Source organism: Drosophila rhopaloa, unplaced genomic scaffold, assembly GCF_018152115.1.
Source record: "Drosophila rhopaloa isolate 14029-0021.01 unplaced genomic scaffold, ASM1815211v1 contig_159, whole genome shotgun sequence".
Taxonomy (NCBI): Eukaryota; Metazoa; Arthropoda; class Insecta; order Diptera; family Drosophilidae; genus Drosophila; species Drosophila rhopaloa.
Window position 1 is genome coordinate 432,101 of NW_025335038.1, and position 72,089 is coordinate 504,189.

Below are 72,089 nucleotides of genomic sequence, written 5' to 3' on the forward strand. Positions count from 1 at the left end.
AGCTTTAGCCTCCCCTTTAACTTTTCCTTTCACTAAAGAAGATTGGGCGGTTTGTTGTGGTTGTAGTTGAAGCATTTTCTGCTGCGACTTGTCTGCGTCTTTGTCTTCGTCCTTCTTGGTCTTTGTCTCACTCTCACTGCGTTCAACTGTCTGTCCTTTGGTCTTTGTTTGTTTTGTCTGCTTCTGATTTGGCGGGCATATGTTGCTTCCACTGCTTCTGGGATTTCTTGGGATTTTTTATTTATCTAAAATAGCTGGCTGAAAAGAAAGGGAGCGGGATGGGGTGGATTGGAGGAGCAGGCTGGGTAATGTCGCTTTGATTTGTGGCAATCGCGCGCTAAACGTCGCAAATTTTTGAAGTGAAATTGCTCGAATTGTTCGACGTCGTCTGCGTCTGCCTCTCCTGACAATGACAATATGCGTCTGGCTGCCTGCACTGGATTCTTGTTTTCTTGGGTGGCGGATTTGGGGGTTGGACTCCGCCTTCTCGAGCACTGGTCCTTGTTCTTTTCGGGGCTGCAAATAAACATGTTTGCCAATATGTCGCTGCTGGAGTGCTCCTGTTAAGTATCACGACATTTGCTGACTTCGTTGTCCAAGTCGACTAGATCCCTCGAGATCGTCCTAATACTCCTAACAAACATAGACAACAATTGAGCATTTAAAATGCAAAGTAAACCGTGCAAATTGAAAATAAGTAAGGCGTAAAGATGGTGGAGATCTATTAAGATGAGTTTTCTTTTGGTCTGAAAGGTTATTTGATGGGGATAATCTACGGAAAGTATTGATTGGTTCCTAGGAGTAATTTTAGTAGCAGCTTATGGTTATGCTATGTTTTTCCGTTAGAATGACTGACTAATCCCGTTGACCACAAAGGACATTGAACTGCCCCTTTGCATCAATCTTCCCGGCCATCACACACATGCCAAAATAAATAACCTCAACAACAGACAAACAAATAAACAAACCCAAACCAGGGGCAGTCGCCGATGCTTTCAACTCCACCGCTTGCGACGATGATGATGATGGGGCAGGTGCAAAACTACACATCGAGGGCAGGTGCAATTTTTCGGTAAAAGATACGGCCAACGGGAACGAGAGGCGCTAACTGGTCCAGCAACAAACAGCGGATTCAATCAACAACAACAAGAGTCAGGGATCAGCTTTGTATTCGTTTTTACCCTTTCGAGGTAGACAATAGCATTGAAAGGGTTAAGGCAAGCTTTGGTGGGCCCCAAGGGGAGGGGGTGCTTTATAGAGTCGCTAAATATTTAATAACGTAACGCATCCAGCTGCCAGCAGACGCAGGCCAATGACGCCAGTTGAGGCCAATTCTATTTTACAGAGAGAAAATTAATATGGTGGCTTTTAAATTTCGGAGAATCAGGATCTATCTGCACTACTATGACGACCAAGACATCTAGGGTCTGCTCTATGGTACATACACTGTAACTCTACAAGGACTTTCACCAACCCACTTCTAACACCCTACTATCCCCACCCTCATGTAGTATAACCCCCTTTACATACTTGAATTGTTCACTTTCGTCTGCCGCTGCCTTAGTCCATGTGTTTTTTGGGTGCCCCCGTCGACGTCTGTCTGCAGCATCCATCCATCCAGAGGTTTGGGATCTTTGGGCGGTATGGGAGTGGGATAGACTGCTAGGGCTGGTACGCTGTAAGCGGTGGTATGGTAAAAATTGTACGATTTGCTTTGTTTGTCTGCTGTTGCTGCTTCTGCCGCTTTGCCCTCGTCAAATTTGCAATGTCAATGACGCCGGGTGCTTCTGCTTCTTCTGCTGTCCGTTGCCGCAGTCGTAAAAAATCAACCCTCGGCCAAATAAATCGCACACGAAAATAAAAGCGAAAACGTTGGCTGGGTAGGCGTGGTCTTCAAAGTGGACCTGAGCTCTGAGCCCGATAGTCTGATTGTGAGTCTGAGCCGCCGTAGATCATTGTCCTTGGACGGGTTCATTCACACGAGCGGGGAACGTGGGAACGGAACGGATTTAGAGGGTGAAACGAATGGGAAAGCACGGGAAAAAACAATACCCATTTTCCAAATTAAAATTTGCTTTGTATATCTGATGTGTATTATATGGAATCATTATCCGTTTTAACATTTAAAATGCGTTTAATACGTTTCTTGGCTTTCTGTCAGAATAAATACACTTAAACCAAATAGTGATCGCAGTGAGAAATATTATTTTTACAAAATAAGAAGTCGCTATGAAACCTAAGGGAATTTTTAAAAAATTTTATTGCTTCCCAAATGATATCCCTATCCGATTATAATATTAGTTTCTCGTTTAAATCAACTCTTTTGTGCAGTGCACATGAATTGCTCATGATTTTCGTTTTTCGATTTCAATATTGAAACGGCGGAATAGCAGAATAACAATGAGGCAGTGAGCTACCTCAACGCAACCTCAACCTCAACCTCATCCTTGCCTCGGCCCGCATCTGTCTGGTCCGGGTTCCGAACTCCTGCCCTCCTTTGCGGCGAGCCTCTGCTCTGGTGGTGCTGCTGGTGGTGGAGTCGAACCAGTGCCAGTGCCAGTGCCATAGCCATTTACCAGTGGTGGTGGTGTAACCGACCTAGGACTTGCCATGTGGTATTGTCTGCTGCACTCGGCTCGGTTCAGTTGAGTTCGGTTCGGTTTGGTTTGGTTTATTTTGCTTTTCGCTCCCCCGTTTCGAGGCATTTGGCGGGAAAACTCTGTGTTGTGAGCTTCGCTAGCAAAACAGAACGAGCAAGAACCATTTGGCGGTGAGCTGGGGTGTGGCAGAAGGGGGTGTGTCGGTGCAGAAGGGGCTGCACCCGAGGCACGAGTGCAAAAAAACCAGAACGGCAACGAACAGGGCAACAGGAACAGGCCAACAGACGCGCCAGAATGTGGAAAGCCAAGTGCCAGAAGCCGAAGTCAGAGACAAACCCCCGACTCGAAACCCGAAGCCCCTGAGAATGAGTGGGGTATGGCCAATCTCTCAGTGGGCCTACAGATGCGGTTGAAATAGTAGAGCCACTAGCTTGCATCGAAAATATAAATACAGTCTAAACGGAAAAATACAGTAACTGCTGTTAGGATGGACTATCTAGATATCTTAAACTGGTGAGAAAAATGTTTACTAATTAATTAATTGAGAACGTATGGGCTTATTTGGGTCAATAAACAATTATTTCATATACTACGTTTTTGATGCTGATTAATTGACCCTGCTTGTGTCGTTGTGAATGTGTAAGATTGTTTTTATTGTGAGCGACAAGCGAACGATTCTAAACTGTGGCAACATCATTACGTGCAATAAGGCGGGACGAGAGGGAGCTGCCTTCGGGGTTCGTGGGCTCTGGGGTTCTTTAGTTCTTCGGTGTCTGGCCAGCCAGCCCAAACAGCCGCAAGGTGAGGATGAAACGGGAATCGGACCGGTCCCCCTTCACACTGGATTCATTCCCTGCTTTTCGAGCTTCTGGCTCTGTGCTCTGCCATTCTCTGGTCGTAAACTGATATTGGGGTCGTCGACTGCTAATTTGTGGACAGCAAACAAAACACAAAATGCGTGCAGAGTAACGCAGCAAAATGGTCGAAAGAGGAGCAGAGTGCCGGCAGAAGGGTGTTAAGAGGGGTTCAGGGGCGGAAGAAGCCACATGTGGTGTACAGTTGCGGGGCGTGGCGTCCGAAAAGACACAATCATGCTCTTCTGTTTATTGTTGCTGATGATGAAGTTTTAAAACTTTTAGCGGGAAAGGCACTTGGTGCGTTTTTCCTGATATATTTTCTCCTTAACTAAATATTAAAAAATAGAATATAGGTTTACTGTATTATTCAGTTTGTAACTAAAGGGCTTCTCAGTATAATCGACTGTTTCCAAAATGCAAATACAATTAAAATTTTCTGAATCAAACTTAATTAATAAAACTGCCTAAAAGTAGATCAAGTCAATATTTTTAGAAAAGGAATGGGACAAAAATATTAAAGAACTTCAGTCTGCAGGACTCACTCAGATATTTATTTTTAATTATATTTTAATTAAAATATGTTGAGCCTTGGCAAAGAGCAAACAAAATGAGGGAGAAGTTTAGGCAAATGTTTATAATTTATGGGCTAAGCAACCCGGCCAAGAGTCCCTGCGCCCGCCGGGCAATTAAAACGGGAGCTGGGGCCAAGACAAGCTCAAGTAATTTGAATTGAATGAAGTGCGCGACTGCCTCCTTACGCACCAGGAAGTCCAAGGAGCTCTAGACAAAACTCTTGAAAGAGGGGGCGGAGCACACGCACATGGACAAAAGGCGAGGCATGGTCTGTGTTTTTTTTTTAGGTCTTTGACTGGATTGCCACCATATCATACCAAAACCACTCCACTCCACTCCATTCCTTTCCACTCCACTCGATGCTGATGTTGTTGGTGGTGGTTGCTGCTCCAGGCAGTTTTGTTTTATTTTACGTTTCTTTTTTTACATTTTGTTGTTCCTGCGTCTCACCGCCAGACGATACCCACAAGCTGGCAGGAGTGACGCACCAAATACAAATGAGGGAAAGACCCGGGACCCAAGGACTTTTCAAAAGTGCGTCGATATTTTGTGCGTGGCCAGGAAGCGGCGCACGAGCGCGCCTGTCTTCCATCTCCCTCCGCCTCCCAGAAGCTGAGCCGCAGACGACGGGGAAGAACAAATGCGAGGCAGGAGACGGGAGACAGGACTCAGGACTCGTTTCGGGCTTAGCCGGCGTTGAAAGTTTAACGAACCTTTGGCGTTTCCTGCCAAAGGACCTCGCCCTTCTGCCATCTTCCACTGCTCGTTTGCAGGGTTCAGCGTTTTATTACACTTTTTCTTTCTTTCCACCGAGCGAAACACAAGAAGAACCAAAGTCCCACCGAAAAAAGGGACTCCAGCGTCCAGTTTTCGGTTTCATTTCGATTCGGACACGGCCGGACGAGCCTTAACCCATGTTGTGCCCCAAGGCGATTTTACTTTGTTCAGAACGCAAAACAAATTATGCTTCAGGTGATCTAAAAATATGAAGAAATTTCATTTTATCAAAAGATAAAAAAAAAACACAACACCCATGTATATATGATGTCTTGCTAAATTATTTTTTCTCAAAAAAATCTGCCATTCCTAAAATATCTAAATAAGTTAAAATGATTTTAATCACGAAAAGCTGTTAAATATTTTTATATACCATTATTAGTATTAGTTTCGGAAGTTTGAGGGATCTAAAGAAAAATAGAATTTGAAATTTAGTAGAGAGTCAAAAATCCACTGAACTCTTGCCGATAACCTCGTCTTATATTAGGTGATATGAATGATGATGACTCAGCTGAATGAAATAAAACTAGGCAAGGTTTAACTATTTAGTATTTCTTTATTGTTTAATTCGTTTTCGTATTATTTTTTTGGTATGGGTTTTTTTGCCTTGGGCATTGCAATATTTAAAGTTAAGGTGAAGGTTAAGACCTAGATCCAGTGCTGCTTAGTATTCGATGGAGTAGTCGAAGGTGCCGAATTGCTCGTACTTCTTCTCGAAGTACTTGGCAAAGGTGTCCACGTAGTAGACCTTGACGTCCTTGAAGAAGCCGTTGGGCACGAAGAAGTCGTACTCATCGATCTGGCGGTCGAAGGGATAGCCGAAGGGCTTGGAGTCCACGAAGCGGGTGCCGGAGCCAACTCCCGAGGAGTAGGTGTAGTCGAAGTTGGAGAACTGCTCGTACTCCTCGGCGAAGGGCGACACGAAGAAGTAGAACTGCATGGGCATACCCTGCTCCCATCCCTTGGGCAGAACCAGGCGGTCGGGGAAGGCGTTGTGGGGCTCGCTGATGTCCAGAGGGAAGTCGTACTTGCCCTCGCTGGCCAGCATCACGTACTTGTAGAGCTCGGTGTAGGTGATCCTGTCCTCGGCGGTCCAGGTGAACTCCTTGGAGCTGCGCTTGATGGTGTTGGTTCCGGCAACGAAGGGGTACACAAAGTTGTCGATCTGCACAAAGTTCTTGCGGTTGTAGTCCAGCGGGATCACGCGGCCGTACTCGTCAAACTTGGGTCCCAGGAAGACGCGGACAACGCCCTTCTGCACCTTGTCGGAATCGATGGTGAACTCGAAGTCGAAGGGCTTGTGGTTGAGGCGGGCCTGGCGGGCCAGCAGAGCCTTGTCCCACACGTACTGGCCGTCGACGAAGGTCATCTTGTCGTTCAGCAGGTTGGTCACATCGAAGTCCACAATGTCGTAGTAGGTCACCAGCTTGCTGACGGCCACATTCTTGATGGTGATGCCCTCGTAGAAGAGGTCCTTCTGGGTGTACGGCTTCAGGTAGTACTTGAAGGTGTAGAACACATCGGTGAACTTCTTGTAGAAGGTGTAGAAGAAGGGATCGCGCAGCATGGTCTCGAAGTTGAGGAAGATGTTGGGGAAGACCTCCATGTCGGTGTAGTCGACATCGGCGAAGTACATATGGGCCAGCATGTAGTAGTAGTTGAAGAAGTACTTGTCGAAGGTATCGGCGTTGCCTTGCAGGTAGTTGCCCACAAACTTAACGGCCTCGGGCTTGTGGAGGTCGAACACCTGACCGTCGGCGGTCTTGTAGAATCCGGTCTCCAGGGTCTTGTAGACGCGGCTGAAGAAGTTCTGGACTTGGTTGTACATCTCGAAGTTGCCGTAGGTGTAGAAGTCGTAGTAGTTCTTGCGGTAGCTGTAGCCAATGCCGTTGTAGTAGATCAGCTGAGGATCGTATCCGTACTCGATCTGTTTGTACCAGAAGAACTCGGGGATCTCGCCGAAACCGTTAGCCAGACGCTCCTGGTAGTAACGGGCCAGAATTTGCTGCACATTGTAGATCCAGTACTCGCCGCGACGGTCCTTGTCCAAACCGAACTGCTTGCCGTTCAGGAAGAAGGCGTAGTCCATGTTAAGGTAGTACCAGTAGGCGTTCCAGCCCAGATCCTCGGTGAAGTAGGTCATCTTGGTCTCATCGTTGAAGAAGGAGATGTCACGGGTGTAGTCCACGGGCATGAAGAACTTCTTCAGTCCCTTGACGACATCGACGTACTTGGGTTCTTTGACAAACTCTTCGATGTTCTCGCGCAGGAAGTACTTGTCCTCAACGTACCACTCCTGGTCCAGACCCATCATTTTGTACCACTGGAAGGTCTTCCAGTCCTTGGTGTAGAAGTAGAAGTTGCCGGTGAACTCGCTGTAGTCCTTGTACAGGATGTCCTTGTACTCCTTCTCGTACATGGTGAGCTTGCTGAAGACCTCATAGTCGAACTTCTCGGCGGCGTACACGAACTTGCTGTTGAAGAAGTACTGGGGGAAGATTTCGTAGATCTGGGGCAGGATGAGTCCCTCGAACTCGGGCTTGTGGATGACGGCCAGGGTCAGAGCGTAGACGAACATGCCCTCGTTCACGTGGATGCGAGCCCATGCGACGTTGCGGACGAAGGTCTCCCAGTCCTTGGCGTAGAAGAAGAAGTTGAACAGACCGTAGGCCTGTTTGTGGTGGGTCTTGACCAGAGCGCCGAAGAACTCTCCCTTGGGCAGCAGAGCTCCCAGTTTGTAGGATTCCCAGAATTTCTCCATGTAGAAGTCGAAAGTCTGAGGGGGAAAGGACACATTTGTTTTCGATGGTTGCTAGAAAGGGATCGAAGGACTTGAAAATCTCACCTCATACTGAGCCTTCTCGGTGATCAGCTTCTGGCCCATCTTGATCCATTCCTCGAACATCAGCGGCTCATCGATGCGGTGGACAATCTCGAAGAGGAACTTTTGCCTCTCCAGGAAGGTCTTGTCGGCGATTTTCACTTTCTGCGTGGGCACGCTGAATGCGGCTACACAGCCCACGAGGGCCAGTATCACTAGGGTCAGCTTCATCCTTGGTCCTTTCGTTCCTGCTCTTTGATTCTTCAACTGCTCCGGCTTTGGTTCGCTCAACGACCAACACCTAAAGTCTGTTGTCTTAACTGCACCCAACCTGTGTCTTATATACCCCCGAGAATGGGCCTTGCATTGCACCATATCAGCGGCAGACTCGCCGCCATCAGCATAGGTCGTCGCATAGGTCCCGTCCGAAAATAGCCTGGTCGCCTTATCTTCGGATGCTGTCATCCAAGTCCGATCGCTTCTGCAGTGGAGCAGAGACCAGTCAAGCCAGGTGGTGATAAGATAACGACCAACGATTGAGGCGCTTGCCTCCAACGCGTTCCTGTTGTGTAATTGCCGATCATCGGCAATTGGCGACGGTGACTGTCGCGTTTTCGCTGCATCGCGATAATAGGTATTTTAAAGCATTGTTATGGCTTTGAACTTTCAGTGGCCTGGACTGTTGTCCATCTCGCTGATATGTGCATAAGTCATATCAGCTCGAGCTTATTTCTAGGTGTTTTCATATAATTAGATGTTTCGAATATTTCAAATTGCCATCCGGAACTGTAGGACTTGTTTTCAGGGAGGGTGCTTCGAATGGAAATATACCTAAATTGCCAGTATTACGCAATTAAACTTTTAAAAATTAATTAATGTTGATTTAAGGTTTGCTGCATCACTATTATCGTAAGAGCATTGTTTTGACTTTGAACTGTCAGTGGACTTTTGCCCATCACACTTATATGTGCATAAGTTATATGAGGTCAAATTTACTTATAGATACTTTCATTTAATTATATGTTTGTATGTTTAGATGTTGTCAATATTAATTAAGGTTAGACCTAAATTATGGATATAGGAATTATGTTTGAGTGCCAAAGGGAACGTTTATTTATTATATTTTCGATAACTAAATGTATTTCCTTTTGGTTTATAAATAATTATAATATATGTGTATATGAAAATGTATATTTAATATTGCATCCAAATTTTGTCCTCACTTATTTTGCTTATGGGTTAAGACCTCTTGCTGGGCCTTCTTTGTGTCCGCTCCACCCTTGAATACCCCTCGACCTTAATACTTACGTGATGTAACAATGCGGTAGGTTGGGAATATAAATAAATTGGCAAATAATTTATTCTGTCTGTCCCGTGTCCTGGGTGTAGACCTTCTTTTCCTCCTGATGCCGACACTTCTGCTCCCGTTTCCCTGCCATTCCTGCTTAGAAATCAGCGCTGACTGCGATCAAGGTCAATGTGCGTGCTGTGTCAGTAACCTTTGCTCGATGCCCGTTCCCCACCCTCATCCCTCGCCCCAGCAGACAGGCAGACATGTCACACCCTTCCCACTCACTCCTGCGGACTGTCCCCTGATTTTTATTATATTTGGGTTTGTACTTACTTTTTTCTTCGCCCAACCATGTCTGGCCCGAAAAAAAGAGAACGAAAAAATGGGATTCGAACAGATGTGCAAAATGTTGAAAAGTCCCTTCGCCTTTTTCCGCCCTGTGTTGATTTTGGAGGAGCATTTGATTTGCCATAATCGCATATTAGTCGTTTGCCCAACATTATGTATTTACTTTATGTGTCTGTGACTACATGTGTGCTCAGTGAGTTCTTTGGCCTTGGCCAAAATGCCAGGGAGTGTGCTTTATACACGAAATCGAGAATTGAAAGCTGGCTTATCGCACAAATCAGTTATCAGATCCACCGTTTGACAGTTTAGGTTTCATGGCTATAACTTTGAAGTTTATTTTGGGGCGAACAGTGATCAAGTTGTCGTCTCCTCAATTCCAGATGTTGGGGTGAATTAAGTTTGTTGTTTCGAATTTAAATTCTTACGTTGGCCATATTAAAAATGAATACAACTTGTCTATGCTCCATATTCATGCGAAAAGAAAATGAAGTGTAATTAATTCACCCCATCGGAAACTATCTTCTTAAGTCTATATAAATTTAAAACACTGTTGGTGGCCGTCTCTCACTTTTTTTCTTATTGCTCATTATTAGTCCCTACTCCATATCTCATTCTGGCTCCTATCAAAGTCATGTTTTAAGTTTTGGCTAATTACCACCAATTTCCATCCACTTTCTTTCCCTTTGTCTTTAGTTTGTGCTGACAAATAGCTTGAATAATTGCAACCCCCGTTTTTCCAGCATGGCGACCCAGATTGTTGCCACCAATATATCATTCATTATCCGCCATGAAAAATAAGCAATCGCATTTTGTCTGCCATGCTCGCTTAAATGCAAAACTAAAATTCCAAAAAATCAGTAAAAACTGAGGAAAAGGGTGGAAAAGAACAAGGAAAAGAAGAAAAACTTTTATCAGCGCCCAGGCAGTCGAGGAAAATTTCCATGGGCTGGGGAATGTGCAACAAGGTTCTCGCCCAAGAAGACAGGACCAAGTTTTCTTCCTCAGATGGAGCAGCAGCAGTTTTCCTTCGGAAGAGCATAAAAATTAGGTAATAATGATAGCCATAAAATATGATTTGCACGCGGGGTGGGATGGAGTGGGGGTGAGGTTGAGGTGCCGCTAGGAAAACTTTTCCAATAAAATCAGACACACTCAAGAGGTCAAGCCGATGCCGTCATCGATCACCGCCGGGAAACAGAAACAAAAGTAATGAGAAATTCTCAGTGAGAACTAAAAGTCTTGAAATACCCTTAATCAAATATTTTGTATGGGCAGGCTGTTGCGTTCCAAAATGAAGGCAGAAAACATACAGGCATTCTACATAACAATAGCAAAAAAATAAGAATAACACATAAAACTACTGGTGTTTACCCCTGTTAATTGAAACATGAAGGTTGCCAAACGGGCTTAAGGAAACAATAGTTTCGGTGACTATGGAGAACATTATGTTACCCTTTGAAAGAGTATCGGAGTCTAGAAATATGAAATGTATGCCAAACTTGCCAAATGAATTAAAAAAGTTCACATCGCTATGAGTTGACGGTAATTAACTCAGCCTCCCCTTTCCTCAAGTTTTCACCCCTCCGAAAAGAGATCTGTCGACCCCTTGCACTCCCTTTCACCAGCTCTCCAGTGAAGCTGTCCGGAAAATGATTCATAATAATTGCAATGCGGCATCGTTTCGCCCCGAAAAGCTTGGAAGTCATACATCGTCCTGTTGGCACCATAAAATTGACAAATGTGTCTGTAAACTTGGCTAATAATGCTGCGTCCGAATGGGTGGCCGAGTGCTCAGCCCCCAGTCCTTTGAGCATGTTGCAGCATTGGAGTACTCAGCTATGACTGTTGCCGTCAATCTTGATGCGGGGGTCCGATAAAAAATATGGCTGATTCCAGTCTCCGGTATCCGTATTTCTTAATACTTATCACTCCCAATAATAGCATTCTCATGTTTAAATTTTATACGCATAGAAATTGATAATCTTATTTTGTATAGATTTAAATTTTTATTTTCTTGGATGATTTCGATTGTTTTTCAAAATATTAATTTAATAAATTAAATTAAAAACAAGAAAGGAAAGCTAACTTCGGGCGGAGCCGAAGTTGAAATACCCTTGCAGAATATTCTGCAAGATATATTCTCCAAAATTATTCATATGATGCATTCTTAATACTCATAAAAAATTCCACCTTCCTAACTTTAAAAACACCAAAGTTATGGCATTTCCAATCGTTCAGTTATATGGCAGCTACAGGATATAGTCGGCCGATCCATATGAAATTTGGTGGGTCGGATTAATTTGCCAAAAATAAAACCCATAGGAAATCCCAACTTTCTAACTTTACAAACACCCAAGTTATGGCATTTCCGATCAATCAGTTATATGGCGGCTATAGGATATAGTCGGCCGATCTATGAAATTTGATATGTCGGATTGATTGGGCAAAAATAAAACCCATAGAAAATCACAACTTTCTAACTTGACAAACACCAAAGTTATGGCATTTCCGATCAATCAGTTATATGGCAGCTATAAGATATAGTCGTCCGATCCTTATGAAATTTGGTACGTCGGATTGATTGGCCAAATATAAAATCCATAGAAAGTCCCAACTTCCTAACTTGACAAACACCAAAGTTATGGCATTTCCGATCAATCAGTTATATGGCAGCTATAGGATATAGTCGGCCGATCCCGGCCGTTCCGACTTATATACTGCGTGCAAAGGAAAGAAGGGTGTGTGCAAAGTTTGAATTCGATATCTTTAAAACTGAGAGACTAGTTCGCGTAGAAACAGACAGACGGACAGACAGACGGACAGACGGACAGACGGACAGACGGACAGACGGACAGACGGACAGACGGACATGGCTATATCAACTCAGGAGGTGATCCTGATCAAGAATATATATACTTTATAGGGTCTGAGATGTCTCCTTCACTGCGTTGCACACTTTTGACCAAAATTATAATACCCTCTGCAAGGGTATAAAAATTAGCTTCATCAAAGTTTGTTCAGGTGTCTAAAACTATTCTCCCACTTTTGCAAAGCTGATCCACTATACACTCATCAAACTCTAACCGTATTTCAAGCGTTTTTATGTTGATCTTGTGGCTTGAGGGTCGGGTTCGAGGACCCTCAAAACGAGGACGAAAGATTTATTGTATGCGAAAAACAAGTTAATGAAAATTAGATGATGGCATTCGATAAACACAAAACGCTCCAATATATCAACGGCAGCAGCCGCAAAAGCAGAAGCAGAAGCTCTGGCCAGTAAACAAACTTGGTTGCGCTGGGGTCATTGTCATTGGCAGATGATTAGAAGAAAGCTAAGCTCGCCCAAGAGGGGGTCGGGTCTGGACTGAGTGGCATTGAGATTTTAATGGCTTTTTGTACGCTCTTCTTGCCCAGGCCAAGAATTATGACAATGCGACGAGATATTATCGCTAATCGAGCCGTTCTGACTCGCTGGTCAGTGAGTGAGATGGAGTGGGACTGAGGGGAGGACCAAAAAGGAGGATTTCTGCGGGACGGGGACTTACTTCAGAGTTCAGTTAACCGAAACCAAGTCTGCGAGCCGTAATTTATGGTTAACATAGAGTGCACACATATTTATGGTATCTATCAAGTGGGCAGTAAATGTGGAGATGATATCATGTAAATATACGGGATAGTAGTTGGGATAGCCAAGAGCCAAATAAATTTACCCTGCAAGAAATATTCACAAGTAATGAGCATACATATATGCTAAACTAATTGTGTAATCAACCTAATCAATGTCTCAGGTGAGCAATTATCAATATTTGTTTTCGTTGTGGGCTTTAAGCTTTAAGCTCATATAATTATTTAAAATTTTTGAAAAACTAGAACATAACTTTAGGCACGCTCGGATTTAAATTTCTTTCCACATGTCAAAATGAAAGCGATCTTTTCGAATTCCTTTGAAGTACATTTTCTGAGACATACCTTCCTTTCCCTTTTAGATACCTCAATTTTCTCCGAATTATCGATTCATTTAGAAAAATGCTGCCTGATATTGATTAAGAGCGACGACGGTGCATTAATTTTGTTTTAGTTTGCTGGGTTTATTTGTTTTGGCCTCGGCCCGGAAAGAGATTACGGCACGCTTCTGAAGGACCGACGGTCAGTTCCGAGAAACTCAACTGCAGTTACCGCTCTCGAGCCGAGATTCCCACACCGAGCAGACAATAAAGAATAAAGGACACGATCCGAGGAACGCGAGGGTTCGGGTTCAGATTCAGATTCCGATTCAGATCCAGATCCAGGGCGTTAATGTGCGAAGTGCGTCTGAATGGGTTTCGTCCGAAATGTTTGGGCCCAGTCCACGTCTGTATTTGTATCTGTATCTGAAGCCGAAGCTGTTTATCCGCATTTGAGTCTGTGGTATCTATTGTTAGGTAGAGGTATCTCCGCAGGCTTCTCAGGGAGACGAGGGACAGGATAAAGGTAAATCACCTTTTGTTGTGTTTGCCCTCGAATTTGGTCAACCGGGAGTTCATTGTCAAGTTCAGCAGGCATCGTCTGGCATTGAAGTATCTGTATCTGTAGCTGTGTCTGTGTCTGTGCGACTATCTGTATATTGTGTGTGCGTTGCGCTTGCGTCAAATTTGTTGCTCAGACGCCGCCTTTCCCAAAACGGGGGGACCCTTTTCTCCTCACAGTTCTTCTGTGTTTTGTTTTGGTCCGAAAAAGGATGCTCCATAAAACAAAAAGCTATTCGAAAGTGACATTTATGTGTTTTTAATTCCCTTCCTGTGTCTGTGTGTGTGCCAAAAAGGGGGTGGGGGATCTCTTTTTATGCTTTTCTAAGGAATTTGCGGGCTTTCGGGGGAATTTACCTTGCAGCAGCTCATTGAACTGCACAAGAGCAAACTCAAAGTGGAAAATAAAGGGAAATAAAACCCCTGACACAATGAAATGGAATTTGTAGAATTTGTTAAGAATAAAATCTATTAGATTCAATATTTCCAAACCTAAGTGCTAAATAAAATATATAAAAAATGTTATTACATAAATAAAGGTGCTGATATCATCTTACGTTTTACAAGAGAGAAAAAAGGATATAGTTACAAACTCTGAGTCAGTTGAAGCTAAACACCTTGTTGTTATTCATTAGTTTAATATTGGTAAGAAGTTTTTAAAAATATTCTTGTTTTACATTAACTTTCCAAATTTTTTTTTGTATGTATACATATGTAGATCATGTAAAAATCCTCGGCTTGTCGATGCTAGCTCTCGTGAAAAATCAGAAGAACTCAACTTTTATAAGAAAAATTTTCTGGACCTATTAAAGATCCGTTCAAAATGCCCTTCCAATTAATGCGCAACTTTTAAGTTGTTTGAACTTCGCTTCGATTAAACCCCAAACCGATCTCCGATCCGCGATAGTGGGCCATATTAATGACGGCAATTAAGTGGAGCAACTTCATTTCGAGTCGAAAACAGAACAAGATCGAAATCGAGAAGACCCGTGGAGCAGGGACCAGCGAAGGGCATGCCGCCGAGAACAGTTCCAATTTGGGCCCCAAGGATATTTAAAGCGAAAATCACACGAGAGATGCCCAAAAGGGCAATCACCTGGCCAAGATGCACTGGGATCTCGGGCGGAGAATCCGCCACTAAAAAGGGAATACAAAAATTATAACGAGCTTTAAAAACGGTTTTTGTTCTGAACCCTCCGCTGGACCCTCTGCTCCCACCTCCTCCTCATCCTCCTCCTCAGGGTGTTCAAACAGAAAGCACCGCGAGAAGGGGCAAACGGGGCCTAAACAATGCCTCCTCCCACCTGGGAACCTGAGGGATGGCGACTCCTTCGGAGGAGCCATGCTAAAGTGGCCATAAAAATCATAATGAAGCGGCGACTAAAACAAAATGCCATAAAATGCTTTAAATGAGAACAGCGCAATAAAATGAGCTGGGAGACCAGAGAGCGACTGAGACGGAGAGATGTCCTTCTTGGAATTCCGACGGCGGCGACTCAAAGCAGCTACGAATTTTCGGCTTCTAAACCCAAGAAGCGACTTATACTTATGCAGGGAGCAAAAGAGGCCAGCGGAATTCATTCAACAGTTTGTAATCGAAGTGGACAGGGCCAGAGAAGCAGGGAGAATTGCATTCAATGACCTGGGACAGGTAGAATGAGGGCCAAAACGAAAGAATTTGGCGATTTCTCTTTTGATTGTATTCTCGTTTTCCGTTGGTGGCGTTTAAATGGCGTCAGGCCAAGATTCGGGATAGTTTACGATCTGTTTGGAACCTCAAGCGCTTTTCAGCTCTGGTTGAATTTATTTGGGAATTTGGATGATAATGTACTGCGTACATATAAATATAACAATTATATGGTAGATACAAAATCATAAATTTATAATAAAATTCTGAATAACTGTAAAAATAAATAAGGAAAAGAAAGTTTCACAAATTAAAAGAAAACTTCAATCAAATTATTCTAGTTTTCCATCTAAACGCTTTCTTAACAAGTTTAGACAACTGTTTTCTCCTTGAAACATTCTTTTTTTGTTAGCTTCCAAGTTGAGCAATTTTTAATGCTTAATACTTAGCTTTTTATGATCCGGCCTAACAGATTTTTAATGGTCAATCGTAAAGTTTAATTTCCTCTTTTTTTGGGTGCACTCGTAATTGCCGTTTACAATGCCAAACCAAAATGACAGTAGACATGAAGCAATGAAATGTTTTTGCTTTGGACCCTACATGGCTTTTGAGCCCCCTCGCCGGCTGACGTCAGTGGGAAACCTCGAGAATTGAAGCGGATGAATTATACTCAATTAAACCGTTTTATTTAATTTTTTTTATTACTCATTGTGACAGTTTTGAAAAACCCCAATAACCTGAACCTGCCCTATGATAAACAGACAAAACCAAACTGTGTTCAGCTGAACTTCCATCTAAGAAAAATTTGGTAATACTAATTATTTGCATCACTCAGAGAGTGCAAGTTTCAGAAGTTATTAAAAAATGTAGTTCAACATTGTCGGTGACGTCCGCTTTATAAAGTGAATACACCTTAAACCCATACGATTTTGAAATTAGATGACTGAGTAACGGTTGTTTTATAGTCCTAACACTCGACTATAGCGTTCCTTATTGTTTTTTTATGCAGGTTATTAAATACTTAGAACAGAAGTTTATAGATCAAGCCACTTTAAAATCTGACTTTAATTCATTAAATAGTAGAAACTGAAAACCATTAATGAGCTGGTACGAATGGCAAATGCATTGAATTAACAAATTAATTTCAATTCATAAACCATTTGAGTATAGTCATTCGTGATACAAATTAATTTGTCAAGCCAACCCACTTATAACCGACCACATAATGTTCATAGTCGCGAATCGCTCTGTGGTCTCATATGAATTAATAAAAAAATGCAATCAGTTTTGCACAAAATTTATAATAAAATAATTTGCAATCCGACTTAATTGAAAGCCTTCGGCCAGGGGCGTGGCTGGTCGGGGCGAATTGAGGGCTGTGCTGGCTGTTTAAAAGGCCATTAAGCGAAAGGCGGGGATCGGGAGCGATCAGCAGTCGTGAGGAAGTCTGGCCAGCCTGGCCAGGCGGAGCCCCGAAAACGAAGCCAATTCAACGTTGAAGCCTCTCCGGCGATCGAGTCGCGTCTTGGCGCCCAGCAACTCACTCAACTGTTTAACGGAGCCACACGCAAATGCAAATATTACCATAATTATCGCACGTGTCCCACAGACCATGACTAAAGCAATCGCGCCGCGTCCATCTCAGACAATCAGTTGCTGCGGCCCCCTATATAGTGGATATAGCCCAACCCTCCTCGGACCGCGTCCTCTCCTGCCTCACGAGACTCAGACACGGCGAGGCATGCAATCGAAATCTATTTACCATGCAGCAGCAGCGGCAGCGGCAGAAACAACAAAGGGGGAAACCCCCGAGTGAAGAAAGCGGCTCATTACAGGTTACCGATGTGGTTGCTAGTGTTGTTACTGCACCGAGGGGTGATACCCTAACGTATCGGCCATGCAAGATCTGGGATTGGGCAGTTTACTTCAGCTGATATGGGAGTTTGGCTGGGATGAGATCAAATGATTAAGCTTGTATTTTAAAAATATACAAACTGAAAAAAACGGGTTGACTTACAAATTAATAGTCTGTATTTACCGAAAGTTGTTAAAGACTTATAAATCACTTAAAAGATTGGTTTTAAATTCACTTATTGATAATTCTCAAATTTATTGTCAAGTTTATGTTTTCCACGTAATGAAATTAGGTTTTCTAGTGAAATGTATAGTTTAATACGTTTTAATTAAACACCTTCTTAGGGTACCCAAAATTCGTCGTAATTCAACTTGCGCTCGCCAAAAACTTAGTTTATTCTTAGGCTCTCTTGCGGTAGTTCACTTTGTTTTGGTTACATGCCACGGCTATGGCAATTTATACCCCATAGTGCCCCTCTCGGCCGTCCTGCCCCTAATAAAAGTCACTTGATTGGAACTGCAAGTGGCTGCGGCGACGGCAGCGGCAACGTTTTATTGGTTTATTATGGCGACGCTTTGCCTCTGGGGCATGCCAAACAAAAATATAAAAAATTCTCCGTTCGCGATGCACCTGTCTGCAAACTCAGTACCGAAAAACAGGTCGCAGCCAGTGGGCTGACCAAACTGTTTTCGTCCTTCTCGTCTCCTGGCTGGCGCCTTCTGCTCCCCACCTCCCACTCCTGGCTTTCTTGGTTTATTTTTTGGCCAGCAGGGCAATCAAATTTTATGGCCTTGTTGCCCTGGCCAAACATAATAGAGAGATCACAGCGCCGCATCTATCCACTCAGCACTCAATCAATGCAATGCACCAAAAGGCAAATGTACAGAGATGGACACTTAAGGCGATACAAATTCTAATAATTAGTATTGTTTTGTTCAAAAAAAAAATAGAAGTTTTTATATCTAAAAACCTAAATTGTGTGCCAGAAAACTGGTCAGTACAAACTGTTCCCAAAATAAAAATTTGAAAATAAATATTCCATTTTTTTAAGAAATATTTGAATTGAAATTAAAAATCTTCTCACTTACATAAGTTCTATTAAAAATAAAAAGTCGTGAAATTAATAAACTTTCTCTTAGTTATACATTTGTGATCTATTATTCCGATACCTTTTCCCCTGACTATCGCTTCACGATCCCATTTCCAAAAGCGACCTCATAAGTCAAAAGGAACGCCGTCGGGCTGCAATTGGCGGCGCTGCAGTCTGCTTAAGTGCCTCGTTCAGTCAGCTCCAGCCTTATATCCATCCTCATCGGCATCCTCGTTGCCATCCTCGTCCTCATTCTCAGTCTCATTCTCAGCCTCGTCCTCGAAATTGTTCAGATGGCCCCGGCCTATCTGAGTGCTCGCATCTAACTGTCGCATGAGTTATAGTCCTCGTACTCATATTCATCCTCCGATTCCGCACTTGTCCTTTGTGCCTAGAATGCGGTTGCTGCTAATTTTATGGCCTCGTAAAAACATTAAAAATTACAAAATAAAACGAGTTCGGGCTGATTCAGCCCCCTGATATGCGGACATCCAATGGTCAAGCGTTTTTTTGTGAGTGGAATTTTATTGTTTTCATATTTTGTGCAACATTTTGTGCCAATTTAGCCTTTACGAGGCCACGGAAAGGAGTCTACGAACTAATGAAGAAGAGGAGCAGGTGGCTTCAGTTCTTAAATAGATCGGTTAGATATAAACGAACGATTCCCCGTCGTTTTATGGCCATCGAATTGAGTTGAGGACATTTCCTGCTGCTTAATAGAGTCGTAATGCGAAGATGAGTTTGGGAAACCATAAAAGTTTACTTGCTGCGTCAGATAAGTATTTAGCCAAATGGGAAATGTAAAGATTTAAGAAGAAACTTGCTCAGGTAAATGTAAATGTATGTTAGCATACTGTCCAGTGTTTCTTAGATTACTATCTATTTAGGCCAAAAGTCTTAACTGTTTCTCAGCTAGAACAATTTTCATAAAGTATGCAAGTGTAAAATTCATTGCTTTAAAATGTTTTGCTTCAGATCTACTGATATCAATTCAACAGCATTTTATTCAAATTTTTCACTTCATTTGACAAATACTCCGCAACGGGAATAAAAAACAAATGGGGCAGATGACGTAAATATAAAAAATTTATAACAAATAAAACACGACATTCTTTTTAGAGCATTCGAAAAGTAAAACTGAACTCAAAGTGTTCCCGAACCGAATCGAACGCATCGCACAAAATTCGAAGACCACTTTCAGCTGAATGTTAATTTTTTGGGGGGTAATTTAAGAGCAAATATTCATTTAATTTGCGTTTGTGGGTAGCTTTTTACGATTACATGGCATTGGGAAATACTCGGAACTTTATAGGCGAGTTGTTTGGTACTTCTTTTTGGGCTTGTCGGAAACAATGCGACTGAGACACACACTCGAACTCGAAACTTCCCTTGGCACGCAATTGACTATCAAAAATGTTTTTTATGTTTTCTTCTTTTTTCGGGGCGAGGGGACAAAGGCTAATGGCAACTTCAGGAGTGACATAAAATCCAATTTTATAATGCATATAAAGTTTTAATACACCAATCCCCACAACACAAAAGCCACCCCAATATCAGGAGAAAAATTTCATGCATACACTTTGATAGAAATTTTAGTAGACCATCAAATTTAATGCGCCAACAACAGCGGCGGCAGTAACAGCAACAACAACTTGTGCATAAAATTTTACTTCCCTTTAGGGGAGGGGGTATGGAAAAGTCCACCCCCGCAGCACCTACTAACCCCTATTCGCCATTAACCTGGAGTGAAGTCCAAGGAATCTCCCGCCACGAAGTTGTTTCTCTGACCAATTAGAAACAGGGTTTCATTTTTGGCCAGCTTTCTCCTCCGGAAATTAGCCGGACCGTCATAAGAAACTCCATTTAAAGGGGTCGGGAGCGGGTGCAAACAGAAACAACACCACGGAAACCGGATATCTTCACTTAAATGGATCCAAAGGGGTTTTGGGCGGGGCAATTCCCATTAGATGCTACACCTTCACCCTCGACGGCCATAACACTAAACATAACAACAACAGAAAACATGTTTAGGAATGGGTCCCGAAACTTCCTGATCCCATAACATTTGTGAAGTCTATTAGCAAAAACGAAAGTCAAACAAACTTCACATCTAATCGCATGGACAAGGGACTGAGAGCACAGTGGTGCATAAGTTAGGAATGTCTAAAAAGTTTTAAATGGAGTCTTAAAAATAATTATTTCACATCGAGTTCCTGAACTTGGCGTGCAAAAAAGGAAGTAGGCATTATGTTCAACGGAACCAATTTGCTAACCCTCTACTCACTATTTAAATTCGCCTATCATCTGCCCCACTGTCTCAAACACGGACAGGATATGAGCGTTAGCATTAACATTAGAATTGACACTAATGTGTGGATGTGATGTGTTTAGTGTGTGTGGCACAGACGGCCTTAATGACGCGTCAGCAGAGGGCCCTCTTCACCCTCAGCCCCTCGTGAAACTCAGATGCGAACTCCAACCCTGAAATGAATTTCTCTGGGCCACAGAAGGGTTATTAATAAATTAATTTTTATGGCTTTCCTGGGGTGGGTTGGTCTAAAATAGACGCCCAAGAGCCATGAAATTCAATATGTTTGAAATGGTTGCGAGGACCAGTGCCCATTCCTTTGAACTAAAGCACATTGCGTATACGTAATATTTTGAAATTTTAATAAACATTTACTGCCTTCACGTCAATTCTGCGGCAGCTTTTGGGCTATTTATAGGATCTTTCGCCATAATCTTGAAGCATAAGGATTATTTTTAAGCGAAGTCATCAAATTGATAGAGAGTTTGAAAAGGAGAAATAGGAAATGGTGTTTTTAAGGAAATGAATCAAAGAAAATGTATGTTTCATGACTGGGCTTAATTACCTTTTTCCAAAATTAGTGTATTATTTTTGTGGCAAAGAATTTGTATATTATTATTATATGACAACTTCAAGGGCTCATCTAGATGCCTTCATTCATAAATATAATCCACAATCTTGTTACCTTCCCGTCTCGGTTTTATGTGCTTATCCAAACCTCGAGTTCCCAATAAAAGCAGGCCAAAATCTTCCGGGGCTTGCTTCTTCGGGTTTCCTTTTCTAATTACCAAAAACGGGGGCCAATTAAAACTGAGGGATAGGGGAAAAAGAGGTTAGCGTGAAGGCATTGAACTTGTTGGACAATAAACGCATTAAGCGAACACGAGTACCGAGTTCGGCTTAATTAAAATTCGACAATGATAAACACAGAAGATACATTAATAAGGCAGGCAGGCGATAAAAATAGTGAGGAGAGGGCCAGGTACGAAAACGGTCTTAAACGTTTTGCTGGGCTTTGCTTTTGTTTCTGTTATTGTGTCGTTTAAGTGCGAGTCGCAAAGTGTTTGGGCCCAACACTTGACTTGCCTCTGGCCAGGCCCACTTTAATGCCTGCGGAGAGCTCCATTCAGTTTCGGTCATTTGAAGTTTATTACCCGCGCACGTGTGAACCAAAAATACCGAAACGTACGAAAATGTTTTGTCTTCTACGCTGTCGTTTGGCTTTTTACAATGAAACCAGAAACCGGAAATTTGCCCAACAGCTCGTAGATATCTCGTACTTAAAGAAAAGGGTCCGCGGGGCAGAGTCACTGAGGTAAGTCGAGTACGCCTTGTTGGCTATTCGGCAGAGACCATATAGACCAAGAAGAGATGTCTCAAATGTGGCTATGAAGACGTCTAAATGTGAAATTAAATATGCCACTTTAAATGAAATTAAACGAGGGCTTGTGTCTGACATGGTTTCCATTTGATTTGATGGCTGCAGTGGTTGTCTTGGCAAATCGGGATGAATAGGTGTGAAAATCTGCAAGGGATGAAGGGATTGTTCTTTGATATTTGATAAGAAAACCCTTCTTAAATTCATAACAACTCTTTGAATTTGTCGTTATACTTTAATAAACAAACCTCATCAAATTGAATACATCGAAAGTAATGGATAATGTAATTATTATATCTTTTAATATGCATTGTAGTTGTGAAATAATTTACCTTTGTACCAATAACGATCATTACCAACGCCAAATCAATTTGAATTGAATCGACTTTCTCAGCGTTGAATTGCATTGGCGGCCCTCGAAATCCACTCACCTCAAAACCAGATTCATTTCGAAAACAAAACCCACTCGGTCTATACTTCTCGGGCTCTTGCGAATCGAAAAGAAAAGTCACCTAAAAGTTGTAGTTTCTGGTATTGACATTTTTTCCTTGGCTTGGGTCATTCATGAAGTTCGTTTTGTCTTGTTTCTGTAGATTTTAAGTCCGAGATAATTTGGCGAAAAAAATCAGGTTGGCGCAAAGAGGGAAACAAACACGCGTGCAGAGCTTTTCATTCAAGACACGTACTCGAGAGACCCACACAGATAAAGGCGGACACTTGGCGCTCTTTACATTATCGAGTGTTACCTGCCCGCGGGGGCAATCGCATTCGAATCGAATTGAAAACGAATCGAATTCAACTGAATCGAACGACAAACAATACGAAAAAATTCGGTTGCGTTCATTCATGAAATGCTTTCGGTAAACAAAAACAACTCGCGGATATTTCGAGTGCCCAAAAATATTCACACAAAACCTACATAAACTTATAGACTTGGGCGCAGGCGCAACCTTTCGCTCTCTCCTCCCCTTTTTTTTTTTTTTTTAGATTTTTCTGATTAGTCATCCACACTCATGGAACTCTCGGCTTTATTTAATCGTAGCTAAATATTTCTTATGTAGTTATCTCACGTTGATTTCATCACGAGTTTTGAGGCGCATACAAAACGGGGAAATTCAATTTGGCAATGACCAAAACAACAATGAACGCCAAAAAAGAAATGTAAACAACAACAGCCGCAACTGGTTTGCTTGATTAAAAGGTGAATGAATTCGCAATTCGCAAAAATTACAATCAAAAGAAATGGAACGATGGAAAAAAAAGAATTCACTCATCCTAAGATACACTAAGAATACATTTTTTAACTTATTCGGGATCATTAGATTTCTTCTGGGTACTAATTTAATTATTAATTTTGTAATATAAACATAATTAAATTGGAAGTGCTATATTCCAGTTTTTTTATTTTAAATGATGTTTTATAATTTTTTTTATCTTACATGTTGGATGTAAAACAATGAAACTTCGTATAAATTTTATTCGAAATCTTCCTCTTCCCGGTTTTTTTGATCGTTAAATTATGATTTGTGCGTATCTCGACTTGACTAAATGTCAATGAATGCATCCATCGGATAACGACAGACTGCTCTGACGTCAATGCGCTATTGTTTTCAAATACATTTAAATTTGTTTCAATGTTCATTCAAGCGACTTAGAAATATATGCTGTTGTGGCTTAAGACTGGCATAAACGGCTTACTAATGAGCAGAGCAAATAATTCGAATATCTGTTGAACTCGAGGTCTAATGGAATTTTACCCACTTGGCACTTTTCGAGCAAATGCTTTTTTCTTCGTTTCACTTTTGTTCAATTGACATGGCTAATGTCACATTTTTTTTTTTTGGTAGTTTTCCCCTGTCTGGGTTTTGTGGAAAGTTTACAAAAGTTTCCATTACAAGTTGTAAACAATCCGAGGCAGTCAGTTCAACAAGTCGGGTTCTTCGAGGGGTCACTGCGAGGCAATAGCAGGGAAGCATAGCACGAGACTTGGGAGTGTGCTGATTATCGACTCCATTGTGCGTTATGCGTTATTATGCCTCGCCTTGCATTGCATAAAAGACAGTGGAAAAATCGGGGACCCAACCCTGTGGATGAATGGAAAACAACCAGTCGAGGAGGCCGGAGATTCGCCGATTAGTTACGAGTGCGTTATTCTCAGAAAATGAGATCAATGTGCAGTGTGTGCAATGTTGTTTACGAGTCGCGGGAAGTGATAACATGTTGGTATCCAAAGGTTGGAGATCAACAATCACTCCTTGGCGATGAATAAGTTTTATTTATAGTGATATCTGGCTTTTGAATGATGTCACCATAGTAAGTCATTAAAGGATAGAGCAATTATTTTATTAAAATTCAATAAATTACAAATCCCCATAGGTTTGCATTTCTTTTTACTTATGGATTTAGAATGAGATAGTGATCTAGCAATTATACATTTTGCCATTTTACACCATTCTAATATGGCAAGTTCTATTCTACAATCACTGGTCAGTTTCTGAGCTCTTCGAAACCACCCACAAATACAGATTACTATTTGCCGAACCATTTACATTTATTCCCACGCTTCCTCACTGCTGAGTAGCCTCGATATGTCCAACCTTGGATGTGTGGCGGTCACCAAGATCCACAATCCATTCCCCGCCATTCAATGACAGTTGGATTTTGCAAAGTTTACGCACGCGCGTTTCCAACCCAAATACCACCAGGCAATTTCCTCTCCAGTACCCCACACAACCCCCTTATCGTAAACCCACCTCAAATGCAGTTCCAGGAAAGCTTCCATTCCGCCTTGCGTCCCACATGTGATGTGATAATTCATGGAATTCTTTGGCGTTGCGAACTATGAAGGAATGCAGTCACTAGAGACGAGCCCAAGTCCGATTTCCACACTGTAATCGAACTGAAAAAGGGGTGAGGTGAGGCAGAGGCCAAACTCTGGGTGGCAGTACTGCCGTTGGGATTTTAATTTTTGATCACAAGCATGTTTTAGCTAGGCTTTTCTAGGCGTTATGGGCTCTAGAAGTCAAATTTTGGATCACTCTTTTGCAATACATCGAAAACATAGAAATAAGAAACATGAAACATGAATGCAGATTTTTAGAGAATCAAATTACGAGTCTTTAGAGGTATGCCACTTTATAATCGGAGTACTTTTGGCAAAGTTATGGACTCTCGAAGTCCAGTTTTAAGTCACTCTTTCGCAAGACATCGGAAAATAAGAAATAACTAACATGAAAATGGGTCCAAAATTTGATCAACGTTAAATTGAAATTTTTTAATGCAGATTTTTTTAGAATCAAATTACGAGTCTTTAGAGGTCTGCCACTTTGGAATCGGAAAAAGTTTGGCAAAGTTATGGACGCTCGAAGTCCAATTTTGAGTCACTTTTTTGCAAGACATCGGAAAATAAGAAATAACTAACATGAAAATGGGTCGAAAATTTGATCAACGTCAAATTGAAAATTTTCAATGCAGATTTTCAGAGAATCGAATTACGAGTCTTTAGAGGTATGCCACTTTGGAATCGGCTTAAGTTTGGGAAAGTTATGGACTCTCGAAGTCCAGTTTTGAGTCACTCTTTTGCAAGACAAAATAAGAAATAACTAACATAAAAATGGGTCCAAAATTTGATCAACGTCAAATTTAAAATTTTGAATGCAGATTTTCAGAGAATCAAATTACGAGTCTTTAGAGGTATGCCACTTTGAAATCGGCTTAAGTTTGACAAAGTTATGGACTCTCGAAGTCCAGTTTTGAGTCATTCTTTCGCAAGACATCGGAAAATAGAAATAACTAACATAAATGTCAAATTTGATAGATAATTAATGGTTTGATATTGTTTTTTTATGTTGTTTTTTTTGCAAGACATCGGAAAATAAGAAATAACTAACATGAAAATGGGTCGAAATTTTGATCAACGTCAAATTGAAAATTTTCAATGCAGATTTTCAGAGAATCGAATTACGAGTCTTTAGAGGTATGCCACTTTGGAATCGGCTTAAGTTTGGCAAAGTTATGGACTTTCTAAGTCCAGTTTTGAGTCACTCTTTCGCAAGACATCGGAAAATAAGAAATAACTAACATGAAAATGGGTCCAAAATTTGATCAACGTTAAATTGAAATTTTTTAATGCAGATTTTTTTAGAATCAAATTACGAGTCTTCAGAGGTATGCCACTTTGGAATCGGAAAAAGTTTGGCAAAGTTATGGACTCTCGAAGTCCAGTTTTGAGTCACTCTTTTGCAAGACATCGGAAAATAAGAAATAACTAACATAAAAATGGGTCCAAAATTTGATCAACGTCAAATTTAAAATTTTGAATGCAGATTTTCAGAGAATCAAATTACGAGTCTTTAGAGGTATGCCACTATGAAATCGGCTTAAGTTTGACAAAGTTATGGACTCTCGAAGTCCAGTTTTGAGTCATTCTTTCGCAAGACATCGGAAAATAAGAAATAACTAACATGAAAATGGGTCCAAAATTTGATCAACGTTAAATTGAAATTTTTTAATGCAGATTTTTTTAGAATCAAATTACGAGTCTTTAGAGGTCTGCCACTTTGGAATCGGAAAAAGTTTGGCAAAGTTATGGACGCTCGAAGTCCAATTTTGAGTCACTTTTTTGCAAGACATCGGAAAATAAGAAATAACTAACATGAAAATGGGTCGAAAATTTGATCAACGTCAAATTGAAAATTTTCAATGCAGATTTTCAGAGAATCGAATTACGAGTCTTTAGAGGTATGCCACTTTGGAATCGGCTTAAGTTTGGGAAAGTTATGGACTCTCGAAGTCCAGTTTTGAGTCACTCTTTTGCAAGACAAAATAAGAAATAACTAACATAAAAATGGGTCCAAAATTTGATCAACGTCAAATTTAAAATTTTGAATGCAGATTTTCAGAGAATCAAATTACGAGTCTTTAGAGGTATGCCACTTTGAAATCGGCTTAAGTTTGACAGGTTAGGTGAGACAATAAGAAATAATAAATGAAAATAGGTTTTTTTTTAGCCAAAGTTATGGACTCTCGAAGTCCAGTTTTGAGTCATTCTTTCGCAAGACATCGGAAAATAAGAAATAACTAACATGAAAATGGGTCGAAATTTTGATCAACGTCAAATTGAAAATTTTCAATGCAGATTTTCAGAGAATCGAATTACGAGTCTTTAGAGGTATGCCACTTTGGAATCGGCTTAAGTTTGGCAAAGTTATGGACTTTCTAAGTCCAGTTTTGAGTCACTCTTTCGCAAGACATCGGAAAATAAGAAATAACTAACATGAAAATGGGTCCAAAATTTGATCAACGTTAAATTGAAATTTTTTAATGCAGATTTTTTTAGAATCAAATTACGAGTCTTTAGAGGTATGCCACTTTGGAATCGGAAAAAGTTTGGCAAAGTTATGGACTCTCGAAGTCCAGTTTTGAGTCACTCTTTTGCAAGACATCGGAAAATAAGAAATAACTAACATAAAAATGGGTCCAAAATTTGATCAACGTCAAATTTAAAATTTTGAATGCAGATTTTCAGAGAATCAAATTACGAGTCTTTAGAGGTATGCCACTTTGAAATCGGCTTAAGTTTGACAAAGTTATGGACTCTCGAAGTCCAGTTTTGAGTCATTCTTTCGCAAGACATCGGAAAATAAGAAATAACTAACATAAAATGGTAATTTGATCACGTTAATATTTTTAATGATTTTTAGAATCAATTGGTCTTTGGGGCCCTTTGAATCGGAAAGTTTGGAGTTTGGCGTAGTTTTGGTACTTTTGAGACATCGAATAGAATAACTACTGAAATGGGTAAATTTGATACGTATTGATTTATGCATTTAGAATAATTAAGTCTTTGGTATGCCCTTTAATCGGCTGTTGGGGTTGACTCTCAGTCCGTTTAGTCCTCTTTCAAAATAAGAAATAACTAACATGAAAATGGGTCCAAAATTTGATCAACGGTAAATTGAAAATTTTCAATGCAGATTTTCAGAGAATCAAATTACGAGTCTTTAGAGGTATGCCACTTTGAAATCGGCTTAAGTTTGACAAAGTTATGGACTCTCGAAGTCCAGTTTTGAGTCATTCTTTCGCAAGAATATGAAAATCATCGAAATTGAAATTTTTAATGCAGATTTTTTAGAAATAACTAGACTTGGTGGAATTTTATGAAAATGGGTCGAAATTTTGATCAACGTCAAATTGAAAATTTTCAATGCAGATTTTCAGAGAATCGAATTACGAGTCTTTAGAGGTATGCCACTTTGGAATCGGCTTAAGTTTGGCAAAATTATGGACGTTCTAAGTCCAGTTTTGAGTCACTCTTTCGCAAGACATCGGAAAATAAGAAATAACTAACATGAAAATGGGTCGAAAATTTAATCAACGTCAAATTGAAAATTTTCAATGCAGATTTTCAGAGAATCGAATTACGAGTCTTTAGAGGTATGCCACTTTGGAATCGGCTTAAGTTTGGCAAAGTTATGGACTTTCTAAGTCCAGTTTTGAGTCACTCTTTCGCAAGACATCGGAAAATATGAAATAACTAACATGAAATGGGTCAAATTTGATAGGTAAATGAAAATTTTCAATGGATTTTCAGAATCGAATTACGAGTCTTTAGGGTATGGCACTTTGGAATCGGCTTAAGTTTGCAAGTTATGGACTTTCTAAGTCCAGTTTTGAGTCACTCTTTCCAAGACATCGGAAAATAAGAAATAACTAACATGAAAATGGGTCCAAAATTTGATCAACGGTAAATTGAAAATTTTCAATGCAGATTTTCAGAGAATCGAATTACGAGTCTTTAGAGGTATGCCACTTTGAAATCGGCTTAAGTTTGACAAAGTTATGGACTCTCGAAGTCCAGTTTTGAGTCACTCTTTCGCAAGACATCGGAAAATAAGAAATAACTAACATGAAAATAGGTCCAAAATTTGATCAACGTTAAATTGAAATTTTTTAATGCAGATTTTTTTAGAATCAAATTACGAGTCTTTAGAGGTTTGCCACTTTGGAATCGGAAAAAGTTTGGCAAAGTTATGGACGCTCGAAGTCCAATTTTGAGTCACTTTTTTGCAAGACATCGGAAAATAAGAAATAACTAACATGAAAATGGGTCGAAAATTTGATCAACGTCAAATTGAAAATTTTCAATGCAGATTTTCAGAGAATCGAATTACGAGTCTTTAGAGGTATGCCACTTTGGAATCGGAAAAAGTTTGGCAAAGTTATGGACTCTCGAAGTCCAGTTTTGAGTCATTCTTTCGCAAGACATCGGAAAATAAGAAATAACTAACATGAAAATGGGTCGAAATTTTGATCAACGTCAAATTGAAAATTTTCAATGCAGATTTTCAGAGAATCGAATTACGAGTCTTTAGAGGTATGCCACTTTGGAATCGGCTTAAGTTTGGCAAAGTTATGGACTTTCTAAGTCCAGTTTTGAGTCACTCTTTCGCAAGACATCGGAAAATAAGAAATAACTAACATGAAAATGGGTCCAAAATTTGATCAACGGTAAATTGAAAATTTTCAATGCAGATTTTCAGAGAATCGAATTACGAGTCTTTAGAGGTATGCCACTTTGAAATCGGCTTAAGTTTGACAAAGTTATGGACTCTCGAAGTCCAGTTTTGAGTCACTCTTTCGCAAGACATCGGAAAATAAGAAATAACTAACATGAAAATGGGTCCAAAATTTGATCAACGTTAAATTGAAAATTTTGAATGCAGATTTTTGAGAATAAATTACAGTCTTTAGAGGTTGCCACTTTGGAATCGGGTAGTTTGGCAAAGTTATGGATCTCAAGTCCAGTTTTGAGTCACTCTTTCGCAAGACATCGGAAAATAAGAAATAACTAACATGAAAATGGGTCCAAAATTTGACCAATGTTAAATTGAAAATATTGAATGCAGATTTTTATAAAATCAAATTACGAGTCTTTAGAGGTATGCCACTTTGGAATCGGAGTAAGTTTGGCAAAGTTATGGACTCTCGAAGTCCAGTTTTGAGTCACTTTTTGCAAGACATCGGAAAATAAGAAATAACTAACATGAAAATGGGTCCAAAATTTGACCAATGTTAAATTGAAAATTTTGAATGCAGATTTTTTTAGAATCAAATTACGAGTCTTTAGAGGTATGCCACTTTGGAATCGGAATAAGTTTGGCAAAGTTATGGGTGTTTGTCTCTTTGAGGCAGCGGAAATAGAATAACTACATGATGTGTCATTTGATCACCTTAATTGAAAATTTTGATGGATTTTAGAGAATCATTGCGGTCTTTGGGTATGCCACTTTGGAATGGGTACGTTGGCAAAGTTATGGAATCTCAAAGTCCAGTTTTGAGTCACTCTTTCGCAAGACATCGGAAAATAAGAAATAACTAACATGAAAATGGGTCCAAAATTTGATCAACCTTAAATTGAAAATTTTGAATGCAGATTTTTATAGAATCAAATTACGAGTCTTTAGAGGTATGCCACTTTGGAATCGGAATAAGTTTGGCAAAGTTATGGACTCTCGAAGTCCAGTTTTGAGTCACTCTTTCGCAAGGCAGCGGAAAATAAGAAATAACTAACATGAAAATGTGTCCAAAATTTGATCAACCTTAAATTGAAAATTTTGAATGCAGATTTTTAGAGAATCAAATTACGAGTCTTTAGAGGTATGCCACTTTGGAATCGGAGTACGTTTGACAAAGTTATGGACTCTCGAAGTCCTGTTTTGAGTCACTCTTTGGCAAGACATCGGAAAATAAGAAATAACTAACATGAAAATGGGTCCAAAATTTGATCAACGTTAAATTGAAAATTTTGAATGCAGATTTTTATAGAATCAAATTACGAGTCTTTAGAGGTATGCCACTTTGGAATCGGAATAAGTTTGGCAAAGTTATGGACTCTCGAAGTCCAGTTTTGAGTCACTTTTTGCAAGACATCGGAAAATAAGAAATAACTAATATGAAAATGGTTCGAAAATTTGATCAACGTTAAATTGAAAATTTTGTATGCAGATTTTTAGAGAATCAAATTACGAGTCTTTGGAGGTATGCCACTTTGGAATCGGCTTAAGTTTGGTATTTTATTTGTAAAATTGCCAAAAAAAATACCGGAGTTTATGGATATATTTTAAGAAACAACAAAGCTATCGGAGTTATAAGATCCGTTCTGGGCAGTTCCAGCTTATATACTTTCTGGAACAGAAAGAAGAACAGAGGAACTACTATGCGTTGAAACGGACGAAAACAGGGAAAAATGGCTAAATCAACTCCGCTGGTGATGGTGATCAAGAATATAAATACTTTTTAGGCTCAGAAATGTGCACTTCACTGCTTTGCAAAATTATGATTGAAGTTATACCCTCTGCAAAGGTATAAAAGAAGAAATATGGAATTTGTAAAAAATTAAGAGAAATTTAATTATGTATTTAAATATTATTTTGGCCGGGTTGTTGTTCTTGTTTATGGCCTGCTGTATAATCTAAAGCCTCGGAGGAGAAGAAAGACGCGAAGTCAAAGGCGGAGACGGGGTCACCGAAAGATGGACGAGGGGCGGGTTGGGGACCCGTTTCGGTTTTACGAGTGTTGCGTTTTTAGCGCTTTTTAATGACTTCTTGCGTGCCACATGCAGCCAACAGAATCGAGAATTGAGAATCGGCGGCGAATGCAAAGTGAAAATGGGCTCAGCTGGACGAAAGGAGGGGCTATGGCCTGGGGTAGAAAAGGGGTCTGAGATCCGCATTTAATGCCGCATGTTGCATGGCCCGCATTTCGCTGGAATTCTCGAGGTGTCGTGGACATTTTTGGTTAAATTAAATAATAAAATGAATCGAGTCGAAAGGGGAAAATGGGGATGGTCGAAATTAAAACATGAAAATAAATTAACCACGAAAAAGAGACGATGAAAAGAAATAACAAAAGCAAAGGCAAACGGTTTGTTCTGGTCCCCCTAATGATGTTGTTCTACAAATTTTACCATTTTAATTTCTTTTCTGTTTTTTTCGGGTGGTAAAATGGCGTGACTGAACGGGCAAATGCATTTTTTGGCGTTCTTGCTACAGGAATGCTGGAAAAACAACGAGAATAAATGGCTTGGCCAAAGTTTATGCCAGGAATGCAGAAGCCGAACCACGCGAATTTAATTTTATTTAAATTGACTTCGATAAGGTCCCTAGTGTTTTCATTCCATTGTTTTAAAAATTATTCCATAGAAAAATATTAAATCTAGTGGAAACCATAAATATTTATTGATATTTCTCCTGTAAGTTATATTTTAATATTTAAAGTACAGTAATTCTCTAATGGATGACCTGTCTACCACCAAGTTAATTTCTTTTAATAAACAAACTGACTTGTTTGATCCTTTCAAAATTCCGAAATTTTTAAAGGATCTTACTGGCTTGAAACCCTTAAAAACGTATGCTGTGAAAGTAATCAACATAATCGTTTCCTTTCTTATTGCCACACAAATTTTTGCATTGTTGCAAATAGTTTCGGCTTGTTTCTCCTGTCAAACTTCAGGCTGTCATGTTGTGTGAGAGGTGGCAATCCAAGGACAAAGTTGCCATCGAGTGGGAGGACGTTTCGAATGTCTTTATTGCGAATCGAGTCGAAATCAGTTGGGCATGCCACAACCCCGCCGCAGTTGCAGCAGCAACGCGAGAATGTTGCTGCATGTGGCAGTTGCAGCAGCAACCTGCGTTGGCATGTGGCAAGCCAACTTGTGTCAAAAAGCTGGCAAGTGCCACTTTGTAGCAGTTGTGGCACTGGCCCTCGTGCACGTCCAGCAACAGTTATGTCGGTGTTCTGTCCAAGCCCCCGGAATTCGGAACCCCCTTGGAATCGCCTTCCCTGGAAATCACCCCCTCTTCTCTGTGGAGTCACCCACATGAACGCCACATCCCTGTCTGTCGGGCATTTTGATTGAAATGTGTTTGTTTGGCTGTGGCTTTTACGCTGTGCCTTTTTCTCGCCCCACCTGCTGCCAGCCACCCAACCCTTCATCCAAAAACAATAAATGCGAGAAAACAAGAATTTTGCACGAACCAAACAAAACCGAACTGAAACGAACCAAACGAGAGGAAATCCGTCCCTGACTCTGCACTTCACAGAAAGAAAAAAGGATATTAAACTAGAAAGCTTGGCAAAATATAGATATGTTAAGTGATTACATTTTCGTATTAATTATTCGAATTCCCATTGATTCGAAAGTGCCGATTACTTTTAACATTTTGTAGTTACCAATTGGTAATCCAATAATCGAAGACTAATTGTAGCTTGCGCGAATATAACCTTTAATTATTTAATGCCTTTATAATTATCATTATTAAAAATTCCTAAGTAAAAGCAAACCTATCTACCTATTTGTAGAACACAGAAGTAACTACGAAACCGATGGTCCTCATTGATAATTAGTTTCTCGGATCAGAAACATGTGTATGTATGTAACACCAGGTTGTGCAAGTGCCATTTGCCATTTACCATAACATTTTATGAGTAGTAACGAATTCCTATGCGAAAATTAAAATATTGATGAACTTTAATATGGCAATGAACGTCAAGCTGGAAGATGGGATAGTGTAATTAAAAAGTTAATTTAGTTTTGTACGAACTTTATGAGTGTTTGAAATCGTATTATAAATTATATATTTAATGTCCATACTAACTTTGAAGCTACTGCACAGTAAAAATTTAGTGGGCGAATGTGATTAATCTTCATTAAATGATGTAAGGCTCTAGCTGCTATAGAAAATATTTTTTTAGTGCAGTTTACCACTCAGTTTGGTTCCATTTCACAGAAGAACAATATGGCCATGGAGGAAAGGATGGACATGGACATGGAATGCTCCTGTTGATGTTGTTGCCGCTGATGTTGTGAGGCATTTCAGTGGCACACCCACACATCCGCATCAGCAAGCAGAGCGGTATGAAAAGTTGCAACAACAGCAACAATAACTCACACTTTAGTATCTGCCAGATGAAACAATCGGTAGGAAGTGGGAAAAGCGGGGAAAAGGTGAAGAGAATGGTAAACAGCAAGGATAAAAACATGGATATTTAAAGGGGTATAATGAACCATAAAGATATCAATCAAAAGAAAGTACAATTAATTGAAAACGCTGCTAAAAAAATGTAGAAGATTATAATTGAAAGAGGAGACATTGCAAAACAGTTGTGAACAATTTAAAAACATTAAATTTATGTAGTATTATGTATATATGTACATGGGAATGCGAGTAGGTTTCCTTAGTACAGCATTGAGATGACATAACCCATATTATGCTATGATTTAGGGGGTTAGACACTAAATTTAAACCCATTACCGATTTATAGATTGTATATATTTCTCTTGCATAATTTTTATTATTAGCTACTCTCCCAATTGTTTGTGTGTAGCTCGAACTTTCGACCAACGGCAGCGACAGCTTTTCACTCTGTCTGAGGTTACGCCTCCTTTTCGCCCACTCCCGCCTCAAAAAACCAACTCCACCCTCCTCTCTCCTGGGCATTGTTTGGTTTCGGCAAGTTGGAGTGTACAATTTGCTTTGCTTTCGTTTTAATTTATTTTATTACAAAATGCATTTCTCAGCTCGGCTGACTTGGTCGGATTTTGGCGAGGAGTCGGTGTACCCAAAGAAAAACCGAAGTGAACCCCAAGCGAAGCGAACCGAAAGTGTCGCCGTCGGAATGGAAACAAATTTAATTTAAGTGTCAGTGACGCTTTTCGCGGGGAGACCGCAGAGAACTTGGTCCGGAAGAAGTTTATTTTCTTGCATCGCCTGGTGCATTATTTTCCCCATTTTTTTTTGCGTATTTTGGACATTTTTTTTTGTCATTTCCAGAGTCAGCTGTCGTGGCTTGGGCTCTCTCGGTTATCATCATCGTTTTGTGGCAAGAACGACACGCAACACCATTATTTGCCACACACTGACAGCCGGCGCTTCCTGTCCCTGCAATCCCGTCAAGGACCTGCGATTGTTTCCCTAGTCCATATGGTCCGAGGACCGTCGTTATTTGTCCGCCCCGTTGTCCTTTGAGTGTTACTTGAAACAACTTGAACTAAACTGCTGAGAACCATGCACTTGCAACCTTCTCGAACCCAAAAACCGAGACTCGATCCCCTGCCCCAGCGTTTTTAACCAGGTTTTGGCTAGCTGACAAAACTTTTCGCCATTGGGGATACGTGTGCAAAGACTTTTTAAGCGCACAAGGACACTTGACAGCAGCAGCAGGACCTCTTACCTCGTCCCTGACATTAAAGCCACGTTACGTGTGCTCGCCACTTTAATTGAACCCTAAACAAGGGTTAAAACGGTGCTTTCCCCCAAATATAATAATGAAAACAAAAGGAGATAGCAGATAAGCAACACGCATGTGGCAGAGTGCAAATTATGGTTCGCGAATTAAATTGGGGAGCTATTAGCCGAAATGGGTAGATTTCACAGTGAACATTACACGATGGGCTGTGACACATGACAGGAATGTAAAATTTAAGTCAAGCTTCGGGACTTAACCAGTCCATTTTATTCAATATATTAATTAAAAAATTATGTGGCACTTAAATAATTCAAAAAATAATAATATGGTTTGGATTACTATACTAGTTGCAATGGTTTATCTTAAAATTATACATTTTTTGCTTTGTTGACATCCTGAAAATAAATATTTCCCATTCTGTATAATAACACCTTTCAACCGACCATTGACCTCATCTTGACCAACACAAGTTACTCTAAGGTTTTGACCTTTCCTACAGCAAACTGCGGACTAATGATCTGCTAAGTGATCGAGTAAAACATTTCCTGATTGTTTAACGCGTATCCAAATTGGAATTAGCAATTAGCAGCTGTTTGAGAGAGGGTAAACAACACCCAGCACACTAATGATCGCACTACTGCGATGACCTCATCCAGTGCAGATCCCCTGATCTCATTTGCAGTCCGCCACAGTCGCAGAACCTAGCTTATCTCAGCCTGAACGCACAAACAAGATGACGTATACGCCGTGTGGCCGCCTCAATGACGTCAGATTTGCATTCGCCGCGTGTGTCATCGATTTCAACACAAGAGAGCAGCTAGCAGTGATGCAGATACACCCGTATCTCTATCTGTAGATCCCCCAATGGCGGTGACTAATGCCCCAGCCGTCAATGTGGGTCAGGCATGAATTTGCATTTGGCCAAGTCTATTTCGGGCCGACGGCAGCTAATGCACAAAAATATACCCAAATATTTCGGTCATAAAATCAGCGACAGCATTGCGAATTAATCATACGGCTTGAGTTGAGTTAGGTGCGCGGTGCCAGGCAAAAATTGTGCTGAAAATGTTGGTGTGGGTCTAGGCGTGGGATTACCCTGGGAAATTATAAATCTAAAATTTTGTTTATTTTACGATTGCTTAACATGGGTTATTCAAAATTATCCATTTCAATAGAAATACTCGCGATTTTAATACGTTTCTAAAACACTTAAATTTGATCATCATCTTTTAGTTTATAATAAAAGATTTCTAAATCGAGTTTCGAACACCGATTCCTTTTCCTTCCTGGGTAAACCTATAACTCTTTGATTCTGTTCAATTATACTACCGATACCCTCTAACTCTTGGCTCAGTAAACCACACAAATAACAGGAACCTAAACGGTGACGGCGGAGATGGAGGACTAGTTGTCCAAAATCAATTGACATGATTTCCACATGAATTGCCATAACAACAACAGTGCTAACCCATATATTGCAGCCCGCTCCGGTTCGTGGTACGAATGTTGGCCACCCAAATACGCAAATGTATCTCCGTGATCGATCAAACTTGGGCTCGCGCCCGTAGCCATTAGTAACTGACTCGCCTTGGAGGCCGTTGAGGCAAACTAACCTAAGCCAAGTCGAAAGACGGAGCGTTGGCCAGAAATCAGTTGGGCAACAGCGAGCCAAGGAGCTGGGACGCACCGCGCAAATCCAGAGGACTCCACACACACTCCAGATTCTCGAGATTAGAGACAAGTCAAGTCAAGTCAAGGCAAAGAAGGACCCCACACTCGGCGAAAAGATGTGCGACTGCGGCTGCTATTCGTACTGTCTGCACGACAGCTCCTGCTACAGCCACTACCACTCGCATTCGCACTCGCACTCGCATCACTGCTGTGCGGGCTACAAGTATCTCAAGTGCCTCTGTCGCTACTATCGCCATGGGCACTGCACCTGCTCCTGCTGGCGGCGGAAATGCTACCTGCTCTAAGGATGCTGCGGAGGACTCCCCTGCCCAGGATGCGGGGAAAATACCAGATGAGGCACACAACACCACACAAATCACAACTCAAACAACGCAAATCACCAAAGAAATCACACGATAAAGTCCTTTAAGCAGTTGCATAACACTTGGCTGCATCCAATCGAGCAGGAGTGAAAAGTGGAAAATGGAAAATGTGGGAAGTGTGGAAAGTGTGGCAAATGGGAAGTCAGAGGGGGAGAGGAGCAAGCAACTAGCGTGCATACGGGTCGTATGTGCAACGTTTTCAGTTGTCGTGTGAATTGAGTGTGCATGTGCCTGTGACTGTGAGTGAAAATGGTTCAAGGATGTGGCCAACACTGTTATCGACTGCGTTTTGCATTTTGCATCTGCAAAATCCCCATTCACACTGAACACACACACCTAACTCCAGTGAAGCAACTCGAATTAGTGCGTAAGTTTTACTTCACACCCCACAACACACACACACTCGATTAACACCCACAACACATCGTTATCGAACTAAATACATCCAATGTTAGAGCGTAGTGCGTATCGATACGTTCGAGATTTTCGCCATATTTGTAACGTTTCCAATCCAAAAACAATCCAGAAATAAAGTTTTACTCCAACACCACTAACGAAAACAGTTTTTTTGGGGAAAGGGGAAAAGAAAGAAGGTCATAAGTCGATACTCTAAATATGGTAAATCTATCGGGGAATTAAGTTACGAACCCCATACATATATATGTAGCCCTTATCATTTTAGAATTGTCAGTTTTTTGTGATAATTAATACTTCCATTTAAGTTACCTGTAAATAAGCTAACCTTTTGCAAACGCTTAAATTATGCGTGCACAAAACCTTATGGGAAACCGACATTCACTTGCTCTAATTATCATCCCCCAATCGTGATATTAATCTGATTTATAATCATTAGAGGCACCCTAACGCCACATAATGTCTTCGCAGGACTCCCGCAATGTCGCTCCATATTTTCCCCTTCGTAATCATCTTTTGCTGACTTTGACTTCGATGAGTTTTCTCGCTTTTTGTTGACATTGCCCAATTGGCCATATGCAAATGCCAACAAAGACCCTCTAAGCTGGTAGCCCCCCTTCTTGACAGCTGTTGTTGGTTGGGAAAAGCGCTACCGAAAAAAAAATGAAGTCAAAAATGGAAATGTTGTTGTCATTATGTGCATTGAATTACGTTTATTTGATGGGCCCCGCTCCCCGGGAAATCCTCCAGTCCCGCCGACAATGATTATCCGCCGTAACGACACCTCTCCGCCCCGTTGGCCATTAAAGGTGTTCCGGCCGACAAACAAGGTGATTATGGCCAAGCGAGTTGCTCTCTGGACTCCTGCTAATAGACTCGCGCTCACTCGGTCAAGTGCGGGAAAAGCGGAGGAAAGCGAGGGAAAACGGTCGGAAAAGAGCAGGACAAAATATGTGACTATATAAGTGTATTTGTGTATATGTAAAAAGAAAGGTGAGGGGACAACGCGAGCATTTATTTAAATTTTGCACTGCAGGTTCACAAGGACGTGACTGTGAGTGTCGAACAAATTCCATGCTCCCCCCTGGCTTTTTCAAACCCCCACCCTTGGTGTTGGACATTTTCCGACTGCCTCATGAATATCAAATGATGACGCAGCATTAACGCAAAGGGATGGGACCTGAATGGCGACTGAAATTGGGATTGGGGGATGTATCAGGTCTGGTATTGGTTTTTGATTATCCTGCGATGCAAGTGGGGGTGGGTGGAGGTGGTGGGGGCTCTGCAGAGGGTGACATTCCCGTTCACATTTTAATTAACATTTTCTTGGCAGATCGTAAAAATTTGTCGGACATTTCAGGGACAGATTCGATCAACTTTTCCTTGCGCTTACGAAATACAGAACAATTTATGCAAAGCACTCTCTCTTTAATAGTAATACAAATATCAAAAAATTATAAAATATATCTTTAAATTATAAGTAGGAAAATCTAAATCATCTCTGTGAATTTACAATAATTGATAAATTGCAAGTCAAATTGTATCTTTAAAGTAATAATCCTTGTTCTGATTAACTTTAGCCAGACTTAGATAAGTCTTAAGTAACAAACTTTTCCCAGATACGTTAAACTAATTGCCGACGCATCCAAAACTAGTATCTTTTGGTACAGTCCCGCTAATGAAGTCCCCACCCACCTCCGACTAGTCACTTTTCGCCGCCGCCGCCTCCCCTGCTTTCCTTTATTTTAGTCGCTTTTTATGACTTCGGCCTCATAAAATTTTCCAGCTGACTAAATTTAAATTGCGCATGCAGAAAAAAGCACACACTCGTTCAGACAACAGAATAAAGTAAAGCGCGGCGTCCGACGAAAATTGTGTGGTGGATTTCGTGGGGAGGCAGGTGGGCAGGGGAGGGGGCGTGGCTGACAACGACGGCGGTGGCGCTTGACTGCAACAATGTTGCCGCAACATAATTGTCTGGTGCTTAATGCGCTTGTATGCTCGATTACCGCTCTTCCTAGCCGCTCCCCGCCCCTTTTCGTTCGCTCCTCTGGCCACTCAAATCCGTTTTCCCTGGTCCCCGCAAAATGCGAAACAAAAATTATTGCAACGCCAGCCCGAAATGAAGAGAAAATATGAATGTTTTTTTTTTTTTTTAGGAAGGATGGTGGTTCACGGGGCGGAGAGTGTATAAATCTCGGACCCTGTTAAACCCAAAAAAGACTGAAAAAGTGACTTTACTTGGGTGGTCTCCGCTTCGAGTTTACCGATAAATAACCTTTATGGCCAAGCACTTTTCCAAGACAGGATTTCACCCATACTGTTTCGTTTTGTATTTATGGCAATCAATTTAAAGAAAATCTGAAATAAATGACAAAGATCTTAAAGGTGATCTATTGAACCGATGAACGATTAGGTAAATCTTGACTTATTGACATATGTTTTATTAGAGCCATTATAAAAATGAAAGCTTATATAAAAATGATATACAACTTTATTGATATATTTTCCTCACATTTACATGAGTTACAAAATCAGAAAACACACAACTTAACAAGTCTGCATATCTGGGATCTTCAAAAGTAAAATCCATCGAAAAGAATACAAAAATAATGATGATCCTGCCTCTCTCCATCCCTGTCATCATCTTTCCCGCGCGGTTAATCATCATTTTTACAAGAACTTCCAACTTTGGAGTCATTAAACTGCACGAGACATACGAAATGGGTTTAACAGGAACTCGTCAAAGTAGCAGCTTCCCCTTTAGACCCCCAAACCCCTAGTCCCCGCTTAACCCGTTGCGTCCATTGGAGCTCGGGGCTCAATCAGTTGTCAGTGGTTCCTTTTCACACTGTTTGCCAGATCTATTAGCAGCCGCATGACAGAAAATGCTCTGGCCATCAAGTCTGCGGGCCTCCAGTGTGTCGCCTCCAGCTCAACTCATTGTCGCCCCTTTAACCCCCTTTTGCGGCGGGCTCCTTCATTATGTCTGTCTGCATTTGGTGCAACAATGTTGCAGATGAATTATGCTCAAGAGGCGGAGAGGAACAAACAACTTAAGCGCTCAAACTTGAAGTTTTTATTTATTTTAATTCTGCTTAACCCTCTCTCGCCCCTTAACCCTTCCGCACCACTCGCCGGGTTGGTAAAAAACGACGACGACTTAATGATGCTTTGGTACCAACTTGTTGGCCTTAGCTTTTCGTTTCTGAACGAATTGAACTGAGTCGGCAGCCCTCGAGCTAGACAACAATTGCAAATCATTGAAGTCATTAGCACGCCGAGCGAGATGGCGAGAGTGAGTGAGTGAGAGGGGCAGAGCGGGCGGCAGCATGGTTATCGGCCATCTTTCCAAGCCCATTTGGGATCATAGTTAACTGTTTGGCGGAAAAGCTGTCTTCGGGTCACAATTATTTCGATACCCTAGAAATCCTTTTTACAAATATTTCTGCATTATATTTATTGGTGGAATCAATCAAATATTTTTAATTCAAGAAAATTGCTTTGCAGGACACCAACATTATATTTAAAACTCAAAAAGCAGTTAATAAAATCTAGGTTTTGGCCCAATTTTTGGAAAAACACACTATCTTTTTATTGGTTTCCAGTTCTGCTTATGATGCATAGGTCATATCCTTATGAAAAATAGTAAAACCCTCTTCGAACAGAGTATGCAAAACTACAGAAAATATTTTGCCAACTCACGCTCCCATTGTGTGATCTGTCTTGCACCTATTCCCCCCTCTCCCCGGCCTGTCTGCCCCCTTTTTCCACCCCCCAAATCCCCTCAATCTGTCCTGGTTTTTTCCCCTGCAATCGCGATCATCTTTCACTTTCTGCCGCTGGCGCAGGCGCAGCATTTTTCAGTTTTTCTGCATTTTTTGCCGTCTGCAGTCTGCCTCTTTTTTATTTAGCAAATGCAATTCATACATTTCCATTGAGCTGACTGCCTGCAGCCCCCTCTGCCCCCCCTCTGCCCCGTCTGCGGCTGCAACAATGTTGCTAAGTGAAGTGGAGGCAAGGAAAAAATTGCACATTTTGTTTGCCGTTGTTGCAGTTGCTGTTTGTGTGTAGTTTTCTGTTGCGCTCTTTTTGCTGTTTGTTTTTCTGTCTTCTGTTTCGTTGTTATTTGCTGACAACAAGTCTCTGCTTTGGCCACAGATTTCCTTTTTGCGTGTCTGGCTGTTTTTCACCGGGTTTTTCCCCTTCTCACCAACTCGCTGGCAATTTTCCTCATCATTTTCATATTTTTCATCATTTTTTTCGGTCTCTTGTTTTTGCCGCTGCTAATTAACAGTTGGAACCAACGCAATTTAAATTCAATAAACAAACAGACAACAAATTACTCATACGCCACGTAAGCCTTGACGAACAAAAACACAAAACCAAACAATAACAAATCATTATTTTAGCTTTGAGCATTTTTTCGACCTTCTATAATGACTGCCATGATGATTCTGATGAGGATGGCAATGATGATCTTATCATATTGTTTTGCAATTGCAAGGGCGAAAGCAGAAAGTCCAAGCAAAACAACAAATTTGCCGATAAAAACAGAAAAAAGCAGCGAAATTCCAGTGAAAACGACAAAAACAAACGCTGAAGCATCAACAACACAAAAAAGTCGGCCACAAATTGACAATAACAAAAAAGAGAGCGTTCATTGCTACTCAGTTCATTTTTGGTGCGGTTTTGGCTAATGTGTGTCAAAGTAAAACGCAATTTATGATATTTATTACGTGAGCCAATTCCGATTTGCAAAAAAAATGTGCACAGAAAAATCTGAGGGCTTTGGGGTACAAGATAAAAAGCAAAACAAACCCAGATAGACAACCACAACAAAGGAAAACAAGCTCATTTTAATGAAACTCTTTTGGAATTTCGAATTTTTTATGCTAATGCCAACAAATAATAAAAACACAGCAAGGCGTAGAGAAAATTGCCAGAAATGAGGAATTATGGGAAAATCCACGAAACGCCAGAAAAAAACTAGTAATAAATGTGAGAAATGTTTGAATGGCGAAGAAGTGGCTGGCAGAGAGCTAGTGAAAGTGGAGGTCGCCGAGTTCATTGAGTTATGAGATCATCGCGGTTCGCCGAGGAAGGGAAAGACACAAACCCAGAGAAAGAGTTATTCGCCAAGAGGTCAGGGTGGAAATGGGCAGGGGCGCCAGACGAAGGTTTGCTCTAGGCCATTTAACCGTGAATGTGAGACTATTTAAAAGACCGTTTAGACAATGATAGCTTATTTTCAGTTGCTCATGTCTCAGGTATTACATGTATTAGTTTATACATACAAACTTGGCTAACAACTGGATAATATATATTATTTCATGAAGCAGAATAACTTTATTTCTATCCTAAAACTTTATTTTTACGCCTATAAATGTGAGTGGTGTTCGGGATTTTGAGAAAATAAAAATAATAAGCACAAGATCTGCTTTCCCGACCAGTTTTCTCATATTTTGTTTATAACCTTTAACAAAAGTTATTCTTTTATTATTTTATTTCTTTGATTTTGTTTTTGAAAACGTCGGATTTTTCCTGGTAAAATGTCAATGTCAACAAATTGCATATTTTATATTTGTAACAATAAATTACTAATTTAAACGTACTTAATGAAATCAAGAAAGATAAATTAATATTTAACTCTGTTAAACCTAGAAAAAATGCATAGTAAGTTTCCTTAAGACTTAAGAAATTACAAATCCTTGTGAAGAAATGGCACTAAATTGGTAAAAGCTTAGGGTCAAAATATTAAGTATTATTTCAGCTCAAACCATTTTCCATAATTCACCCACCTTCCATTTTCTCCAGCAAAAGCACCGTAATTTAATAGCATTTTCTTAAATCTTTGGACCGTTACCACTTTCTGCAGAGCCTCTTCAAGCCCCTCTTCTCCACTCTTCCCTGTCTTTATCCACATTCCTTTTTATCTTATTCTTCGTCTTCCATCAAAGACCGCAACTATTTCACAAATTTTTTGGCAACAACATCATCAACTAAATTACTTTGTTAGCGAATTTTGTGCGTTTTCTGTTGTTGTCATTAAGGCCCAAAAACGCAATCTACACACACTCTAAGCACAAACTCACACATGCATACACTTTGAGCCGCCTCTGCCGCAGTCGGCGTCGCAGTCGCGGTTTGTTTACAAAACAAAAACTCTTTTTTCCAGGTCAAATTTGTTTACATTCCGCTTTGGAAACTGGGTCATTGTGAGGCGTGTGCGAGCGAGACGGCCATCGCTGGATCTGGCCAGGCGTGCGAAACAGAGACGGGGATAATGGGGGCATGGGGACATGGGTGGCGGTGAAGGGGGCAGCAAGGTGAGACCAGGTATGGCGAGGGGGGAGGTGAGAAACACGATGGGGAAGGTTGCAACTGTCGGCGATTGTTGTTGCCGATGTTGTTGCAGCTATATGTGTGCTGTTATGTGGTTGTTATTGTTGAGCCAAAACTGAAAACAGCTTGAAATCGCCGACAAAACAACAACAAGCACTTTGGGGCATGCCACCAGCGGCGAGCGACTGCGGATAACGAGCATTTCGCTTTGCAAGCAAAAGCAGTGTGGCAAGGCGGTCTCTTGCTGACATAAGAGTGACCAGAGTTTACTGAAATTTATATCACTTACATGTTTGCATGTCAATTTATGTTTTGGATACCTTCAAGAACTCTTTTCCTTTTTTTTTTATATAAATTCACGTGTACAAAGTAATTAGTATGTAAGCAACATTATTTATTTAGCTAGAGCAATATCATATTACATAAATATATTCTTAATAGATCATAGAATGAATTTATTAATTATTGTTAACATATTGCAAGTTTTTAAAACATATTCTTTAATTTTTCAATTTAAACATTTTCCCCATTCGATTGGTCACACTTTGCACAAGATCATTTGAAGATTGCAATTAGTTGTTTTTGGAATTTCCGCTGCGAATGTTGTTTTGTTGCAGCAACAACAATTATACGCCCCAATGCAATAGGCTGGCCCCCCGCCCCTTAACAGCCCCACTCAACTCATTCAACATGTGTGTGTTTGTCTGTGCAATTTGAAAGCTATTTGTGTCAATGACAAATGATTCGAATTTATCGAAAAGTTGCAATTTGTCAAAGTAAAGTTAGCGTGTGTGCGAGAGGGAGGGGAAGAGGGGCCATATAGTCGAGGCGGATCTATGGGGCAACCTTGGATGGAATGCGAACACGACGCTGCAGCAGCAGCAGCAGCAGCAAAATGATGAATTACATGGTGGCCGAGGAAACAGGAGATGGGGGCTTCGAGGGGTTCCACCAGACTTCGGAGCAGTAGCCACTGGGCAAGGCAACTCAGCCGTCAGCTTAACTGAAATCAAATCGAATCCAACCGAGTTTCCTCGCCCGCTACCGCCTCAGTCGCCAAAATGTCGCCGTCTGACATTCTTGATGTCAGCTGACAGGTGGATGTCATGGAGGGAGGGGAATATATGGCCAGAAGGGGTTGACCCAGGGGCGCAGAAGGGCGGGGGAAATGTCTCGTGTCGTGTCAGTTCGTCGTACAATCAAAATGTCTCTGACAAACTTAGCAAATGCGAAGAATGCTGCGCCACGGCGAAGTAAAATAGTTTCGCTGCACAAGGGGTGATTAAATGGAAAATATAGTTGTAAGTTATTTCACTTGCATTTTTGTCGCAGTACTTATAAGTATTTTTTTTTATATTGGCTTTAGACGAGGTCAGGGTTAATTACCATCTGTAGCTTCTATATTCAAAATGGTTAACAAAATCACCAATTAATTTCGATTTTTCCTGCTCCATTATAGGGCTTTAATTTTTTGCTAAATACGCACTTAAAGTAACACATTAATCAAGCAAGTCTGCTCCCACTTTACCAAAAGCACTGACTAACTAAAAATCTGTTAGCACAATCACCTTTCATTTTAACTTAGTTGCAATCGTTTTATTTTCCATTTTCTTTTCCTTTTTCATATTCAAACTCCGCCTCCAGCAGCTCACCCTCTAAGTTGGCCTCTCCATCACCGTTCCACTCAGTAACCATAGACACTGCGCTCTGTTGACCATTTCAATTGTGCATCCTCTGCTTTGCGGCACATTAACAGCCGCCAAGTTGCCCTATATCGCAATATAGACAAAGCAGACCAAGAAGCAACAGGGACATTGAGTATACGCCGCGTGTGGCATCAATCTTCATCCCACCGACTGGCGAACTGGCGGGGATTGGGGATTGACAGGGGCAACTGCAGCGGAGATCCATCGCCACATCCCACCCTAAATGGGCGACGACATCGTGCAACAGTTGGAGGAATCTGCTCACCCTTCCTCTATTTTAAGTTAATTAGCAGACGGATCTGTGAGCCGTATAATAACCAAAATAAGTAAATGGAAATGGGAAAAGTCGACTGGGAAGAGAAAAGAAAAGCGGCGGGAAGACACAGATTGAATGCGGATTTTTCTGAGATTTTCTCGTCCGTCTTTGTTGTTCGCCTAGAAATTTCATTTCGCAAATTGAATTTCAACCTGCGCAGGCCAAACTTGGCCTAAACCCAACTGAAATGGGGCAGGGAGCAAGTGAAAGCTTAAGTAACCAAAAAGCGCAAAAGTAAACTAGTCCAGGGCTGAAGATGAAAAGCGAGGTGGCAGGGATTCGAGTGGAACACCGTTGGTGATGCGCAAATCGTGAAAGTAAATCATTACAAAATTTGGGAAATCCTTGGAATAGATATTTCTGGATATTCCTTGCAAGTCAGTCTGTGTTATGTGAGTAATTATTATACTTCTTGGATATATTTCCCATGTGTATTTATTCGAAAGACATGGGGGATTTATATATAAAATCAAAATGAACTTCTTAATCCTTGGCCACATTTTATCCACCCATTAATTATGATCGGATAAATTCTATCAATCAGCTGATGAAAGCGCCCTGGTAAATTATGTATGTTTTTTAGGAACTGTATACTATTGAGCCCTGCTGTCCCATCTCTAAGTGAGAAAACGGGAAAGGCCAGCAAACAAAGCCACAGCGACTGAGCGACAACATCTAAAGGAAATCTGCTGCCGCATAATGTGATAATAAAAATCTTTTATTTGTCGTTCGTCGACGTCTCCGTGGTCCTTTGTCTTGCGTCGGATATGTGTAGTTCCTTCGTTGGGCGGGGGGCTAAGTCCAAGTCCTGTGGCCCCCACCATAAAGCTGCCCCGCACACACTGGCACACACTCATAAATCTTATCAGCGGCTGCAGTTGCTCACAAATTTGACATCGGGGCTTCCCCTTCCTCATTGCCACTCACTCGGATGCCTAATTCCCGGCTCGTGCGTTGTTTGCCTTCAAATTAATAGCCCAAAGTCGGTCGGTCCTTCGCCCATGAGTCCCCCTTTGCTGCTTTTTTGGACCCAGCATTGCGTGCCTCGGTTTTACTTAACGCTGCTCACGTCCCAACTTATTGTCCTCCGTACTACCCCAGTCCACTCCTCATTTCTCTTCCTGTTTGCTGTCAACGCTGAAACTTTAACAGCCAACTTCCATTTCCACTTTTTGCTTTTTTTTTTGGCTGGGAGCAGGCAAATTGAAGGGTGACTTATTGCAACTCCGAATGAGTTGTCATTTGGTTTTCTCATTTCGCCCCCCTCCATTGACGGAGTGTATATCCCGGTATCCTTTATCCTCGAATGGAGTCCACAATCGATATTTCTGGGGGAAGCTGCCCCGCTCTATGCTTTTCGTCCTGTCATCGCCGTTATCCACTCACGTTCGAGCCAAAACGGCAAAAAGCAATCGAAAGACAAAAGGAGCTGGGAGTTTGAAGTCGGTATTCGGTAGTTTGAAGTTGAGGGGAAAAGGCGGAAGGAGTCGCAGTCGGATTCGGAGGGGAATCGAGCAGATCCGTTCGGAAAGAGCTTAAAACAAAGGGAAGGAAATGGTTACGATGGCGAAGGAATTGTAACAGCGTCAAATACGGGAAGGAAACGCTTAGAATGGTGAAAAAGTGACCAGTGAAATAGCCTGGCCTTAAACAAAAATTAGATTTCCAGAGATTTTAAACCTAAATGAAAAGTTTAAAGTGTTAATAAACACGAAATATCCTTATGAGCGATGTTTAAAGAATAAAATAACAAATAAAAGCTAAAAACTATTTACTATACATTTTTAAACTGGCTAAGAATTTAATTCCAACTTTATTTCAGTTTTTAAATAAACACCCTGCAAATGCCTTAATCCCGTTTTGTGTGTTTTTGTATTGACTACCAGGAAAATAAAATAATTTGGAAATAATTAGAGGAACTTAAGGCCTAGTAATCCCTAGAAGCATGTTCGAGCTGTGTATTTTCTTCATTCTAAATTTAACAAGCGGCATTTCGTGGCGAGATAAATAGTGTAAGTCTAAATATATAAATATTCTTCATGGATACTTGGTCGTTTACCTCCCGATTGTTCTAAAGAAAAACATTTCGTAATTCGAATTTAAGTGTGCGTCTCAATATTTGCACCTTCGACTTTTTTAGTGGCTAAGATTATCCGCGTGATTAGCCAAAAATAAACCCAAAGCACAGGGCACCCCTCCCAAAGACAAAAGACCAGAGCGTTTAGAAAGAAATATAGAAATATTACCAAAAAGCCTTTCGCATTTCCGGCGCCAGCTAAAAATATTTTGACGTCTTTCGACGCTTCGCAGAGTGGCAAGACCCCCATTGGGGGAATGGCAGCGTTGGGGGAATGTGGTGACTCTTTTCGCAAATGCGTCTGCAATGCTTTATGCAATCCAAAACGTGGCAGTGGCCGTCCGCATTGGTCTGGGCGCTTTAGTTTGGTATCTTTGCTGCGCCACCGCACCCCTGCCAGTGCCACGCCCCTGCCCCCCAAAGTCCAATGAGGCCTGTGCGTCATTGTTGGCCTACATTGGCGCAAATCTCATATGAAAACAAACAAGGAAGAAGAGACTATACAGAGAAGTTAGTGAAGCCAGGAATACCCTTTTGAAGAAAGAAAACAACCATGTGGAAAAGTAAGGTATTTCCTATTAACAAACCAAAATTTATTTACCTTAAGATTTAAAGTTAAAAAATATCCATGTATTTAATTTCTAACATGCGATCGTTAATTACTACTTGATAATTTAAAGATATCGGGGAACCCCTGTTTGAACATATTTGGCAGCTTAGGAATTAGGAAAAAAAATACAAGATCACAAGATATTCTGGATTTGTTTCGGATTAAAAGTTTAAAGTCATTAGATTCAGTAATAATGTAATACATTTTTAAACTCTATCAACAAAACCAGCGCTATGGTACATATACCTCAACGAAAAGGGAATCGGGGAAAGCATCACAACTAATTGACTTAGTGGTGAGAGGGAAAACCATGATGACATGTTTTCGGATAAGACAAGATGAGGCGGGTGGGGTAAGGTTGTCTGGCGGTGGTGGGGCGGACTTGCGGGGGCGTGGTCGGGGGGTTGGAAAACTCAAATGAGTGATTGCTGTTGGCAGGCGCGTGAGCGAAATATCCATAAGCATTCGCAGGCATTCGCATAATTCATTCATTCCAACACCAAAAGCAGGAAAATGCCAGTGCGAAGGGAAGCGGAAATAAATTGGGAAAATTTTGAAAATTCTCAAAATTATTATTATTATTTCTAAAAGTTTGAACCATTCAATTGTTTTTGCAGACGTCATTTTCGTTTAAACCAACCTTTTTAGGCAATCATCTAAAATTGTCATCCCCTTTCGGGCGTCATTCATAGTTTGTTTTTCGGTTCGCAAATATTTTCAGTCACATGGCTTGAGGTATAAACTGTTTGACTTTCCGTGACGTTTGTCCCAAATTTAGCTTTTTTGCAGCACAAATTGAGGATTTGTTTAGATGGTTTTCTTGTGGAAGGAGAGTGAAACCAACGTAGCAAAAAATAGGGAGAATCGTCATAGTCAAAAGCCTCGACTAAAAGATACCTGTTAATCAACGAAAAATTTCAAAATAAATATGCCCCCATATACCGACATATACCGCCTAATAACTGGCCTCTATCATGTCTCTACAGAGTTTGTGCGCGTTAGAGTGGGCGTGGCCACTGTTCTGCATTGGGATAACTGGAATCTACATCCCAAATTTTTAGCTCTTGTAGTTTCCGAGATCTTGACTCTCATAGTCAACATATTTGTTACCGAATACTATATACCCATATGCTATACAAGTAAAGGGTATAATAAAGGAAACAACGAATCACTGAAACTGTATTCGTATTTAGCGTTGAGTCATTTCTTGGAGGAAGTGAATATTGCAGTTGAAGGTGACACATTTCGTGATGAGGGGCAGTGGCAATGAACTGCTTAGAATGGTCAGTGAATTGGAAGGGACGCGTAAGAAATGTGAGAAGGAAGTGAGCGCGAAACAGGGAGGACAATGAAATTGTAGAAGGAAATTAAATGGGAGAATGACATGATGAAATAATGCACGAAAAGGATGTAATACTAATGAATCAAAAGGGTGGCAGGCTCACAAAACTTGGAGAAAACTTAGCTGCAAATTCGAAAAATTACACCATTTCTATAGCAATAAATTTATTATTTATTTCTTTATTAGTTTAAAGCCATTTACAATCCAAACATTCCGGAACGATGTCATCTCTACCAGTGGAAATTACCGACTTCCTGTGCAGCAATTCACAAACGCCCTCCTTCCACCTTCTTTTTTAGTTAGTTTCTCTGCGAGATGAAGCCAAAAGATCAACAAAGAAATTTTCCATCATCTCCGTCGTCACAGCTCTCACAATCTGTGCTCAATTGTTGTTTATTATGCATTTTGACTTGACTCGAGTGACTTATTAATTGGGAATGCGGAAACTTCGTGCCGCAGAGCTTGGAACATTGTTGCAGCGCTTAGTGCAACATTCCGATGAAGCAACAAAGCGGCGAGCAATCAAGTATGTGTTTGCTTTTACAGAGAGTTATAGACATTCGCTAATTAGAAGAATTTAACTGGAGTTGGCGGTTGGAGTTCCGAAACAAGCGCGTTAAAGATTAACACGAGGCAGGCACTACCTCGAAAAAAGGTGAAGACAAAAACAAGGAACTCAGTCGTAATAAGAGCACCAACAAAAGGACAGGTGCTATCACAAAGATCCTTGATCCTTGTGCCGACTGTTGCTGCTGCTCGACTTCGTAATTGGCAAATCGTTGGCCCTTTAGGCAGCTGCCACAGCCACAAAAGTAAACACAAAGCCCAACAAAACAAGCGGGGAAATAGGGTATTTGCAAATGAGATTAGTTGATGCCGTGGAATCTTTTATTGGTTTTTTTCATAATTTATATGCTCTCCTAGTACAATATTTAATAAAATAACACACCAACAACAAAATATTAATGGAATTCCCTTCTTATTTATAATTTCGTTTAAGGCTTGTATTTAAACAATTATTATTTACTTAATTTACAATATTATTTTTTCAACTTAATTGACTCAATCAAAAATACCCATATTCCCATGAAGTACAGGGCAACCGCTGATGGCAGCTGGCACAGGTACAGTAATACCCAGCCGGTGGCGTCCTGCTCCTCGCACCTGCCACGTGTTGCATTCAACATTCGGCATTCAACATCGGTCGCTCGACAATCAGAGGGAACAGATGGCAGCTGTTGGCCTTCTTGAGGAGCGGGCAAATTACATGGAGTCCTGCAGTGGCAGAACCTCATTTCGATTTGTCCTCGATTTCGCAACACGAAAACTTCGCGCACCTGCCGCCTGTTTTCTCGTCGCGGCGGTCGCCTGCATCTGTCCCTTGGGCCTCCTTATTTCTTCTTTTAAGACCTCTCCTACCTGGCAGCATAAATGCATTTCGCCTGCAATTATGTGTTTGTGAGGATGAAAGGCAATGAGGGATTTTCGCAGTGCGTTGTTTGCACGATAATGAGCAGCGGGGATAAGATCACGGAGCAAGATGAGGAAAATCGAAAGGAGGAGGACCCTCAGCAGAGCAGGTAGGTGAGGATCGCCTGGGCAGGCCATGTAGATCGAGTGTTGACACAGCGGGAGATATTGGATATCAAAGGAAAACGTTGCAGGAAGCCAAAAGTCTGGGAAAACTCTTTCACGCAGCACGCGATCACTGATTTAGAATTCTGAGAAGGGTAAAGAAAAGTTGGAGAAAAAAAATGCGATATCTGTTTCGCAGAAATGTTTATTACCAAAGACCAAATAACTACACTATTTGTTTATGAAAACATAAGAGTATTTATCTTACCTTTCGAGGCAATAACAAAATTCTTTCCTAAATAATATTATCAAAGAATTGTTATTCTTTTAACGTCACATTCCACACCATCCACCTTTGATTATACACAATGGAAAAACCAACCACAAACCCCCGCTCAAATGCAGTTCAACGAACTTGCGCCAAAAAAACGATTCAAAAACCAATCCCATAAATACTTGGGAAAGGTCCTCTCGCCTTCGCCTCGCCCAAATCGACATTCGCCAAAAACTGAAGCCAAATTTATTATGGCCAATATATTTTGTAATTAAATCGCGGCAACAACAACGGAGAAAGGGAATTCCGAACTTGCTCGACGGCAATTTAGTTGTGTTTTTTCACTTTTTTTCGGTTAACATATTTGTTTACAAAACATTTTTAAGTATTTCTTGTTGTTGCCCTGCAAATTTCGCGCCTCGACTCTGCATTTATTTTCAGATTGAGCAGAAAAGGAGGGAAATGTTTTGATGAGGTGTCCGTCCATTTGCTCTCTCTCTTCGTCGCGTATGACTCATTGAGGTCGTGTGCGAAATTTTTGGAATTGCTTTCATTTATTTATGCATTTGTTTTTGTATTTGAGCTGAATGCAAATTTGCTTATTTATTGCACGAACCGCGACAACACAAAAATTCCCAGAAGTCCGCCACAAAAATCACTTGGCAAAAGTTCCCCCTGACTGAAACTGCGAAAAAACAGAGTGAAATAAATGAAAACCAAAACAAATAAAAATCATTGAAATTGTTTTTTACATGCGACACTTTGTTGTGTGATTTTTTGTTGAGATCTTCCAACTTTTCACACCCCAGAAAAAGCAAAAACAGAATGTTGTAAACAGTTTGTGTATCAAATTCAGAGGATCGACTATGAAGGTGACCTAGATTGGAAAAAAGTTAAATGTGTGCTATCTAATAACAATACAATGTACACTTGCTAATATTTAAATGATAAATATTTTTATTTACAACATTTAATTAACTTTAAAAACATTTCAATGTACGAAATTTGATTAGCTAAAAAGTAATAAGGCTAATATATTTTAAGCTCTAAAATGTCGAAAAATATATATTTGTTTAGTAACTCAAATCCTATTTTCTTTTTCCAATTATACTGCCAAACTGAAGTAATTCCCCGACTAATAAAGCGGTTCTCACTCTCAGGAGGCTAAATTCGGTCTTCAACCCGAGCATGATTTGGCAGTTGTGGGCTGGTTTTTATTTATTTGTTTTTCATTCTGACCAGCGCGTTAATAACGTGTGTAAGGAACTATTGGGCAAACAATTTGATTAGACGGGTGTGAATTGTGATGAAAACTTTCGTGGTTCGGCACGCGCTTTGTCCGGCGATGAGTTGCATGAATTTTGCCTGTGATCGGCGACAAAGTGTTAATCACAGGTCGTAAACAACAAACAGCAATATCCGTTTGTTTATAGTTTCGTTAACTGATTTTTCGCGACTGGGATTTTTGCTTTCGTTCGGCGGGAATACCAGAATGCCAGAAGAGCAATAACAACATCGAAACTACGAGCGTCATATTTTCACAGCGGCGGGGGAGTGCTGATATTGATAATCGGTATCAGCTCGGGAGATATCTCTACTATGATATCTATTTTTAGGCCCTACAATGGACAGAAAAACAAATGCTGCAAATAGAGTTGACCTTTGTGTAAAAATATTTTTATTCGCAGATAAAATTGTGAAATCGAATCGATCACGGGATACATTTGGCGCCGGCCAATGGGGGAATTTCTTTCGTGCGGTTCGGAAATAGAAATGAAAGTGCTTTATTTTTGGCCTTTCTGGGCAATCGCTAATCATCGAATTGAGTCACATAAACCTCGAGAGGTTTTAGTTTGCTCATATGACTGACCAAACTCATGGCACTCACATGATGGCAGATTTTCGATGGGGCGATGTTGGCGAACCACTTTAGATGAGAAAGCTAATGGTCAGGTATTGACATATGAAATATCATGATTAAACGACGGAATAAATGTCATATCACTTTCATAACACTTCCTTTTTTTTAAAACATAATTAGGTAAAGCTTAAATCTTATTATGAATTATACAAAAAAAATGTTGTTTCAAATATAATTTTTCATATCATCCAAAATCTAATCATGAAAAAGAGAGATAGTCTTTGTTATTTATTACACTATCTGTAAGTGTGCAATTAATCTTGGTCGATCATTTTACTCATAAAAAGAATATTATTTTATTTTAAACGGATTCTTAGAAATTTTTTATATAACATTGGCTATAAAATATTACCATTAACATTTAAAATATTGAAAATAATCTAATAGCTGACCATGATTTTGAGGAATATTTTCTAGCATGCTCTTCAGACTTCTGAGAATCATCATGATTGAATTTAGTTAAGCGAGACGTTGTAACCTGAATATAGAGTTCATAATTGAAACATTAACATTCATTTTAGTGGGATTTTTCTAATGTCTGAGTACTGATTGACAACCAAAAGTTGTTCCAGTATCAAAATAATGTTCCGATCATCAAAATATTATTAAATTATTAATAAAAGATTATTAAAAGTTTAATTATTCAAAGGTAACAACATTTTTTTTTGAATTACTAAGTCAAATTTAAATAACTTTTTAGTTAGTCTTCTTAAACATTATTGCTACCACAATTCAGACAAAATTTTAATGGCTTAATTCTGTCCTAATCATGCTAAAAATAATTAAATGTAGGCGCTTTGAAAATTTAAAATCGTACTTTTAGAACTTTAAGGTCTCTAAGGCGTTTTGTTGATCACTCGTAGCCACAGTGATCGTTTCAGTTCGCGTGCACACGTTTCATGAACTCTGAGCTTATAGAATTCTTGGTAAAGTGACGCACACTCAGAGATAGACGCGTTTGCTTCGCCTTCTTCCAATGAAATTTCATACGCCCCGTTGACGACATTGCTGTTTATGGCCCAAAGCAAAGTCAATGGCCTAATGGCGAGAATATTACGCATACGACCCGTGCCCGTTCGCCTCCTACAACCGGGCAGCCGCACATGTGACACCTTTTGGTTTCAGCTTAAGTTCGTTACCTTATTGTGCCGCATTCCATGCTCAGCACTTTGCGAATTTCTGGCATGTCCCCACCACCGCCACAAATCGGGAACATCGAGAGTACCGACAATACCGACAATATCGAGAATGCGGCAGCACTCTGGCTCAGTGCGGGATATTGGCCCCGGCCCCAAAAAACAATGCCCGCACACACAGATATATAGAAACTGCGCAGTGCAAAGTTTGGCAGATATTTCATCATTAGCTTGTTGGCGCTTTTCATTACAGAAGGCCAAAAGAGAGACGCCAGCAGCCGAGAAAGACGAGACCGAAACAGAATTTAAATATATTTCGCAATATCGGCAAAAAAGTAACCTGAAGAGTGTGGTGTAGAACCTGCCAAAGTTCAATAAAACTTGAAAAAGTTTGAGCTCTTTTTTGCTGCTGCCTCCGACTCGAGAACATTGCTCTTCCTAGTTTTTCAGTTTAAGTCGCAATAGCCCAGTTAAAAGTGGAACATGCGAGAATATCGAAAGCTGGGGACCGGGAAAAGTGGGTAGAAGAGGCGGAGGGCATTGCCAAAATAGATAATACCAACCCGGAATAGCAGAAGAAAACATAGAAATAAAATAGTACTTTGGGCTAAGCTATACTCTAACGCGATGTCTTGATATGTATTTTTATTTATATATGATTCTAAAGACCGATTTAAATAGTCCTTTTCTCTTATACCAAATCATTTACTTTTTTTATATTTTCAAGAATTCGAAAATAATTATTTGTTACTTTTTTTTGATTCCTGAAAAATCGTTAAACTTGGGTATAAAAAAAATCTATACTATGATCATGAAAAGCTTAATAATCTCTTACTAATTCCAAGGGTTAGCATTTGGTGTATATTAACCCAGCCAGATAAAAGTTATTACAATATATTTAGGTAGCCGTCAGGACTTTATTGTACTCTTAATAAATAATCAACATAGGGTATAGCCCAGATTTCCTTATAAACGATGTTAGGGGCGCTCTTCAGGAGGTGGGAAGGCTATTGACTTTGCATGTGGTTGTTGTGATTACCGATGTGTTGTCTCGATGGAACAGGTTCTCTTGACTGTAGGGGGTGTTCGAAGAGGGGTGCTTTGGCTTTATTTGGCTTTGGCTTGGGAGTGAAAGAGACGGCAAAACGCTCCGCAGATTGTGCTTGAAATGTTAATGACATATTGCTAAAGGTTTGGGCCAGAGGAGGAGATCCGGGAAGGGCTAGAAGTAGTGTAACAAAGAGATAGAGTGAATTGTGGTTGATTTTGTTTTTGGTTCGTAATTCGTTTTTGTTGATTCGTTTTTTTTTTATTTTATGGCGAGGAAAGTTATTGTTGATGTTTTTATTATTGTAGGTGTCATTAACCCTCCACTTGGCGCTGAGAACCTTACTCACAGTTTGTTTTCGTTCTGTGTTTTGTTCTAGAAGCCGAGGCAAACCCAATTTTCGCTTTTTATTTCGCACGTTTTTCCACATTTCTGGATTTTGGCTTTTGTTTTGGCTTTGGCGTTCTCGTTTGTGGAAGGGATGGGGGCAATGAAATCAAGGCAAGTCCACCAAAATGGGGGGCCTGTTCTAAGGTCACCCACCCCTCACCACCCACTCAATTAACCCCCGAAGCACACCCAGCTCGCAAGTCATTAAACTTGGTCATAACAAAAACACAACAATATTTGACGGCGCCATATGCGAATGGGATTCATCAACAAAACCGAAAAAAACCAAACAAAATAAAAGAAATGTCAATAGAGGTGAGCAACAATTTGTGCATTAAGAGATTTGTTATTGGCTGGAATTGATTTATTTTGGCAATGCATTTGCATTAATCCGAATATTTTTCAATAACAACAAAGAGCTCACACCTTTTTTAATGTTCTTTCCCATTAAAAAAGCTTGTGTCTTATCACGGCGTATACGTAATTTATGCGTTGTGGTGTTTATCTTGCGATGACCTAAAGCCTTTCGGTTGTTTTGCCATTGCATAATCAAATAGGTCTGCTGTTTTAAATATAAAAGTTGTAGAATCACAAGACACAAAAGTCCAGTCACAAGATCTGCTAATTGCCAGACTCTATTTACGACAAAGTGCGCTATTTCAGGGATCTTACATATTTGCTAAGAGCCTACTGTATCACACCTTCCTTATTTGCTTAGAGACCCCGCCCAGCATCTTATAAATGCGAACCAATGTTTTCTTTCTTTTTAATTGATTGTAAATTCAATAGTTCCTGGTGGGCTTGTTTACTACAAAGTCAAGTTGTGATCTACTTACATACTCCAAATGCAATGGTTGCTTAGTCTTGCTATGTTTTATTTTTAAGTGTATCAATAAATATTATTCATCAAACATTTTGACAATTTCTACCCATCCATGCATACCTCATAGACACTATCGATTCATTTCACCATCCAATAAAATCATCTGTGTGTTTCTTTTTTTTATCCAGCGAAGATCTCCATTATTTTTTATCGATTAAAGATATTAAATCTGTGTGGATCTATGAACCCTTTCTTCTCCACCTTTATTGTTTGTGTACATTTCTCTGATTCTTCTGGCCCCCTCCTTGTTCTCCTAGTCGTTCCCGTTTTCTTTATTAAATATTAACTGACACTGTGCCCCATACACACACTCATCCCCTTCGCACTCTTGTGAGCAATGCGAACATTTTTTCATGTTTTCCTGGGTTACATATTTGCCACCCCCGCCACATTTCACCGCCCATTTTACGTACCCCTTTGGCTGGCGTGCCAAGCAACGATTTTTATTTATATTTATATTTTGCTTTTGTTACTGTTGCTGTTGTTACTCTATCAAAATGAGGTTAACAAACGTTCCCAAGGCCATTTTACTACAGAGTAATACGCTCACACTATTCCCAGTCACACACACACGTACGTTGATTCGCACTTGACATTTACTTTGTAGTAAACGTAAAAAACTACAAAAACAATAGGAACCGCCACACACAAATGGGTCCCAATTCCTCCTATCTATCTGGGCTACGCTGCGAGAAATACATTTTATTGGGGATCGGTTCATTTAAATATATTATGACCCAAATGGACGTCCAAATAGATGTAAACATGCGCTATCATCGAGAAATTGGGAAAAGGTTGGCACGTTCATAGCTTTTAATGATATAAAATTGGAAGACTTTTAATTTATCTATTTATCTAACTAAATGTTAATCAATGAACGCTACTCATGAGGTCGCCGGGCTATTTAACTAAGTAAATCTGATAGATCACCACATTGACTTTATCAAGCTGAAAGCTTCTTCGAGAAAAATGTAACTAAATTCTACCTATTTATTTGTCGTTTTTCTACCGTGTAACTTCCTCGTCCATTCTATTTGCCACTTGCCATTATCGTAATTTCGTTTTTTTGTTTTCCAACTTTTTATTGCAAGTTGTTGTTTTTGGTCGTAAATGTAAAGGAAGGCGCGTGTGTAATCAGGTGAGGGAGGTGACTGGGGGTGCATGGGGGCAGCCAGTGCTTAAAATCGCAGTCTTAGGGGACGCGGGGGGAGTGGGGTCTGGGGGCCTGGCGGGGGGTCTAGGCCAAATGTCGGCGCGTGTAGACTTCTCAAGTACCCAAGGCGTCTCAAGTGCATAAGCACACTAGCCGAAAGACAGAGACAGGGGAGCAGGGCCAGAGGGAGACGGAGCTAGTTACGACACTGCACATTCTCCCCGCCATTTTTGCAATCTTTTCCGACAATACTAACCTGAAAAAAAACCTCAGACGTATGCGATACGGGGAGTAAGTTTACTATCCAAGTAGGGCGTATGATTCACTCAAAGGTCTGCAAAGGGTGATAGTGCTTTCTTTGGGTGATTGCTTGATGGATAAATGTGTAGGGGCTTTGTTGGGGACTTGAGGTATCACAATTTTAATTTGCAGATATAATACTATTAATATTCAGATATAAGTTTTGTGGTCATTTAGGGGATCAAAACTGATTTTCTTGTTCAATGGGGTTTTCAAAAATAAAGTTTAGCAACGAAACCTAATCGATTGCAGAGTATATCCTGTACCAGTGAACCACAAAGTGTAAATAAAAGATACATTTTATACCCTTATATCTTTTTCTTAAAGACTGCACATTTAACAGTATCTCTCCTTCTCCACAATCTTCTTCGCTCCCCCGTTTTTTTGTTCATTTTGTGCTTGTTTTATTTGAGGCTCGTAAACATTTTGCGGTATGTCGTTATTTCTGCGCTGCACCTGCTGCAGGTGCGAAAGAGAGGGCCTGCATAGTGGGCGGAAGGGTGGAAAGATGCTATAATTTTTTGTTAACGTGTGTGTGACATGTGTGAGCCTTGTTTCTTTTGTTGTTGCCTTTTTTGCGACAAAGTTTGCACCCAGTTGCGATGACGTCGATGGCTCGGCTAACGGTAAATGCAACAAAGTAACGCTTGTTTACCGTGGCTCGTTTTTCCTTTTTTCCCCCAGTTGTTGCTTTGTTTATTTTCATCCGTTATCTAATCTTCGTCTGTTTGACGAGGTGATTGGGGGTTGTGGAGAACGGGGAACAACCTACGTCCGTCCGTATGGACAAGTGTCCGTTAAGTGTCAAACAAAATGTGAAAAAAAAGGTTGAATCCCGATTTATTCAGGCGCCAAGACTTATAGATACCCACTGATTACTCCCTTTTCCAAAAATCATTGCATCCCTAAAGGGCGTTTTTCAAAGGTTTTAGCAAAATTGTATGATAAATACATTAAAACTGTTATTGTTATTATAAACACATATACCTCAAAAATTCTCTCTTAAAATTTCTGAGACATTTACTTGTTGGTGTCTTAATCTGTTCAAATAGATATTGCTCCTCTTTCTCTATAACATCATTTTTTTCGAATGCCACAACGCTCTACGAGTAACGGGCATCAACACCGCGATACACCAGAAGTGAGAGAAATATTTGCAGAGGAAAACACGAGCGGAAGAAAAGCGCGCCAGGAAATTTTCACAGGCAAACACTTTGAACAAATCACTTATGACAGTGGCGGAGGGGAGGGGTGCAGTACGACACATTCTGTGGGGAACCCAACTCCCATCCACAACCCCTTGACGGATTGCACTTGCCCCGAAATTGAATCATCAACGGGAATGGGCAAAAAAACCTACGAAGAGACAACGCATCTGCCATGACCTCCCCCAACAACACCCCTCCCAACCCCACCCCTGATCCACTTTGCACTTGGCACATCCTTTAGCTTGTCGCCCTGTCATGTGACAGCAATTAACACAGAAGCCCCAAAATGAAGAAAGAAGTGATAAAAGGGGGTCGAGTCTATGGCGGTAAGGGGGTTCTACAAGGGGTTGGGAAAAGTAAATGAATGAGTGGCGGAAAAGAGGCGACGGGGGTTGTTTGTGGCTTTGTGCAACAGTTGCAATTGTTCGAGGGCGAGATTTTTGCGAAAATTGAATTTGCGGACCAACTTAAACCGGCCCCCTTCGACCACCACCCCTGGCAGTATGTCATAGCACCCCCAACCATTGAACATTGCAACTTTGTTGCATTTTCTAAGTAATTTGTCATCGTTTGCGCTTCGACTCAGCCAAATGACAGACGTGACATGAGTGCCAAGCAGAGAACTGTCACTTTAGACCACTGAAAAAAAGTTTTGGGAGGTCTTCGATCGGTCTTCGATTTTAGTTAATTCCAGCTTTGAAACCAATTTCAAAGATCAGACTTGATTTCAGTCATTTAAATGGAATAGATATCGATTCACTTAAGGATCTCAAGTTTTTGATATTTCCCGAAAAATTATCATAATTGTTTACTGTGTTGAGATGCTAGGTATTTAAGTTGAGGTAAGAGGTAGAGAGGAAAACCCCTCCACTTTTAGGCATAACATCATATTTTTTGTACTTTGTGTACGTATTGTTTTTATGTGGAAAACATCTTACAAAGTACTACTTTCCCCCAGTTTGAACATTTCCTAGCACATTCCTATGTCAACTTTGTGTCATAATTTCGGTTGGGGATTTAGAAACCCGGAAGTTTCAATAGATGACAAAAGTGAGACCGACAACCGCTGAAATAACTTTTGGGATGGTAAAAGACGTGCGTTTTTCTAAAGATTATTCTGGGGAAAAATGCACAATAAATAAAAGCGACTATTAGCTACTGAAATATAAATACACTAAGATTACCTATAATTATTACATTTAATTAAAGCATTGATATGAAGAGATCAAATGGGTCAGATCATTTTAAGCAAATAAAGCTTGATTGATGTAATTTCGCAGTGTATTTCTGAATTATTGATTATAATCATTAAAGTATATGGTTTATTTTGTACTCCCCCCCAACGAAGTGACTTTTCTACACAACAATAATCACGGATTTCTATTTACAGCAGAAGTGGAATAAATTAAGCGACAAAATCTAAAGATAGAAATATACTTAAATCGAATTCAAATCAATTCTTTAATTCCATCTGTCTAAGTGCAAGTCAGGGTAATATTGCATAATATAATTGTTTGTTTTAATCGCTGCAACGAGTACAATCTAAGCGCCAGCTGTTGGGAGACCCTCCTTAACTAATTATATTCCCCTGGTATTTCCAGTTGTTATTAGCTATGCAAAGTTCGTGTTAACTGCGATTTTCTGCGAATTGTTCAACGAGTTTACTTTTGCATACATCTGGTAAATTTAACTATAATTTTTCGTACTACAACAATTTTTTCAGCTTAAGTAAAGATAACAAATGTATAGTTAAGGGTGCTTCGAGCAAACTATTCATTTTCACCTGAAGAGCGAAATTAAATAAATTATATAAAAGTCGTAAAAAATTTGGCATTGGAAATTTTCGAGCGTTTTCTGCGACGTGCTTTGGCAACTTTTTGTTGTTTTTTATTCTGTTGTTGTTATCGCAGTTGTTGCTGTTGCTATTGTTATTAACGGCCTTCGCTAATGAACAGTTATGCAATTTGCAAAAAAAAAAAATAACAAAAGCCCAAACAAACACACATCAAAGCGCCGAGCAAAAGAGACAGTCAACAACAACAGAAACGGCCAGCGAAATAAACTGAACTGCAAGCCAACTTTTTAAAACTGAAGCTGAAAGATAAATAAACATTGAAGGCACTCGAGATTCGAGAACAGACGTCTCGATTACCCTGGCGGAGAAATCGTTGAATCTCTAGTGATTATGCCATTTGTATAGTAAATCTTCCTCATATCCTCGAATTCTTTAGCACACGAGGATCCTTAAATACTAATACTAATAGCAGTCATTCTACATTTTTAGGGTGATATTTCAAATGGATTATATACAATACCTTGATTGATTGCTCCTTTTTTTTATAGTCTCATATATCAGAGATTCTGTGTAAATGTACATAGGAATTTAAGTCTTAGCAAAAGCCTCTCTTATATTGTAAGCCCCCGAGCTACTAGGGTATCAAAATACGAGTCCAAAAACAACTTAGGAAAGACCGGCTAAAGTCAGTCCGTTACAACCGAGTGCTTTGAGCTGAAAAGTTGGACTTTGGACCTAGCACGCGAACCTGCCATGATGCGGATTCCACTGCGGATGTGGATGCGGGTTTTCATGTGGATTTTCATTGGGATTTTTATGGGGGATCTCTCGCGTTTCTCAGTTTCTTTTCCGCTGGGAAGATGAGCTGCAAGCCAGAGCAGGACGGGGAGTTCAGGAAGAGGATCTGCGAGCTGAAAAAGAAAACTCGGCAAGAAACCCAAACAAATTCCATTGCTGATTGTTTGACCCCATTTTCAAGCAGGTGAAACCATAGAGGACAAACCCTCTTTTCCACCTGCCCCCATTATATCCACCCGATTTTCCACACGCACTGGCACGCATATTTGGGTTCGGCTTTACGAGCTCAATTCGCCAGGGGTTGATTGATTCGTTGTTGTCTCTGATAAATATTCGGAACGATTTTGTTTATAATAAAATAAAAGTTCAGACCGAATGGGTTAACCTTTTTTACCGCCACTTTATGCTTTACGACTTACTTTTTATTCGTTTCCATGGTTATGGTTCGCGATTATTTATGCACTAATGTTTTGATATTTAAAGGTCTAATTTAAGACTGTATAAAAGATAGTAAAACGTTTAAAAATATTGAAATAGATAACATAGTTGAAATATTGATCTCTTTTATATTATGCTGGTTATTTATTCTTATCCTAAGCTGAAAATTAGTTTTGAGAAAATGTAAATTATTAAAACACATGCTACAATATTTTGTAAAAAAAGTCTTGTTATTTTCATTTCCGGGTAATTCAAGTTCCGTATTTTTCCGGTGGCCACTATGTCTGGTATCTAATTTTTTGTGGCATACAAATAAACATACATACATATATACACACATAGATAACGCCGAGGCTATCCAATATCCAATACTTTTCCCCACCCCACCTGATTCCACCCATTTTCTTTATTGCGTCGTTTGGTGACGACAATTACATTCGAAATAGCATAGCAAACAAGCGAAAAAGTAAAAAAAATACATTAAAAAAACTGTTTTCAAATCGAAAAGAAGATTATTCCAAATTTGGAATCTACATAGAAAGAGGGGTTACAAAGAGCGCTTAGAGAGAGAAAGGAACAGAATGAGTCTACTTCGGGGGAGGAAATGAGACGAAGTGTTCATTCAACTTGGGGACTGAAAGCAAAAAATAGGAGGGATAAGTCTAAATTTTATATCTTGGTAACGTAAATACTGGTAATTTTATTTTTTACTTACAAAAACTCAAGTTACAGAAATTTAAAAGAAAATTCTTTGTGTACTTTCGTTCCAAAGAAAAATCAAAATATACATACATATGTATTTATTTAATTCTTTATTTAAATTCTCGTTATGAAAGTACAACTGTAGAGCAAATGAGCATTGCTTATTTTGATTTAGTTTCGAGGGCAGGTACAGTACAACCCACCTGGCGAAAAGTGGAGCAAGAGAGAAGTACAGTAAACATAACAAAAAGGAGGAAGAAGGAAAAGCAAAGCATAAGTGCAAACACAAATGAGAAATACACACAGTTGTTGTGATCAATTTACCATTTACAATTTACAAAGAGGGAAAAGGGGGAGAGAGAAGGAAAAACGTACAGTTTACAACAAGAAGAAGCAGTTTGTTACGAAAAGAGTGGGGAGCGGCGCAGAACCAGCAAAAACAGAGAGAGCGCGCTCTCTTAGCTCCGTTCTCTTGTTCACGATTATTACGAAAGTGAATGCATAAAAACAAACGCGAAAAAAGTAAGAGAGAGCCGTTTAGCTACAGGAACGATGTTGAAACGAGACGGAAGAGAGCTCAAACATAGGTTCCACATTTAAGCGCTCTCTTAAATTTCGTTCTCTGCGCCCGAGCATTCCAATGCCAAACTGTACCGTGTTTCCATTCCATTTCGTACCCTTTCCCCAACTCCCTGCTGACACAAAAACCCCTCTCTTTCTTACTCGACATCACCCTCTCTCTCTCTCTCTCGTTAAAAAATCAAAATAAATCGTAAATAATTTTTTTTCGCTCTTCGTTTGTTGCTCTTTTGTCTCTTTCTTTCTACTACGCTTCGTTCGCATGAATGGAATGGTGGGGTGGTGTGTATGCGAGCGTGCGAGCGAGAGAGAGAGGGAGATGCCACTAGTAGTAGTATTTTGAGTATTTTTTCCACTCGCTTCTTCTTTCTTTGGCTGCTGAAATCCGATAACCAAGTGTGCGAGCGAGAGAAAAGAATAACAAACAATTATAAACTGTGGGAGTGTGTGTGTTAGGGGAATGAGAATTTCACAACATTTGAACGGCGACTGCGGCGTCATCTGCGACGTCGACTGCGACGTCGACTGCGCCGCGTGCCAATTTCACTTGCAACAACAAACACTTTTTCGTTCCCTGTAAAATTTACAACGTGTGCAAGCAGGATGCAGGATGGGGCCTGGAATGGAATGAAAAACGAACGTGTAAAAGGTCTCGTAACGAAAGGCGAAATAAAAACAAAAACCGAAGGCAAGAAGCAGACAGCAAAACTGATGACGCCGCTATTGTTGTTTTTGTTATTATTACCGTTGTTGTTGTTGCTATTGTGCAGATTGATTTTTGATGCGTGCGTGAGTTGCTGCATGTGTGTACGTATTACATATTACAGATGTGTTCAATATTATAGTAACATCTTAAGCTCTTAAAAAATCACACCAAAGACCATTCTTTAAAACAAATATGTGATTAATATGTAGGACCTGAAAAAAGGAGTGATCTACAAATATTTATAGAGTTGTTCTCAACGACATAAATAAAAAATCCTTCCTACCGTTTCTTGTTAATATTTTTAATTGTTCTTAAAAAAGTGAAAAATACATTAATCTTTTTTAATACTTTAATTCTTTTAGACCTTACATTAAAATAAAATTAAAACTATCTTTTACTTTTTAAGTTTGTTCTTATTATCTTGGCCCGATTCTATTATTTTGATCAGTGCTGTATGTATCTTGGTTTTTGTGTTTTTTTTTGGTCAGATAGTGCGTGCCGTGCATCATGTCATTTGGGATCAGATATTGAAAATGCCCTCTTTTCCTTTCCATTTTAGAGTTTCTCTTGTTGGGAAATAGATTTGGGCAGCTGAAAATCTCACACGGTGCAGTTTTTTAAGTACCTCGGAGCGGGGAACTATTTGTTCAGGCACACTTTTCCAGTGATAAATGAGGAACTAATTTCTATGGAAAAACTCCTCATTTCTTGAGTAAAAATTCATTTTGAATAGATTTCTTTAGAGTTTTTGGATTTGTTACAGTTTTTTCTCAGCTATTTCTGTTAAAGTCTTAGATTTTAAGAATTCAGATATTCTTTTATTTTTGTACCTTTGCACATGGAAAGTTTTGACCATATATGTACACATGTATATTAAAGATAGATACTTGATCATCATCTCATCAACAGTCGACTCTGTTCTAGGCATTTCGAAAAACAATTTTCAGATCATAAATATCCATAAATATTGAAGATAAGATAAAATCGTTAATGACTAAAATACAGCTATAAATAATCTTATATTTCTATTAGTATTAATTCTAACAAATTGAATCTTCCACTTTATTTGTAAAACGTTCACTCAAATAATAAATGTTTTGAATGAATGCGAGATTAACAAATTAAACTCATAAAACTAGTATATTACATTTAACAGAATGACAGTGCAGGTTTTTATTTGTGCTCTTATCTAAAGAGTGTAACATTTTTATTTGTCCAACTTAAATCTAGGGGTATGGAAAATTTTGAAAGAAAATGTGGGAAAACTCGAACCTAAAAAGAAAGATACCACAACCCGATCGTCAGTTCGGAAGTTCTTAGGCAAATCTTTGGGGTAATTCCCTTGATGGATGTGTGCCTCCATATAGTATATGTCAGTGTTTCTTTATAATTCCAAAGGCAGGTGGTAAGAACTGTTTCCCAAGCAGCATTTCCCCGGCCAAGAAGAAGACTTCAATCAAAATGCTGATAAAGAATCGTGATCGGATCGACTGAACGCTTCCGTAAGGAAAACTTCAAAAGGCGGTCGTTCGGAGTGGGAGGTGGGTGTTCCATGTACTGGGGTTGCTTTTTCCGGCCTCAAGTGCGTACGTGACGCTCATTGCGTGAGTTTCTGTTTCGGGGTCTTTCCAGTTTCTGTTTCACACGCAAGTCGTTGCATTCTACGCTTTTTGGTTTTGGTTTCAACTTCGCGGTGTACTATATACTTTTCTTTTCGGATGCGTGTAAACAAAGCGATAACTCAGCTGTCGACAGGCAGCTTGCCACACTCCAAGTCCAAGTCCAAGTATAAATTCCACTCACCAAACGCCGACTTCTTACACGGAAATAAATTTGAAATGCTTGAGTTTAGAAAACTATTAGCTTAAATCACAGTTTGTTCATATAATAAAAGTGCAAGTCACACTTTTATCAAGAATTCTACAGAAATACCGGACATCTGTCCCTTAAACGGACAAATTTGAAACAAAACACGAAAACATCATTTATTTATCAATCGTCTCGTGCAACGTTCGCGAATTCGATTCGTACTGTAATGATTGTAACATAATAAAAAGCGATCTTGATCTTTTGAAAGCAAATTATGGTTGCATTTGCCATAAAATTCTTCCAGTGCATCGACTTCCCCACTCCCACTTCTTGAACCACTCACCCATCCCTATTCCTGAGTTATTATCTGCGGACGTGTGTGCGTGCTGCGGGTTTCACTTGCAGCGCTTCGCTCTAAACGATCGTTTAGTCCCTGGGTTTCCGAGGGACAGGCGACCTGTGAATGCGAATGAATGAATATGGTTAGGGAAATGGAGATGGAGGTGGAGATGGACATGGAAGTGCGGGCAGAGGTGGCCCCGTGTTATGATTGAATTATGGGACTCGACTGATTTATGGGCCATTGACTCTGGACTGGCTGGATGGCTTACTTGAGCCTGACGCGGAATATGCCAGGGGAATAAGCTAATGAGGGATGGCTCTGGGGAATATTGTCTTGTTTACGGGTTAATTATGGTACACATTATGTAAGATACAGGTAGTTAGAAGTATCTACTGGTGGGTTCGATGTGAAACTCGGTATCTTGTATCTTAACTTGACTATTATCCGATCACCAAACTAATAGCCTTAATTTTCTGCATTTCGAATATAATAAACAGTTCGGTTAAATAATGGAACCCCGATAATTGTGCCACATTTCAATTATGAAATTTCCCAGGCTTTTCAGCAACTGCATTCACTGCCACCCGGTGCCCCCTCCATTTCCATTTTCATTTCCCCTCCCCACTCCTTTCACCACCCACTCCCACTCGCAATCCCAGTCGCGTATTTCCTGCCTGTGCCCACCTGGATGCATCAACTATATAACTCCGCACTCCATATATCTCTTGACCACCTGGCCAAGGATTTTATCTTGCTGCCATTGGGACCCAAGTCACTCGAACACATTGAACCGAGCGTTTGTCTTTGCCACAGGCGAAAGTGGTTTGCCAATTGCCCCCTTGCACCCCATCCCCCTGGAAACCCCCTCGTACGCCACTGCCAGCGACTCAGCTGCAGACACGTTGTAGCAGCAATTCTATGGAGCACAATTTATGTGCTCAGCATTTGCATAAAACTAATTTTGCCATAGCAAAAACTAAGACGACAAATGGACAAGAATGCACTCAGAAAAAAAAAATGTTTTGGGAAAAATTAAATTTTGGAAGAATTTCTGAGATGAATTTTATTAATAATTACAAGTGGAAATACCAAGTCATACCCAAGACTTTGGAAATAAAGTAAAACATTTTATCAGCATGATTTATATTTGTCTCTATTAAAGATGAACGCTTTGAAACCTTTGACCAATTCGGGAGTAAATACAGGAAAATCGTGCATATTAATAATCCCAAAACATTTAAGAAATAGGTGTCAGAATTAATCATCACGAATAATAGTTAAGGAAATCAAAAATTAGAATACACTAGTTTTCCTCTTAGTGTAGACCCCGCTCAACTTACATAACTGGCGCTCACCGGAGTCAGTCAGTCAGATAACGCCTGATCTGTTTGCCTTTGCCGATGTCTGCTGTCCAGCTCCGCCCCTTTCCCTTGCAGCCCCCATTTTGCTTGCCCCCCTTTCGTGGCACGCCCATGCCCCTTCCTCCGCCCCCTTTCTTTTGTGTACTTTTGCGAAAATGGATTAGCGTGGGTTCACACGAGCCGACCAAATGTTTGGCTTTCATAAAATGTGACATGGCTTACCCCTAGCGCCCCATCCACCGCCGCCCCTGTGCTTCCCAGTTTCTCGGCTATTTGTCCACGTTGGCGTGAATAAATATGAAACGAAGTCTGGCGGTCGGGGGAGCCTGTTTACAAAAGTTCCCGCCAAAAAACGAACACGAAATCTGCAACGCAGCACTGAGTGCGACACTTTTGCCGCTGCACGTGCAACCTCAACCGCCCCCTGCCCCCTGCCACCATCTCCATCTCCTTCGATGTCAAGTTACGGGCGTCGCCACAGGAGAAGTCTTTAATGGGAGGCGCCAGGGGCGGGGTGGTCAAGAGGAGGGCCGGCAAGTGGCGCTGAAACCCGAAACCCTGTGACGAGGTTGCAGAAACCTCCGAGGCCCCCGAATGCCCCATCCGATTTTGCGCGCGCAAATTGAAAGCGCCAGACAAATGCAGAGTTGCAACTTTTTGCGGCCCAGACTGAGGCTGGAATTGGATTTGCAACAGGAGATTTTGTTTGTTATTATTTCCCGGGTTTTTTCCTTTACTTTTTTGACGCCTTCTCGGTGAGGTTTGTTTAGAAAACTTTGCGGAAAATCAACAAAAACTTTGCTCAGCAATACAACATTTTTTGGGGCACAATCTTGAAACAGCATATGTTGTGCTTTCGGGCATATGTTTCTATTTATACCAGGGGAATCCCCAAAATAATCTAGTTACACATTAAATTATTACAACTTTTAAAACCGATTAATTCCCAACCAAATTAAAGTATCATTTGACGTCATAGTATTTTCGAGGGGCTTCTACAAAAAATGTTGCTCTTATGCTAAACTGGCTTCAGTTTTCTCACTCCCCTATAAGCCCCTCATTTTATTAGTTTAGTAAGGTGTTCTCTGATGCATAAATTATACTATAAATTATTACAATTTTTAAATCTGATTATTCCCAACAAAAACAAAGTATCTTTGACGTCATAGTATTTTCGAGGGGCTTCCCCAAAAACCGTTGCTCTTATGCTAATCTGGCTTCAGTTTGCCCACTCCTCTTTAAGCCCCTCGAAATGTCGTTTAGAATATTTATTTATTTTTGATTTGAAGCAGGCGACGTGTTCGAGAGGCCAAAACTATAAATTTTGTGGTCTGGCTCTGGTTTTCCCTGCTTTCCTTTTTTCCCCCAGCTACTTCTTACTTGACTTTGACTGCTCCAAAACGATTTGTTACGCATTTCGTGTCAACTATGAATAAAATATGGGCAAAACCACAAAAGCCACAAGACAAAAAAGGCAACATCAAAAGGGAGGACGAGCAAGAAGGAACCCAATAAAGCGCATTGAAAAAATAACACAGAATAACAAAAACTGAAACAGAAGGAAACTTTTTCAATAGACATTTATCAAAAAACGGGGGAAGAATAATTTACATTTTATTAAAAACTTCTGATATGGGATGTGGCATTTAGATGGGAGAGGGTTCTGATAACGAAGGGGGATTTGGTCAAGTGCTTTAAAGGTTTAGAGGAGAGTACTCGATAGATAAGGCTAAGGTGGCAGAAATAGATAATAAATTTTAAACCGTAGTTGTTAATGGATCTACATCTTTAAGGACAGCCTGGAAAATAGGTGCATGAAATCTTGAATGAAATAGTATTTTCACATTTTAAACTCCATGAAAGTATTTAACCACTGTGATTTCATTATTTCCATTTGAAGACTTAGCCCGAAGTCAACTTTCCCTAAGTCCCCTGCTCCGTTTTGTATTTGATTTTCCGAATTGTGTGTGTAGTGAGACATGGCAGGCAACTCCACCCTCCTTTTCAAACCCTCCGTTCCACTTGTGACAGTCCACAAATCACGCAACAAAACCCCGAAAAAAACTCGATCGAAACAAAAGTTTATAAATTTTTGAAATTTGTAAAAAGCAAGCGCTTCCTCCTTCCCCCGAAAATGGTCAAAAGGGGGAGGTTGGGCGGGCGGGTCTGTCACCCAACCTTATGTGGACACAAAGGCCCACATGTCCGCCCCTGTAACATTCCCAAGCACACTCCCCATTTCCCATTTCCCGCAGCCCATCTCATCCTTCTTTCACGCCGGCAGTCGTCAACGCGGAGAATGAAAATGCATGGGCACAAAATTTCCGATTCCGCTTCCCGTTGCTGTCAAAGTGGACCGAGAAGGAAGCCACTCCCCACACAGACCCATATCCATGCCCATACCACCCTGCATCCTCTCCAAAGATGCGTAAAATGTTTCGGACCCAACAGACAACGCGGAGAATGAAAAGAAAGGCACGAAGAAAGCACGATAAAAGCAACCACATACTGAGAAGTTTGTGGACTAGTTCGATACCTGGTATTCTGAATTTCAAATTAGTTTCCTTTCTGTTAACAGAAACATTGTCCTTCGCGAGGTATATACCTCTATAAGAGGTTCTATAATGGCTTACTTAATGTCAACTTTTCTAGTTGTCTGAAACTATGTTGTATTTCGAAACCTAAAAGACGCTTAACATTCTCTTGCAATGGTTTGAAGAGAAATTGAAGAAAGTCCAAATCTTAATTCTAAAGCAAGAACGGGTAAGGGGTTTCAAAGCCTTCATTACAGGGTATGGAGATATGCCTAACAGAACTTCAGAGGGGAGCGTGCGACCAAAAGCTGGACAAAGGCGGCGGCGCATGCCGCAAACAACGGAGGGTGGAGGGTGGGTTTCTGGGTGGGGGGGGTGGGTGGGAGTGGTGGAGTGGGGACAGGCCAAGGGAGCAGCCATTGTGGCGCACGCCATTCAAGTGCGGAAACGGAAGCGGCGAGGGAAGGGGGGAGTAGTGCGGAGGTAGCCACAAGCCAAACACAATAAGCGCTTCATAAACGACATTTTTCACCAGAATGGAAAGCAAACACACTTACACTCACAAAATGCGAAGAATGGGAGACACATGCACATGGAGAGGGATGGGAAAATGATTCACGGACAGGAATTGGGTCAAGTTTGACTGTGTGCGAAAGTGTGTGAATGTGTATGTGCGTGTGGTGCGTGTTAAACGATTTCGCAGTTTTCTACTTGAGACACAGACAACAAGAGAAAGCCGGGCAGAATCCAGCTGAAGGAGACTGTCTTGTTATCCTTGACGAGGCCAAGAAGCTGCGAGGACCCAGTTCGCCAAGCCAGCTCTCCTCTCGAAATCCGGCCTTCTCCTCCACATTTCCCATTCTGCGCTTTTCAGCCTCTTTTGTAGTGTCATTGACGCAAGTTGACTGTTTTGTATGCGTGCTCTTCCCACTTAAACTCGTCTGGCCCCTCCCACCTTCCCATCCCCTTAGCCTCAATCTTCTGCAGCGCCATC

At 40.5% G+C, this 72,089-nt stretch overlaps 2 protein-coding genes across 2 annotated transcripts; one reads left to right on the top strand and one right to left on the bottom strand.

The window, feature by feature from the left end:
• Positions 1-5,398: 5,398 nt before the first annotated feature.
• LOC108037182 (larval serum protein 1 gamma chain) lies at positions 5,399-7,919 on the bottom strand. Its single transcript, XM_017113699.1, has 2 exons — positions 7,653-7,919; positions 5,399-7,583 (listed from the first exon to the last, which is right to left on the bottom strand). The coding sequence occupies exons 1-2, from the start codon at positions 7,857-7,859 to the stop codon at positions 5,472-5,474; spliced, it is 2,319 nt and encodes a 772-aa protein (XP_016969188.1). The 5' UTR covers positions 7,860-7,919; the 3' UTR covers positions 5,399-5,471.
• A 29,024-nt stretch (positions 7,920-36,943) lies between these two features.
• Positions 36,944-37,872, top strand: LOC108037184. The gene has a single exon (XM_017113702.1). The coding sequence runs from the start codon at positions 37,066-37,068 to the stop codon at positions 37,252-37,254; it is 189 nt and encodes a 62-aa protein (XP_016969191.1). The 5' UTR covers positions 36,944-37,065; the 3' UTR covers positions 37,255-37,872.
• Positions 37,873-72,089: the final 34,217 nt, after the last annotated feature.

What these genes read in the sequence shown, in the direction of transcription:
- LOC108037182 (XM_017113699.1), bottom strand. Translation starts at nt 7,859, where the DNA reads ATGAAGCTGACCCTAGTGATACTGGCCCTCGTGGGCTGTGTAGCCGCA. An exon ending in CCGAGAAGGCTCAGTATGAG is followed by an intron (nt 7,584 to 7,652) that starts GTGAGATTTTCA and finishes TTTCCCCCTCAG; the next exon opens with ACTTTCGACTTCTACATGGA.
- LOC108037184 (XM_017113702.1), top strand. Translation starts at nt 37,066, where the DNA reads ATGTGCGACTGCGGCTGCTATTCGTACTGTCTGCACGACAGCTCCTGC.